At 48.8% G+C, this 71,628-nt stretch overlaps 1 protein-coding gene and 1 long non-coding RNA gene across 3 annotated transcripts; one reads left to right on the forward strand and one right to left on the reverse strand.

The window, feature by feature from the left end:
• Nucleotides 1–926: 926 nt before the first annotated feature.
• On the reverse strand, nucleotides 927–53,112 carry HTRA1 (HtrA serine peptidase 1). 2 transcript variants are annotated; one of them, XM_084772703.1, is made up of 9 exons: nucleotides 52,507–53,112; nucleotides 25,124–25,223; nucleotides 24,559–24,763; nucleotides 7,331–7,525; nucleotides 6,749–6,781; nucleotides 4,922–5,036; nucleotides 4,432–4,489; nucleotides 2,876–2,974; nucleotides 927–1,630 (listed from the first exon to the last, which is right to left on the reverse strand). In XM_084772703.1, exons 1-9 carry the CDS (start codon nucleotides 53,084–53,086, stop codon nucleotides 1,462–1,464), a joined length of 1,554 nt encoding a protein of 517 aa, XP_084628829.1. In that variant the 5' UTR covers nucleotides 53,087–53,112; the 3' UTR covers nucleotides 927–1,461. The 2 variants fall into 2 exon arrangements, with proteins under 2 accessions (XP_084628829.1, XP_084628830.1); XM_084772704.1 differs by having other exon boundaries at nucleotides 2,876–2,971; nucleotides 52,507–53,111.
• On the forward strand, nucleotides 37,463–40,173 carry LOC311592388. The gene is made up of 3 exons (XR_014777397.1): nucleotides 37,463–38,853; nucleotides 39,337–39,531; nucleotides 39,966–40,173. It is a non-coding gene; the product is annotated as an uncharacterized lncRNA (long non-coding RNA).
• Nucleotides 53,113–71,628: the final 18,516 nt, after the last annotated feature.

Raw genomic sequence — 71,628 nt, forward strand, 5'->3', positions numbered from 1 at the left:
ACAAGGATGCTGGGCCGGGATGCAAGGACCACAGAGAGTCTGTTCCAGCACGGATGCATACTTTGTGTAACATCGCCAAAGCCCCCGCTGTCTGGCCCTCCACAGCCTCTCCAGGTGCTCTTGGTGGAGAAAGGAAACTCAATCTGGACAAAGAAACCACTCCCCAGTGCCAGGACCATCTTGTTGATGATGATGCTTACTCAATCTTTGACACCACCTCCTCTACACATTTATGCTCCTTAAGGGGACCTAGGGCTATATCGGGACACCTCCAATTAAAGCTGTGCAGTGGTTTTCTTCAGTGCACCTATCCAGACCCATGTTAAGGTTTCCGGGGGGAGGGGGGGAAGCTTCCTGCAGCTGTGGAGGCTATACCTGTGGGAAGGCAAGTTGAGGGAGCCCTGCTCTAAATTCTGGAGGATGGAGGTCTCACTCTTTATTTTGGACCCAGGATAAGTGAGTTTGCAGTAGCCTTGTGCATTATGCGGACTTAGATCAGGTCACTCCTGTGTCCTGGTCTAAACTGGCTGTCTTTCAGGAGACCTGACTGACTGGTAGGAACCCAGGGAGCAGATGGCTTGCATCTGTCCTGCTCCAGCTGTCCTCCACACTTGGCCCACAGCAGGACTGATGCAAGACATTTTGGCACATAGCAGGGACCCCCAGGAAATCACTGTTGGCTGATGTCATAAATGAGATTGACACACTCTCCTTAGCTTGACCAGCTCTAGATAAAAGTAGAACTGTCCATTCAGTGAGCCAGGGTGGCCAAACACGGTCGTATAACACCGGCAAATCCCAAGGGGAACTTTTGAGGTAAGTCAAAGCTTAGCCCTGTAGGCGCAATGTGACTGCATGAGGAGCCCACTGACACCACGGCCATTTCAAAAGGACCGCAGCCAGCCGAGAAAAGCAGCACACCGAAATCCAAGTATCAAGAAGTATTTTAATAGCGGAAACTCAAAGTCACTGTGCTCCTGGTGCCAGGGTTCCTAAGAGGCATCTCTGGCCATCTCAGAAGCCAGAGTCACCCACCTGTGGTCTCGGGGCATCAACATCCCCTGGGTGCTGACTCGGAGGAAAAGTGTAAACGCACCCAAGACCTTGGCAGGGAGGACCCTTCCTCTTATCTATGCATCCAGTCGACTGCATTAGTTGGACAACCAGGGCTATGGGAAGGGACAAACGTTGACTGTTTAAGCAGGAACAGCCCAAGCTTATAAGAAAAAGCACGCTGCATACATAGCATACAGAGGGCGGGGCTTTATGCCTGGGCACCTGCAACATTACATTTGTTTTGCTCGCAAACTATCAAGAAGGATTCTGCCGGCAGGGTGTTCCCTGAACGAGTTAAGTGTTGGACAGAAGTCCTGGATGTCCTCCTGTGTCACCAGCTCAGAGTTCTCATGTGTCATCCACTGGAGTCTTTTAGGAAACATGAAGTCCGGCCCTTGCCTCTGCCTACGGGTCGATTTCTTCAGGAATCACCGTGATCATAATGTCTTCGTTGCCCCTGCGGACAACCATGTTCAGGGTGCTTTCCTTTTTAATGACGTCACTGACATCATTGGCAGTGACCACCGACTGTCCATTGATGCTGATGATGACATCATTTTCCTTGAGCCCTCCACTGAAACACAAAGGAAAACACACTGGTAACATTTCTATTCCTCCCAGTTATCAAGAAAGGCAAAGCTTAGAGGGGTCCAAAAGCCTAGAACATATAGGGGTTATAGGAAATGGTGAACTCAGATGGAAATGGCTTCGACCAGAGTAGATGGCATTTCCTGTTGAGATTTTTTTTTAAGGCCAAATCACTGATGTCCATTGCAGAAATGCTTATGACAATTGTGTGAACTATTGATTGTCCTCAGAGGGGACAAGAAAATAACAGGTACCATATGCCAGATACTATGACCACAGCCAATTTGCTCACATATAGCATTGTCACTCAGAAATCGATTCCTTCAGGGATGCTGGAGGCCTCTATCCAGAGATGACTCCTTTGTGTTGTGGCTGGAACTTCAGCTCATACGTGACAGGATCACTATTCTACCAAAGTCCTCTTTGTCCTCATACACATCTACAGACTTTTTCCACAAAGGGCCAGATGGGAAATAGCTTAAGCGTCACAGAGTATTTGGTCTCTGAGTCTTCGCTATTCAATTTTGCTGCAGCAGCATAAAAACTGCTCCAGACAAGATGTCATCTTGTCTGGGGACACGACTGTGGTCCAATAAAACATGTGCACACATTTGCATTTCAGAGAATTTACAGTATCACAAAACAGTGCCGGTTTGGATTCTTTTTCCAACCATGAAAAAAAAAAAGTGCAAAAGTTCTCATTCTTCTCAGTTCACGAGTTATCCACAAAGAGGCATCAGGCCAGGTCTGGCCCCTGGGTCTCATCTACAGCCCTTCAGGCCACATTGCTGTCCAGATGGGATGGGGGTCCAGGAAACAAGGTTAAGTTTTGGCTGAGCTATTCCTTCCACTATTTTGATGCCGGCGGGGCTGTGTTTCCCTAGGTGTTGACAGGGGTAACTTTACTAGTCACAAATACAACTAGAGAAGGCTCTAGAAAGGATGAATCCTGCTCCATAAACCTCTCTCTACAGCCAGGCTTCCTAGGGATGCCCCCTCCCCCAGCAGGCCCAGGAGTGAGTGCTCTTTCTATCTGGGTGACCACAGAGATGACCCAAGGTAAGAAACATCCTTCTGTGGACAAGCCCCGAGTCCCACACAGTCAGAGGCCCCGGCTCATAGGGAGCGCTATGCTGACACGGCCATCTGAGCCAGCACGTGAGAGAACACTGCCCCCTGCCCCCACAAGCCACATGGATATTAGGAAAAAGAGGGAGGACGCCCCACTCACGCTTCTGCTGGGGTGTCGGGAATGACGTCAATGACGTACGCTCCAGAGAGCACATCCGGGAAGTCTCGGTGGCGGTCCTTCAGCTCTTTGGCCTTGCTGCTTTAGGAGGAAGAAAAACCTTTGTGTTACTATTACACTCCCACGGCCTTCTTGTGCCGCGACACTAGGTTCACAGCAAATTCCCTTCTTACCCTCAGCTTCATGGTCTTCTGATTCTGCTTGGTCGTGGCACACACAGGCTTTGGCACATGCACCACACTTACATGAAGTGCGCAAGGACCACCTCAGTCCTTGCCTTATACTTTGTTAGAGACAGGGTCTCTTGTTTGCCGCTGCTGCATACACCAGGCTAGCTGGTCTATGGTGGGAAATCTCCTCTGTTTACCCCTCTCTCTGTAGAAGAAGCACTGTTTCTGCAGACACGTACATCTATGCCTGGCTTTACACAGTTTCTGGAGATTTGAACTCAGGCCCTCGTGTTTGCCTAATAAGCACTTTACCCACTGAGCCATCACCCCAGCCTCTATTCTACTTTAAAATGGCCTGCCTATTAGCATCAATAGGTCAGTGTATAATCAATAACAGGAAAACTAGTTTAACCGTCAGCATAGGACAGCTGGTGGGGCTGGTTGTCATTGCCAAGGCTGAGCTGTACCTGCTACACAGTAGGCATACCTGCACTGCTAACGTCATCCTGAAGGGGAGGGTGCTGAGTGCCCAGGATAGTAAACTGAGAAGCACAGGAGCCTGGGGGGGAGGGGGGGGGACCCAGGAAGGTGACTCCATAGCCCAGCTTCCTTCCCTGACACTTCTATCTCTTTGGCTTCCAAAGAAAAAGGGGTGTGATTTCAGTCTCAGCAAGCTGTCCCATCCTCGGCAACACTAAGAAAAGCAGCATTGTTCACAATCTGTATGGAATGTCTTAATATTTTGACAATTGGATAAAACAGTGCTATCAATACATCCTGCTCTTGAATGACTCAGACGTGCCAGTCAACTCGCTTTCCTGTATGTTAAGCAGGTCCACGCCCACCTCCAACCCCTTTCGGTGTGTCATGAGCCTGACGACCCCAGGCAGCAACTTCCACGCTCAGGAAAACAACGCCATCTGTTGTCAGCACCACCACCCCCCCCCCCCAAGGCACGGCCTGCCCTGGCATTCCTGCAGCCACACCCCACGTGGCAGTGTGCAGGGGAGGCGGGTGTTCCAGGCTCGGGAGGGAACTGGGGCACTCCTGGAATGTGAATTTCAACAGAACAAGCCGTGAGAGGCAGGCACGAAAACGTGCAGGAGTTAGCCAGCCTTCTGCTGCCCAGGCCTGTCTTCCGGGGAGGAGGGCAGAGTTGTCTAGGTGGTCAGAAATGCAAAAACAAAGAGAGGCCCAAGCCATGGCCCCTCCCCCACCCCAGTGTGACTTACTTTTGTGCAGAAACCAAGATTTCTGAAGAAAATGCTTTTCCCTCAAGGATGCCCGTGAAGACTTGTGAAGCGGAAGTTTATATACATACAGGACAGACACTGGTATTTACATAACTCTGTGTTCCTGTTTACCCACCTAGATGTGAGCGACATCATTCGGATCCCAATATACTTCTTCTTGGTGACAGCTTTCCCTGGTGTGACAGCAAAGGGACAACAGGTCAGCCCCGTTCATGGGAGTGCGGGGACACAGGACTCCCAGTTGTAGCATGAGCCAGAGGGGGGCACCCAAAGACTGTGGTTCAGCCCTGGCCTGTCTGGAGGGCACTAAAAGACTGTAGTTCGGTCCTGGCCTGTACTCCAGAACTACAGGGAGACCTTAGGGATATGTCTCACCTCAAAAACCAGTCAGAAACTCTGGCATGACCCTTTGTTGCTAACCCCTCAGGGTATTTGGAATGAGACCCACTTTCTTCGGGTCTCTACTGTCACCACCCTGATAACATATATTTGCTCTAAGGGCTGATCTTAGAGACTGTCATCTTCTCCTTCCCCAAGTCCTTAAAGGGCATCTAGGTCTCTGGTCTGAACCTGCAAAGATCCCTGGAATGCCTGGACCTAGTTACCTTTGGCCTGTCGGTCGTGGGACTCCGTCAGGAACTTTTTTATCTTATCGGATGGGATTGCAAAGGAGATGCCCGCCGTCACCTTCAAGGTGTTAATCCCAATCACCTCGCCATCCTGAAAAGCAAGGGGCACAGCTCACTAAATCCAGGAGGGTCAGAGGCAGGCACAGGCTGGAAGGGAGCAGAGCATCTATGTGACAGGATGCCTTTGGAATGTGTTGCCAGGCGTGGCGCCTCACACCTGCAATTCCAGCATTCACGGGTAGCTGAGATAGGATCACTGTGAGATCCTGGCCAGCCTGAACTACACAGTTTGAGACTCAATTTAAAAATAATAATAATAATAAAAATAAAATAAAAAAAAGATTGAGAGACAGATGTTCTCTATCTCGACTGGTCATCATATACTCTACCCCACAAACGTGTATAATTAAAATAATAAAAAAAAAAAAAAGGAAGTGTGGGCCAGAAAAGATGACAAAATGGCTAAAGCACCTGCCACACAAATGAGAGGGCTGGGAGTTGGCACCTTCAGAACCCCTGTGTATGCTGGGTGGGTGTGGCAGCTTGCCTGCTAATTCCAGCCTCAGAGGCGGAGGTGGGATCCTAAGAGAAGGCTGGCTAGTGCAAAGAGCTGCAGCACCTAGCTCTGAGCCCCCATGAGAGATCCTGCCTCACTGAGTAGGAGGCAAGGAGGATGAAAAAGACCCCTCATCAGTGTCGGGCCTCCACAGGCACAAATACAGATATGCACAGGCAACCTCCCCCAACACACACACACACACACACACACACACGTGGCCACATACCTGCAAATGCTCATATACACTGAAGCACAGGTAGCAGAGAACGTATTTGGGCTATGTCTGAGAATCAGGAGGGCTGGAGGGAGGAGGCCCTGGTATGGCGAGGGGGTCGGCATTTGGATGTTTGTGTACTGCCAGCCACACGCAGCTTGCCTCATTGCATATACAAATGATTTCAAAATCTACAACATTTTCTCTCTCTCTCTCTTTTTTTTTTTTTTTTTTTTTTTTTTCTGGAAGGATGTTTCCAGAGTCTCTGAATTGCTAGGATGACTGTTTGCCCTTCCTTCCTCTCCTATTTCCAGTGACATGGCGGTGGCTAGAGATGCTGGGTTGAGCCCGGGGCCCCTAGGCCTTACTCCCAACTGCTGCCCCAGGGTGTGGTGAGGGCAAGTGAGCATGTGGCTCTTCCCTGAGAAGTTTCTGGTGACCTAATGCTGTGCTGACAAAAAGGACCCTAAAAACTTTCAGGATAAATCACTCTTGGTATACTTTGTACATGTCAGCTCCTGATATCAAGGGGACCCCACAGGAAGTATGAGTGGGCGGTCGCGATTTTATAACTTCTTGAACAAGCCCCAAGCTCTGGCATTCTGTGGCCTGACGCCTTTGATTTTTATGCTGAAGTATTAAAGTCTCGGTTAAGTGAGACATCTGTGAGCAAGCAGGTGGCTCCCGTCACAGCCACAGGCATCCAGAGCAGCCAGGCCAGCTCATGTCCGTTCAGCCACCCTCCAGGCTGAAGGCACTTTCCTGCAGCTGGCATGACTGCAGGGACTTTGTCCCGTTTCTGCCTAGACTGGCCTTGAGCTCCCTGCCATCCACCTGTGGCTCGAAACCCACGAGTGTCCTCTTGGCCTTATGGCTTCCAGAAAGGGCTGGTGGGGTAAGGTGTGAAGATTGCACGTCCTCATAGCTCACTCTAAAGCTAATTACACCTGACAAGTTCATGTCCAAAAGAGAAAGTAAAGAAAAGAGCATGCCTACAGACAAGCACAGCATGGGTACAGAAAGGCCTTACCAGGTTTACTAACGGGCCTCCGGAGTTTCCATACTGAAACAGAACAGAAAGGGGATGGAAGGTCAGGTCAGCATCGTATCACCCTCTGATCCATGCCTCTGCTCAGCAGACTTCAAAGCAGTGCGCCGCCGAAGCAGCCAGCAGGGGCTTCCCCAGGCTTTGTCTCTGCTCACCTAATATTTGGCTGAGAGAAGGGCTCTTGACCGTTTTGATTTGGTTCCGAGCCCACTGTGAACACCTAGCCTCACCTTCATCTCCTCCTCAGATGAGACTGGCTACCCACTTGCTTCAGGTCCCCGTAGTTCAACTCTGTACAGCTCCAAGTGGAACACACATACACACCCACATACACACACACACACACACAAGCATGCACAGACAAACACACACACATACAAGCATGCACGCACAAACACACACACACCCTGCTAGAACTACACTCCATATGGTTGATTCTAGTTCCAGGAATTCATGCAGACTGTAAGCCTGCAAGCCAGCTTCCTCTGGCAAAAGCTTGTCCCATCCCCCACCCCCATCCCCACCCCCAACCCCTGCAGTAGGTAGAGGGAGAGGAAGGCTCACGTTAATGATGGCATCTGTCTGAATGTAGTCCATATCAGAGTTCCGGAGCCCCAACTCTTTACCGCCTCTCTGGGTGGTGCTAACGATCCCGGTGGTGACTGTGTTTTGAAGGGAAAAGGGGCTTCCGATGGCGACCACAAACTCTCCGGGTCGCAGCTCAGAGGATCGGCCAAGCAGCAAGACTGGCAGCTTCCCCTGCAAGCACAAAGGCAGGTGTTGGTGCACTGCAGCTTAGCAGGCTGGATAATACAAATACAGGGGACTCGGAGCAGTCCTGGTCCCTAGGGCTGAGCTTAAGGCAGACACCCTCTCCCAAGGGCTAACCCCCTGCCGTAATCTACGCACCACCGGCCATTAGTGAGTCAAGACAACAGAAGGAAAATGGGAAAAACCATTTCTAGGTCTCACATCTTGGAACTACCTGTGCAGCTGGAGAGAGGTCAAAGGGAGACAGCCTAGGTTTAAGACTTAAAGACCAAAGTCCCAGACAGGGATCCTGAGCCCACATGCCTTACAGGAAGCACTGGCTGCTCTTCCAGAGGTCCTGAGTTCAACTCCCAGCAACCATATGGTGGCTCACAGACACCCATAATGAGAGCTGATGCCCTCTTCTGGCATGCAGGTGTGTGTGCAGATAGAGCATTTATATACATAAAAATATATAAATAAATCTTTGAGCCAGGCGGGGCACACACACATGTCATCCCAGCACTCAGGGGGGCAGAGGCAGGTGGATCTCTGTGAGTTCGAGGCCAGCCTGTCTACAAAGTGAATCCAGGACAGCCAAGGCTACACAGAGAAAACACCTTTTAAAAAAAGAAAAAGAAGAAGAAGAAGAAGAAGAAGAAGAAGAAGAAGAAGAAGAAGAAGAAGAAGAAGAAGAAGAAAGAAAGAAAGAAAAAAAGAAAAAAAGAAAGAAAGAAAGTCTACCAATATCACTGGGTTCTTGTAAGAAGTAGGAGTCTTAACAGATCTCTGGAAACAGCCTGCTTGGCTAGGGTATCAGGCAAGCATCAGCTATTTACTAGTATTCAAATCCCTGAAAATTCAACGAAGGATTCCAGCAACTGTGCGTTGACAAGCCAGCGGATATCACCTTTCCAGACAGAGTTCCCACCCTGGCTATGACCCTTTCACTTTAGGGTCACCTGAGGCCAGAGCCTATGGCATTCCCTACACAGTCACACTCGCCATCCAATGGCACGCAGCAAGCTCAGCGTACGACGTGTTTACCCTGGGTGGGTGCCAACAATCCCTGCCAGCAAGCTCTGCCAAGAATGACCTCAGCAATCATGGCAGGGTGGGGCAGAGTCTGGCTGCCGATGTGTGCTCGGCCACACTGGAGGAGGCCCACCAGGACAGAACCATTCCTTTGGGGCCCCGGGGCTGGCTGGAAGTCCTGTCTTAGAAACTTCAGGAATAACTGTGAAGGGCAGGCAAGAGGGGTGGTGGCCAGGATCTGCAGCAGGTCAGCCTGGACATCTGAGGAAGAGGAACTACACGGATAAGAGGCAAGCTTAGACTCGGAACAGTGGGCCTAGCTACACAGTGGGGACTACATCAGGTCCAAGGCAAGATCTGCTGTGAGAACCTTTATCAGCATTTGGCTTGTACCACTCCCCAGCCACCGCGTCTGCTTGTTAGGGCCCTTAGACAGCAGGGACCTAATGACAACCAGGGGAATGCTGGGAAGGAAACAAACATTTGCAGGCGAATCTCTGTGGACAGATGGCAGGGACCTCCACGATGACAGGATATATATGCCTCTCTGCCACACAGCACTGGGAAGACATGGCAGGCTCAAGAACAGCAGTCTCAGGCAGTGTCACCGAGGTGATCATGGGCTTGGACAAGGGGGAAAACAAATGATGAGACTCCATAGGGATGCCCATGTGACCACCCTGTCACACCTGCCCGGGTAGGCCATCCCGATGATCGTGTCTCCTTAAACACATGTTATAAATCACAAAAGGTGATGGTGAACACAAAAGCTAAACAGGCAGACACATAATGACAGGGTAAAGAACGGGATCGCATAGTCTAAATCCTAAATTTATAGGAAAGGAACAAACCTTTCCCTGCCAGATGACAAAGTGTTTTTTAGGGCACTCTGATGGCCTGGGGGCATAACACCCCACCACACACACACACACACACACACACACACACACACACACACTATTTTACAGATATGGAAACTAAGGCTCAATGCGTAGGCCGTTAGAAGCCTGGGTAAGCTGGAGAACCAGCTCCTAGCCTCAGATCTCCATTCCCCATCAGACAGGAATTCTAATTGCTGGACTCCAATTATAGGCAGAAATTCCTGCCAGGGTGCCGAGATGGCGAGATGGCGGCCAAGCCAGATTTACAGCTCCATGAGGTCAGCTGCCTTTAAGGGGGCCCTTTTGGCCCTTGCTCCCTGCAGGTGCTCACTGGCTGTGAGCCTCAGGCTCATTAGCCTTATTCAGGTCCAAATGGGGCTTTTCCTCAGCCACAATCCTCACCCAGGCCTGTCTGCTCAGTAGCTATGCCTCCACTGGCCAAATTCCTGCTCAGTAATTGAGCTTTTAATTCAGTCCCTGTCTAGACAGCGACGCTCTTGGGGGGGGGGGGCCGGCGACAGAGGAGATGAAATATATGTACATGGCTGGAAGCCACAGCAGCGCTGCAGCCTTGACCTGCAGGCGCCCCGCCACACGTCAGGGTCCCCTACTCTGTCCACAGGCTGCTTCATGTGCCCACATCAAAGCTGTCTCCAGGCTCCTGGCTGCAGACACCCTGTCTGGGGCTCCCTTTGAAGCAGCACCAGCTACAGGCCATCCAAGAGACCAGCTTTTCTCCCAACAACCACTTCCCACATCCCCACATCCCCCCATCCCCACAACTCAAAGATCCCCCAAGAAGTTAACAGGATAAACATCCATCCTGATAGTTGCAAAGGCGGAGGGGAAGGAACCTCCTGTTGGTCCTGTTGGTCTCGCGGCCGGGGAGACACGAAAAAGCAACGTGTGGTCATAATAAAGTCATGAGATGGAAAAACAGCTCCGAGGGAGCCAAGAGGGAGCCCTCAGCCTCAACCAGGAGGGCCAGTAGCTCGCACTAGGCCAAAACTCAAGACCTTCTAGGATGAGTTCTCACCAGGCTGGAGAGAAACAGCAGCGTGAGAAGCCAGCATAAGAGACGGCTATGAAGGGGGGAAGTGTCTAAGCACCATTATCTTCGGGGCACTGCCTGATGCTCAATGGGTAGATAGCCCCAAAGTCAAGAACGTGACTAGGGAAAGAGATGGCTCAGCCAGGCAGCCTGGATAATTATACGCAGGGCAGTGGCAGAAACAAGAGAGATCCTCAACATGGTGTGTCTTAGTGTTTCTGTTGCTGTGAAGAGACGTGGTGACCATGGCAACTTTTATAAAGGCTTACAATTCAGAGCTTTAGCCATTGTCATCATGGCGGAAAACATGGCGGCACACAGGCAGACATGGTGCTGGAGAGGGAGCTGAGAGCCCTACATCTGGATCAGCAGGCAGGAAGAGAGGGTGACCCTGGCCTTGGCCTGAGCTTCTGGGATCTCAAAACACCCCCTGTGAAATACTTCTTCCAACAAGGCCACACATACTCCACACCTTCCTATAGTGACACTACCTATAGACCTATGAGGGCCATTTTCATTCAAACCACCACAAGGTGGAAGATAAGAACTAGCACCAAAAAGCTTTCCTCTAATCTCCAGATACACATCTGCACACATGCTCGGACACACACTTAAAAAAAAACATAATAATTCTCAAGTTATAGGCACATTATCACCTAATCAGGGGAAATGAGTTCAAGGGACAGTGTTGGTGGTCCTGGACATAGACTCCACATAAATTGTTAAATACCAGCCATAGGCTAGATGCCCATGGTGAAATAGGCTGAGGCCTTGGTGCATGACGTGGTTCTAGAAGGTTCTTCCTAGCTGGTTAAATTATAGCTACCACACCAAGGAGGCCCTGGACCTTCACCTTCAGGGCACTCTGTCTACCTGAGAGGGAGCAGCCTCAACAAACTGTCTTCCCAGCACCTGGCATAAGGATTTCAAGGACCAACGTATCCAGTCAGCTCTCCAGACTTCCTGTCTGATGGGCCGAGCACAGATGAACATCCCAGGCTCAAGGGTAAAGGAGAACGGAGTCCGTGCCCTTGCTGTGGGCAACAGGGCACAGAGCCATCTACAATGCTAAGCACAGAGCACTACAGCGAAGATCTGTGTCTGTCTCGCATGCAAGGAACAGAAATCCCGATGCAAAATGGACACGGCCTTGTGTCTGAGGCCAGGCTTGTACCAGGACTGAGAAAAAGGAGGCACACTTTCGGAGGTGAACTGGGAGTGGGCTCGTCCACTGAGCCAGGGTTTCAAACGCGGAAGGACAACACTCAGAACCATCAGCATCCTCTACTCCATCAACCTTAGCATGCTTTCATGGTCACAAGACAGTCACCACCACTCCAGACATCACACAGAGACTGCAAGATGCCCAGTAGCAACATGACTCCTCAGAAGGGCAAAGGGACCAGTAAGATGGCTCATCAGGTAAAAGTAATAGGGGTTCCAAACCCAGGAAACGATCCACAAGGTCTGGGCTGCGACGTGTGCCTCAGCTGAGCCAAGACACAGGTGGCTGAGTGGAGCCTGGCCACAGTGGACCAGTTCACTCCTGGTTCACCTCACGCAAGTGCCTCCTCCTGCCTTGTTGCATGGTAGCTGTTTCCGAAAAGCACTCTGTGGGACACACAGGGCAGGCTTGTACCCAATGGGCTGGTGTGTGTGTGTGTGTGTGTGTGTGTGTGTGTGTGTGTGTGTGTGTCTATTGGGGAGGGGTCAACACTCCCTCCCTCCTGACTAAGCTTTGGCAGTAGATCTACCCCAAGTGTTTTCACCAGACCCTCTGCCCAGTATACAGATCCTCAGGGCACAAAGCTGGCCAGTGACAGAGGAGACAATCTGTTACATAGGGACACAGAGGGAGGGGACAAGAGCCAATGTAACAGAACAAAACAGACAGAGGAGTTTAAGACCCATGACATAGGGACTACGTGGGGCTCACTGAAGTCTTACCTGGCATGCAAGCCCTTGTGTTCTATAGCCAGCACAAGGACATTTTAAAAAACAACAATCAGATGGACCAGTCAACAGGAGCTGAGCCAGTGGTTCTCAAGTAAAGGGCTGGCCTTGCTGTTTATGCTATGGTACCTTTTGGGGGAGTCTGTCGTATCCCTCAGCCAAGCCCTGGTAAGCTTGGCCTTGGCTTCAAGGTGTCATGTGATATAGGTTTCATCAGTGAACATAGGGTGAACTTCAACTGCCAGAACTCCTCAGGGCATGAAAGCTGAGCCCCTGCTAAGTGACAGCCCAGGGGGATGGCTCATTTGGGCTCTGGGTCCAACATCAAACAAGCTGGTGCCAAAGAAAGAATCAGGCACAACACGCACACATGCTTCTAATGTGTTCCACACTCACTTGTACACATGCTTTTAAAGTGTTCCACACTCACATGTACACATATTTCCAGTGTGTTCCATGTTCCTAGGAGAAACAGGCTGGGTTCTGGCTGAAGCCTGTAGTTTTGCTTTTTATATTTATTATTATTATTAGTGTGCATGTATGTGTGTGTGAGTATGCATGTATGTGTGTGACAGCACATATATGTTGGTCAGAGGAGTCAGGTCTCTCTTTCCACCTTTACATAGCTCTGGAATCACTCAGGTCATCAGGCTTGCGGTGGCAAGCGCCTTTACCCACTGAGCCATCTTTCTGGCCCTGGGTCCTATATTAACTCGGTCTATTGCCTGATTGATTCCTCTGGCTCTTTCCTTTACCTCCTCCAAGAATAAGGGAGCCGAGTCCAGTCAGTTGTCATGATTAAGGCTCTTTCCATATGTGGCCGTTACTGAAAATTCCATTAGTGGTAACGAGGTGGGTGAAATCAGAGAGGTGATCGGGCCCTTAGACTGCAGATGGCTCCCAGTGAGGGCTCAAGATCGCTAAAGACTTCTGAAGCATCACTCAGACACTCAGAGAGATGTCTGGAGTTTGTGAGGTGGTCGTTTAACCAGTTGTCCTCCAGAAAGGGCAGCAAAAAGCCAGGCCCCTTCACTAGCTCAGCTGCTGAGCCCAGGCACTCACCTCGTTTCCTGAAGCTTAAGGCGAATAGCAATAAAACAAACCAAGGAAGCCAAAATGAAGGGAAAGTGGCCAATCTTTTTTTTTTTCAACCTAATGAGCCAACTCAATCACTTCTTTCTCTCCTTTGAGAAGTACAACAGGTTCCTCAGTTGCAAAAATATTTTTGTTGCTGAGTCTGCAGTTCCCTGTGTCTGCCAGCTGCCCGGCACACTCCTGTTTAGGGCTGGGGCTTTCAGGCTGGGCCTCATGTTGGCTGAAGTTTTCTTCAAAGGCTAATGTTTCAGCCACTGGCTGCAGCTCAACTGAGTGACTCAACACGCCTTCTGGAGACAGTTGTGCCCACCTTTCATTTTCTTTAAAACTGTGCAGTACAGGGAAGAGGAAAGCAGAGGGGGTTTGAGGGAGGGAGATGATCCCATCAGAGCTTGCCTAAAGGAGAGGGGAGCGTGTCCAACCTGGGTGATGACAAGCACAGCACATGACCAGCCAGGGTGGTAGAACCATGGGCTGTGGACCAAGCGAACCAAAGCTTTTGCTGAGGACCAGGCCTAGCATCTTCAGGGCAATGTGAAATAAAACATGGCCCCTTGTTCATAGGATCGCTCCTTTTTCCTACATACTCTCCCCCATATCTTCATGGTGTGTATTTGCTTTGGTCCTTGAAGAACAGAAAAAAAATTCCTAGATTGCCAAGTGCAGACACCCAATTGGCCTCAGGACCCCCAGAACTTGCCACCCACCTATATAACTTGCGCACTGAGCCAACTCAGCTAGGGAAGTAAAGCCTGGCATCTCTCCTTCCCAAGGCTCAACCCGTAGATGATGGATGACCTCAAAGGCTTCGGCATTACCACTTCTATTCTGGGATATGTTGGGTACCTAGATCAGAGTAGAAGCTTTCTTTGCCTGGCGATCCTCAGAGCACACCATCAGTCCTGTCACTCCGAGCCCTGTATAACTCCCTGCCCTAAGATCTGTGAAGTACGGCAATAACCCAACGCCAATGCCTCTTCCAGGCATGGGATATAGTTACAATCACTATGAAAAGAAGAGGGAGATGGGCAGGGTCAAAAGCCCCCGTAGCATGGTAGTAGAAAAACCAGGGGCTAGCCTGAGGAAGACTAAGGAGAAAGAATCACCTGAGCCAAGGCTCGAGGCCACCTAAGCATACACCATTTTTCCATTGGGTATCTAGGACAAGACCCAAATTCAAAGATCAAATTGGAACAGAGGCCTCAAAGCACAGGACCTTTCTGAGCCCAGGGCTTATAAATAAATGCACAAATCACATGTCCGTAGTCTATCTGCCAAGTGCACCAAGAGTTGAGATGCTTAGAATTTAGATTACAGAAGAAGGGTATGAACGATGGCAAGGCCAAAAGTATAACCTTGGCAGGGTCAAGGATGGCTGTGCTGCATGAAGGAATGAGACCAAGGAGCTGAGAGGCCAGGGCAGGAGGGACCTGCTATGTGGGTACCGAGACGACCCAATGTATCCAGGCTCATGAGATTGGTGCCGCTGTGTTACCAGCATCTATTTCCTCATCTGACATGCTATTGGTGCCTAGGGATGTAGGACACATGAGAAGCTGGTTAGGAGGGAGATGGAAGATGTGAGAGCAATGGAAGGAGATGGGAGGAGAAAGAGAATGCAGGATGAAAAAAAAGAGAAAGAATATAAACAATAAAGTGCAAGTTCCTTCCCCCTGTTTATGAACACCACCATAATATTTAGTCTCCTGTGAGATATATCAAGAAATGTTTGCTATTTCGAATATCCTCTTGCTCTGTTTTAGACCACAAAATGTCAACAGCTCTATATGGGAGCCAACAGCCAGGGGCTCCTGGAACCCACAGGAGAAGAAACAGGATGTTGATAAAGCCTCTCGATACATCAACCCTTTGACCACAGACCTCAGGATAGCTGCTACTTCAATGTCCGGTCACGGCAGATGCTCAATAAATTCTTAGAAAAATTAACAAACAACCTTAAAAGATCTATTAGGATCTTAGAAAGGATGTGGATGGTGGGGGAGGGGGGGAGGGGCAGGAGGACTAAGGCCTAGCATTTTGCCATGGTAACTAACATGAAATGCCTTGGTTTGCAATTATCTATAAAGTGTTTTTGCTATAAGATTTCAGGGACGTGTGTAACAAGTGTCTTGTCAATTAGTGTGTTTATTAGAACAATCAGTCCTCAATCTACCACAAGGTCTTACCTCACCCTAACCATACAAAGAGTTCTGGAAAGTTCAGAAACCAGTTAAGGGAAATTGTGTCCTGTGTCCAGAGGATTAAGAGCTCTTTTCACTCTGGGCCTCTTGGGAAATTGACTACATACATAGAAGGCCTTGGATATTCCCAGAAGAGGAGCAGGGGAGGCAACAAACCGAGGCCAATAAGAAGCATAGACAATACAAAAAGATAACGGCTAAGCAGAAACGCTGGCCTTGTGGTCTAGAAGTTATCATAGGCTCACTGAAAAGGGCCCATTTGCCCATGGTTAAAGATCCAGATCATCCAGGCTGGACAGGAAAGGAGAATTAAGAAGCTTCACTCACCATCTCCTACCTGTCCTTACGGCTAGCTCCAGGCAACCCATCTCACCTGGACTGTCCCTTCTGCAGATGAGCTCCCCACCTACGCCACCTACGGAGCCATCTGACCTCTCACGGATTCTTGCCCTTCTTCCCTTTGTTGCCCTCACTCCACTGCACCGCCCCCCCACCTCCACCCCCACCCCCACCCCCGTCTCCCACACTAATCTTCAGCTCCATGGCTTGTGCCCACTGTTGCAACACGCACAGAGCAAGCAATGTTTGGCCAACACGGGTGTTCAATAAGCATATACAACACCAGCAGATGAGCAAGGACCCAGAGGAGCTTAACGCCGGAGAGTAACTTATAAAACATCTTGTAGGAGCTGGAGAGATGGCTCAGTGGTTAAGAGCTCCATCTGCTCTTCCAGAGGTCCTGAGTTCAATTCCCAGCAACCACATGGTGGCTCACGACTATCTATAATGTGATCTGATGCCCTCTTCTGCAGATAAAGCACTCATATGCAATAAATAAAATAAATACATCTTTTTTTAAAAAATCTTATAATTCTAGTAAAGTCCTGTTTACCAACACCACAAAGAAATGACAGACTGACACCTCTCTCTCTCTCTACTCAGTCAGTCTGCCAAAACCAAAGCCTCGTTTCCAGAGAGGCAAACTCCTCCCCAAAGAAAGACAGGTGGAGTCAGCTTCACTGTCTGCACTTCTTTTGGTCCCTTGCTGTTTCACTTGGTACACGTTCTTTCTAGACACTTCCTGTTCCCTCAGAATAAGGATTCTATCTGTCACTAGTGTTGGCAAAGCCTCGCTGCGAAGCACTGGAAAGCAAATATGTCTGGCTTCCCTTGCCATTTGGTCTCCAGGCCAAGTATGCAAGTCCTTTGGTACGGAACGAAAGCAGCTATCTAATGAACAGGCATGGGTGTTCTGATAAAACTTTATTTACAAAAGCACATGGGGGTCAGATATGGACAAGAGGCTACAGATGACCAATCCAGACTCTAACACACAGACTTGATCATGACAATTGAGTAGACCCCATTATGTCTCCCCCTCCATGAGAAGGGCAGGAGAGATTCCCGGTGAGCAGAGACTTGCTTTGCCTGAACCATAATATTCTCCCTCTGATTCCCTGCAAAGAGTGCCAGAGCAGAAAAAGGCATTGCCATATTAAGAGAAAAATGGAGCCAAAGAATTTCCTCAACCATCAGCGAAGTTCTTGAAACAGGGCCAGAGAACACACAGGGCTCCCGGCTCTGAGTTTTGGAAAGTGAAATATTTTCACATGCTAAAATGAACTACAATCAAAACAGGGAGCTGAGCCGCCATCCACTTCTGGACAGGAGGCTGGCACTGCAGAATAAAAGCCACCTTCCACGACCCTGTCTGCACTTCTTCCCTCATGATACGCATGCTCACACCCCAATTTAAAAAAAAAAAAAGGCAAAAATCAATCAGGTAATAATGACAGCTTTGTCGTATCAACAGGATCTGCGGCATCTTTGACAACTGCAGCAGAAGCCTTCCTACTTCCAGGAGAGAGGGCCACACAAAGAGCAACACAAAAGCCAGATAGGAAGGGAAACATCCAGAAGATGCACAGGCTTTGGTTATCTGATTGGCTTTGGAGGAGCTCATGGGGCTTAGTCAGCACTCTCTAACAGTCAGGTTGCCTGAGGAGAACAGAACCAGCGTGAGTCACATCCAACTTCAGGCCGCCCTGCCTCCCTGGCTCCAGCCTCATCCCAAGAGGCCGCCTGGGCCTTCCTCCCTCGGATCACCAGAGGCCACTCTCCACACCCTGGGCCAAATTCTGAGAGGTTTAGATATGAAAGCCCCAGTACACACACACATACACACACACACACACACACACACACACACACACACACACACACACACCACCAGTGACCCTGCTCTGAACTCCGTGATCAAGCATCAGTCTTCAGGTCCCGTCAGCAGCAGGCTCAGCAGTAAGAGGACCCTCAGTAAACAAAACCAACAGTACCCAGAGGCTCTGCCTCTGCCACTTCAAACAGGGGCTGGTGAGCCAAAGACGGCCAGGCACCGTTGTAGGCCTAAGGGGAAAAAGAAAACCACCTCAAGCCTGGGTAAAGGCTGTGTCCAAATATTTACCTGGTGGTTGGCGTCAGGGAAGAGAACCCACAGGAAGACTCATTGCCTCATCAACACTCTTGAGGTCCCAAGACCAGAGGCTCAGTGTACGCCTCGCTTGGGCTCTATCGGGCCAAAGCCAGAAGTGGGAGGCCAGAGTGCGCAGTCAGCGACTACACAGTCCTCTCATCTGAAACTGGATCCGAAGAGCTAGGTACTCGGCACGGTGTCTCTCTGGATCCATCACGCTGGGAGCTGTGGGCCTGGCTAATCTCTGAGAAGATGCTGTTGTCTCTGTTAGGGTTTCCCCTGGTCATGGTCTATACCATGACCAAAAATCAAATTGGGGAAGAAACACTTTATTTGGGGGCCTACACTTCATTATCACTGCTCATCATCAAAGGAAGCCAGACAGGAACTCAAACAGGTCAGGAACCTGGGGGCAGGAGCTGAAACAGAGACCCATGGAAGGTGCTTCTCGCTGGCTTACTCCCCACAGCTTGCTCAGCCTGCTTTCTCATAGAACCCAGGACCATCAGCCCAGGGATGACCCCGCCCACAATGGGCTGGGCCCTCCTCCATCAATCACTAATTAAGAAAATGCCTTACAGCTGGATCTGATGGAGGCATTTTTCTCTATTAAGAATCTCTCCTTCCAGATAACCCTGGCTTGTGTGTTGACCTAACATAAAAACTTGCCAGCACAGCTGTCCAGCACCCATGACCTGACCCGAAGGCCACATGTAACGTGTCCCTCATGCTCAAGCAGAGGAATGTTGAGTCGGAGAAAAACAAATGAAGAGCTGGGCAAATGGCTCAGTCAGCAAAGCACTCGCTACGTGGGCATGCGGGCCTGAGCTTGATACTCTGAACCCACACACACAAAACAGCTGGGTGCAGAGGCGCACACCTGTGATCCCAGCACTGGGGAAGTAGAGATAAGGGGGTCCTTGGAGCTTGCTGGCCAGCCAGTCTAAAAAATCAATAAGCTCCACGTTCAGCAAGAGACCACACCTCAAAGATAAGGTGGAAAGCAGTTGTGACCTAAACACAGCGAGACAGACAGACAGACAGAGAGACAGAGACAGAGACAGAGTCAGACAGAGACACAGAGACAGACAGAAACAGACAGACAGAGAGAGAGAGAAATTGAAATCAAGTGAAACTAGGTACAGGGTCACATGCCTGACATTCTAGGTATCTGGGAAGCTGAAACAGGAATACCACTTGAACCCAGCAGTTTGGGGCTATTCTGAGCAACATATTAAAACATACACACACCCCAAAATGATGGTAAACTACACAACTATAAACAGTGACAATTTTCTATTTAAATGAGGAAGGAGAGCAACTACAGAATGTATGGAATCTGGAGGCTTGTCCCTCCCATGACGGGGGAGGGGCTGAGGGGACTTGGATGTGTGGGGAACTACTCTAGGCAGTGAGTCATGCAAAGGACGTCCCTGGAGTCTAACGCAGGATGTGATCGGATACCTGAAGGACAAAGGAAGGCCAGACGAGAGGAGAGCTGTGCAAAGATGGCGAGGAGTAGGAGGATGAAGGAAGGGGCTCCAGATCAAGTCAGGTGGTCCCAGGACGAGTTCAGGACACTGAAACGGTGGTCCTCCGCCTTCCTAGTGCTACAACCCTTTAAAACGGTTCCTCGTGTTGTGATGACCTTCAACCATAAAACTACTTTGTTGCCACTTCGTGACTGTAACTTTTGCTGCTGTTCTGAATCCTCATGTAAATATCTGACACTCGACTGCCCCCTCCAAGGAAGTTGGGACCCACAAGCAGAGAATGGCTGCTCTGAAAGAAGGTTGACATAGACTGGGTGGAACCGCATCTGAAGGAATCAGTACAGCTGGAAAACCAGCTGTGGGACAAAATTTCCCTCTACCTTCTTAACACGTTCCCATATTTCTGCCCATGCCCCTGCTCCAGGCTAAAGACACCCAAAAGGCTCACTTTTTACATTTCCCTCCATCTCTCATGAGCTCTATCCTCTTATTCAAGTCCCAGGGGTGTGGGGGGGGGGGGTGGGGGTGGCAGAGGGAGGAGACAAAAAAAAAAGGAAAGAAAAGAAAAAAAACTCCCTTTGGATTAAAGTTAAAAATATTCCATCCACATGGCCAGTGGCTCGTGTTAAACACATTTGGAAGTAGTTTGTATCCCAAGCTGAACTAGTTCGCCCTCAAAGCTGCTTTCCATTAAAATGTTTACATGTGTGACCCCACCCCCACCTCCAGACCAACACTGATGCCATTGAGGACCCTTAGTTTCAGCTCTGGGACAGGAGCATCCCAGGAGGCCAGAGGGAAGACCCACAGGGGTCACCTCCCCTTCACAGCAGGCTGCCCCGTGTGAGCCTTTCCCACTAAGTTCTTTAGGGTCTCAAAATGCAGCAAGCGGAGTCCTGTGTCCACATGTGTCAGCTCAGCAGGGAGAAACGAGAGTCTTTTGGTCACAAGCCCAGAAACCTCTCTGGCAACTGCAAGGCAAGCAGCTTCAAGCCCTTAGAGATGTGGGTGGGAGGAAGTCGAGAGACGCTGGGAAGGCCCCACTCTGTAGTACAGTGGCCTTACACAGTGGCCTTTGCATGAGCAGCCGCCATCAACAGTTTGCAATTTTAAAGGGCAGCATATGCTTGCCCTGCTTGGGTCTTGGGGCTTGAGGCGCTATGGCTTCCAGCCCCACCCAGGCTGTCTGTTAGGGGAGGAAACCATCCGCCCAAAGGAAAGATGGCTGCTGCTCTCAGGGGGAAAAAAAAAAACAGAAAGAGATTCGTATCAAGAGGACAGTGACATGAGACGTCCACTGCATAAAAGACATGTTTAATAAGGACAGTTTATGTGTGAGTCATAGACAAACCTTCAAGCAAGCCCATGATGAGGATAGCAAACTGGGCCCTGTCACCAGGCCCTGAATTAGCTTACGGATGTGGTCATGGTCCCACGCTAGCTTCACTGGGCAGTCCTTAAATGGCTCTGGGGAGGTCCAATCATAATCTCACAGGACAAAGCGCCCTTGCAGATGCTGGTCCCGCCTGAAGCGTAGGCTGACCTTGAACTTGATGTTTAGGGGAGTCTGTCCTTAAGCCCCTCAGCTTCCTGCCTCCACATCCTCCCTGCCTCAAATGCTGAGGCTGTCTGCCTTCTCTGCCCTTCTCTGACCTGTTCCTTTGTTGCTGCCCACCAAGCAAGTGCCTCTCCCATCCACAGCCCACCACACCTTAATTACACCACACATTAAGGGGTAGATCCTGCTGGAAGGCAACTCACCTGGGTGGCCAGTTCCTTCCTAATCAAGCTTTGTTATGAACCAGACTCTCCCCGAAAATAACTTTCATCAGAACAGGGTCAAACAAACAAACAAAAAAAGGGAGGCTAGTCGCCAGAAATCAGGCTTTGGTGTGGGTGGGTTTCTGCAACCTAATAGCCTTTCATTTCCAATTCCGTTTTCAAAAGCTACAACAGTTCAATTTTACATTTCCAAACACCCTTGGGGGGGCAGGAGGCGGGGGGGGGGGGGGGGGGGGAGGAAGCACGTGTCAAACAGGCTTCCTAAAGAGCTAGAGTCCTAGAGACTGAAATCCTTCATGCAGCTCCTCTGTTGAGAGCTTTCACATTTTGCCTGGACATGCCAGAGGTGACACGAGGCTCCTGCCTCCACACTGGCTCAGAATCAGAAAAGAACATCCCTGGGCTGGAAGCAGTCGCTTGGTATGCACCCAACGCATTCCAAACATGAAATTACTTGAGGAGACAGCTCACACACACAACCACACAGGCCCAGGCCCTGCCTGCAGATGGCCAGGAGGCTCCCCCCCAAGTGCTGGCTGTCTTCCATGAGCTCAGCAAGTCTGAAGGTCCTGCATGTGGCCACTGGCTGTGCTATTTCAGCCAACCTTCTTCCGGTGCTGCATTCTAGACACCTCGCTAGCCGCCGTTTGTAAATGGAGATGTGGCGATCTTTCCACAGGCTATTTAAGGCCAAGCTATTCCATCTCTATGTCCCTGTGGTACCTGGAATCTGCAGCCTGGCTCCGAGAAGGCTAAGTAAGGGTGAGAAGGTGCAGGTGTGGTCTCTGAACATCCTTTCTTCTTTTTATGAAATGGGAACAACACAGCTACTCTGCATATTAGAGGATGCTTAGATGTGAAGGCGGAGCCTGACCCAGTTGTCTTGGAACCAACAAACACGTTTAGAAAGATGAGCTGTTGATAGAAATTCCACAGTAACTTAGCAGAAACAGCACACAACTGTGACCTCACTAAAAAAAAAAAAGTCGCCTACGTGGGCACAGAGCCCTGTATCGACTTTAGCCTTCAGCCACAGGCGGAATAGGCCAGCGGTGGGGGTTTTCTGAAAGGCTGCCCAATGCTATTTTAAAAGGGATAATAAAAAAAGGGGGGCCAGAATCCTGCTGCCCCAACAATACACTGAGCTTTCTGCATCCAAGATTGATAACACACAGTCGGACTTCACGCGTAGCTGACTTCAGTCAGATAAGAAGCTGAGAAGCAAGCAAAATCATCACAGAAAGATGCCATCCTTCCTTACCCGCCCCACCCAGTGTCTTTTTCTGCACCAACCACAAAGTTCCCACTGACCCCTCTACCTTCTAGCTGCAGAGATTTCCAAGGACAAGAAGAAAACAGAAACCCCAGCCTCTCCAACGTGTGCGAAGATCACATCGTCATGTGAGCTACATGAGGTGGACTGGGACTTTTGCTGGTGATTCAGTTAGAACTGGATTTAGTGTCAGGCATGAAGACTTTGCTAACGAGGGGTAGGAGATGTGGCTCAGTTAGCAGAGGACCTGGCTAGCGCTCATGAAGCCCTGGTTTGACCCACAATACTGAATAAACCTGGCTCAGCCATACATGGCCATAGTCCTCACATATGGAAGTAGAGACAGAGAAGTCAAAGGTTCAAAGTCACCCACAGGTGCTTGAAGGCAACCTGTGCTATAGGAGACAAAAAAAAAAAAAAAAAAAAAAAAAAAAACCTTTGCTGAGCAAAAATGACTGCAAACAATATTAAATAAAAAAGCATTTTCTCTTTTCCTTTAATAAAACAATTTTTGCTGGGTATGGTAGCACATGCCTTTTAATCTCAGCACTTGGGAGGCAGAGGCAGGAGGATCTCTATAAGTTCAAGTTCAGCCTGGTCTACAAAGTAAATTCCAAGACAGGTAGAACTTGAGACCTTGTCCCAAAATCTCACTCACACACACACACACAATCAATCAATCAATCAATCAATCAATCAGATAGGACTAGACCTATATATACTCCAACAACCCCCAAAGGGATTCCATATAAACATTTCTCAAATTGAGCCCACTCTTGCTATGTCTTCTTTTTGTACCTGGCCCTGCCTCTAAGTTACATGCTCATAGAAAATCATAATTTGGGCAGATATTACATTCTAACCCTTTTCAGGGAACCGTGTGTTTAAAGTATTAAAAGCTTAATGGGGAGCTGGAGAGATGCCTGGGTGGTTAAGAGTGCACACTGCTTTTGTGGAGACCCAGTGTCCCAGGGACCCGGTGTCAGGTGGCTTTTAACCCTGTAACCAAAGCCCCAGGGTATCGATATCTCTGTGTACATACACATACAAACACAACACATAATTAACCCTATTCCATGGACCCGGAGAATCCAGGACTCCTCAGTGGAGACAAACACAACTTTGTAACAGGCACGTCACCATCAGGGGCAGGAGTTTCAGTCTCACCCATTCTCCTCTTTGCAGCCAGCTGTTTTATAAAGATACAATGCCACTTCAAAACCCTCTGATCTGAGAGCCGGCTTCTTCCAAGGCCTTCTGGAGCCCCTCCTCTCCCACCAAGGCCCTCTTTGGTGAGACCTGTCTGGCCCTGAAGCTTCGGTGGTGGTGGTGGTGGTGGTGGTGCTGGTGCTGGTGGTGCTGGTAGTGGTAGCGGTGATGGTGGTGGTGGTAATGGTGGTGGTGGTGGTAGTGGTGGTGATGGTGGTGGTGGTAGTGATGATGGTAGTGATGATGGTAGTGATGACGGTAGTGATGATGGTAGTGATGATGGTGGTAGTGGTAGTGGTGATGGAGGTGGTGGTGATGGTGGTGGTGGTAATGGTGGTGGTGGTGGTGGTGATGGTGATGGTGGTGGTGGTGGTAGTGATGATGGTAGTGATGATGGTAGTGATGATGGTAGTGATGATGGTAGTGATGATGGTGGTAGTGGTAGTGGTGATGGAGGTGGTGGTGGTGGTGATGGTGGTGATGGTGGTAAAGTTTCCAGGGTTCCAGAGAGCTCTGATTTCCTCGCCATCCCCACGTCCGGTCTCTGAGACCTGAGCTGTGCAGACCGGAAAGGCAAGCTAGCCTCAGATGCTTCTCACCTGGTGGTCAATTTTGATAAGTGCGATGTCTGCCTTTTCATCCACATCCTTGATTTTGGCTTCGTAGGTAGCTCCATTTTTCAGCTCAACCTTGACCCGGTTTTTGTTGGTCACCACGTGGGCATTTGTCACAATCAGTCCATCCTCAGACACGATAAACCCAGACCCACTGGCCACTGGCACCTCCCTCTTGGAGAAAGGGAGCCTGCAACAGACATTAGTTGAGTCTGAGCACTTCAAAACCCACACTTACACACACAAGTAGATGATTCTGCGAGAGCAACCCGCGCCCATCTCTTGAGAATTTAACATTTTAAAAATAACATTAAGCCACTTTTTGGAATGTATCAAAAATATTCCACTTAGATAATATTCCCTGGGAATCTCTTCAGAGCTAGAAGTTATTAAAACGCTAACAGGGCCAAGATGATAGATCTAAATAGGGAAATTTTCCTACGGCAGAGAACTTGATCCTAACACGGGAACGACATTCCTGGCACTTTAATGCGCTTTCAGTAGCAGCTCTGTGTTATTTATTAGTGTGGGGGAAAGGAAGCCTCTTTACTTGCGATACAGTTCAATGTGAACCACAGCAGGAGCGATCTTCTCCACCACATCAGCAATAAAGTTGTATTTGTGACGCAAACTGTTGGGATCTTCTTGCCCTGAGGACAAAAGCAAAGATGAGCCGGTTTAGTGACGGTGGCCTGTGCTGAGGCCTGGAACCAGATATGTGTTAGGGGGAGCCAAAAATGAATTAAAACATCAACACACACACGCGCACGCGCACGCGCACACGCACACGCGCACGCGCACACGCACACGCACACACACACACACACACACACACACACACACACGCTTCTCTGGAAGGGAAGCAATCGTTCTCTGGGCTCTGCGCTATTAGTAAGAACTGGGACCTTTCCAGTCCTCTTATGACCCAGCACAGCTGCATGGCTCCAGGTTCCCCAAGAAGTTCCAGGGCATCGGTGGATTGTTCTTGTTCCATCAAAGTTTGCAACTGGACATAACTGGGCCCAGAGACATGCAAGGGCCAGCTTCCTATGCTAGAAGGAAGCGAGCCTCCATAAACAAGGAGGCCTGTGGTGCCCTCTTGCTCCCCCTCAGCCTGGTTTCCCTCCCTAAGCTGCTTGATAAAGCCATAAATCTGATCTCTCTTCCCATGGTGTGATGTCCTGAGGTTCAGAAAAAGACCGCAACTTCGTGGGAGACAAACTGATTTGACAAATTCATGGCAGAAACATCTTATTATGTCTGCTTTCAAACCCTTTTAATTTTCTACTTTGTTGCATACTTCGATAATGGGCATTGTTACCATGTCGTCTTTTGGGGAAACTGAGGCAAGAAATTTCTCCATGGATACTAAATGGTCTTAAAAACAAATATAGATAACAGGAAACACTGGCAAGCCCCTCCCCAGACTATATCATTTCATCTATAGCAGTACACTTCTTCTCCCAGGTTTCTAGGTAGTTTGATTAATCAGTGTGTCCCCTTGAATGCCCAAATAAAAGATGGAACTACGGGAGTGGAAACGTTCCTTCTCAACAGAGTCTGGTGAACATCACCGAGAGACAGCTGTAAACCAAGAGAGCATCTGGGCTTCCTGGGACCAGCTTCCTGGGCAAGGACCAAGCGGAGGTTTAAGTGCAGCTGGCCAGCAACCAGAGGGCACGTGGTTGTTCTGAAACCACCAGAAAGTACAGCTCTGGGACTCCTGCCCTGAAAAATAATTAACTCGCTTCTCCTTTCTGACGTGCTGTATTAGGCACAAGGTGAACTGCTCACACCAAGGTGGACACAAATACGGGATTTCAGGCTCCAGCGAGAAGCAGGTGTCTTCCTCGGACATAGTCGGGAAAGTGGCTCCAACATCTGTTTACCAGGAAAGCTACAAGGATCTGGCCCTACACACATGAAGGCCTAAGGCCCATCCTCAACCCACAGGGTAGACTCCATTTCACTGTCTCTGGGATGAGTTGTGTGTGTGGTCTGCTCCTTAGGGTCTGACGCCCGATTGGAACTCTCAGTCTGACAGGAGGCATCAAGACAAAGAGCGAGAGCACGGCTCTGGGAACGGGCACAGGGATCCTCCATTCGCCAGATGAGGTGGAAGGAGCAGGGAAGATGATCAGCCAGCTGCCGGCTTCCATTGCTGTCCACAGAGAAACGAAACAGAAGCAAGGAAGCACAGGAACGTCCACTAATTGCTCAAAGGTGGACAAAATGTGACCCCTGGAGCAGAGATGCGTGTCCTCTGCACCTGCAGCTTCAGAGCATCCTTCCCATGTAAAGGCAGCGTGCTGGAGGGGCCCCGTCCCTGTTTCATTTAACCGGAGGGAGCAGATGCTGCCGCCTCCTTGTGTCTACAGGCACCCTGGTGTCCCTGTTGCTTCCATCTCCACTTCATTCCTCTATCCTCCTTGTAGAATGGTCAGCCCAGAGACAGACACCCACCCCATAGACAAAGCCAGGCTTTCTCTGCCAAAATCACCCCATAGCTGGAACCAGGCTGGCTCTGCCAGAACCTGCTCTCCCAGGGAATACAGAGGGATGGAGGTTGCTGCATCTAGACCTTGGAAGAATGCCAAACACTAGCTCTGCCCTCTGATGGTCATTGATGGCTCTGGGCACCGTACCCACCGCTGTGTGGCCTCGGTCACATCACCAGACTCTACTCCTCGGAGCTTAGTCCCTTGTCAAAAAAAAAAAAAATAACGTGAAGATAAGAGCACAGAACTCAGAGTTGGCTTCGCTGGATGAGAATGTATGATCTTCTGCCCACAAAGTTCTTGATGAAGGCACGGAATGCATGTAGTTCAAGAAGAGAATGGCTGCTCAGAGGAGGCTCCGGGCGGATAGGAGCACTTCAGACATCAGTGAACCAGCAGGGATAAGAGGGGCAGAGGCGCAAGCTGTGCAAACTCAAGCGGGTCCTGGAGCTCCCAACAGCATCACTAAGGCCACTCCTGCACTGGTCTGATGGGTAGAGCCTGTGAGAACAGGCTCGTTTTTCTAATCACAACCTGTGCCTGCCTCCCAGCTCACAAAGTTAAACCCACCGCTTTGCGGAAGAGGCCAGTGGTTGGGTTTAGTACACGATCTAGCCCAAATTGTAGCCCAAGTGGGCATCAACCCCAATGGAGCAACCCACCAGAAGGCAGCAGCAAGTCCAGCACACACTGAGGAGCAACACACACACGCGCGCACACACACATACACACACACACACACACACACACACACACACACACACACGCATGCGCACACGCAAACACACACAAGCATTGCTCCCTTAACATGGAAGGATGAAAGTCTGTGGAGCCAAGGCTAGCCCTTCCTAACTCTCCCATGGCTATACAGAGCAGAGAGCCAGAGCTGGCTGCCCTGAAGTAATGGACCATGCACAATGAGGCAAGAGAGGAAAATAAAAGGCATGGAGGTGAAAAAGGGAAACATAATTGCCTCTAATTCTATTCCTAGAAAACTCTTAGGAATATAAGAATAAAATACCAGGATAAGTGAGTTTACCGGCACCATAGGAAAACAGGAAAACACAGAATCTGTGAGATTTTGTATAGTTAGCAACAAACAATTGTAACAAAAAGATATCATAGTGACAAACTGAAAGTATTGAAAAAAAATACTTGGGAAATATTAACAAGGTTGTGCAAGAACTGTTCCTTGAATGATCCAAAAGGGTGTCCAAACAAAATAAATAAGACCTAAATAAATGCAGAAAAATAGCAAACTCAATGTTGCTAAGTTTTCAGGTCTCCCCAGTGGGAAGTGTACATTAAAACACACCTCCCATTGAAAGTCTCAGGAGTTCCGGTAGAAACAGATAGCTTACATCTAACCTGTATGTCGACGTAAAGGGCGGCGATAGGCATAGAGAGTCTCCGGAAAGAAAACTGATTGATTGCAACAGGACTTCGTTTTTAAACAAAAAATTCTAAATAACCACGAACGGCGAGTGGAAAGATGAGTCACGGCAATTTACAGAGACAAATCTTTCCACTTAGCTAATAAATATTTAGTGCTACTGATTGTAACACAACAAACGGCCCATGAAGTACAGCTAACAATTGCTTATAGCGTTATGAGCTCATGGCTGCCAGGATTCAACCAAGGAAAGCAAACTGCCGGTCTCTCTCCTTTATAAACCCCCTAGGCACACCACTCCATGATTGTTAAACCCTCCGAGCCCATCGTCTCTGGGGTTTTACAGACAGTCTGTGTTAACCACTTTCTTTTATTTCTTTCTTTATATTTTTGAGACAAGTTCTCTCTACATGGCCCGAGTTGTCCTGGGACTCATTGTATAGACCAGGCTGGCCTGGAACTTACAGAGATTGCCTCTGCCTCTGCCTCTGCCTCTCTGCCTCTGCCTCCTGGAAGCTGCAATTAAAGGCCTACAAGATTTCCCTTGGTCTTTTTCTTTCTTTCTTTCCTTTTTTTGGGGGGCTTGGGGTTAGGGGTATTTATAGGCTCAATTTTCTTACCACTTATATTTTATTATGAACTTATCAAATGAGCATACCTCCCTTATAACCTGACTAGCCTAAACCTGAAGAAAAGATTAAAGAACACAAAAATAAAACCCTCTGGGTATCAGTTCCCAGCAACAACTCTCCTGGCACCATCAGCAGGATTTTTTCTGCTGGAACCTGGAGCAACTGGAACCCAGAACTTCAGCCGGAGCCTGGAGCCTGGAGCCTGGAAGTCTTCACTGGAGCAGTTCTCTTGAGGAGTGTCTCAAAAGCCAGTGATGAACAACCACTCAATCCAAGTCTCCAAAGACCAGGCCTCCTCAGCTCCAGCTGAGGTTCTGGGTTCCAGCAGAAGAAATCCTGCTGACGGCACCAAGAGAGTCGTTTCTGGGAACTGATACACAGAAGCTTTCACTTTTGTGTTCTTTAATCTTCTTTTCCTCACGCTTATGCTAGTTGGGTTATCAGGGAGGTATGCTCATTTGATAAGTTCATAATAAAATATAATTGTTAAGAAAATTGAGCCTACAAGTGGCGCTCAATGTGGTTTGGGCATCATGGGTAACTTAACTTCTAATGTTGTGGAGGAAGATAATGGTTATCAAGATATAGTAATGCTCTTTCAGGGTGTCGACAAAATCGCAGCTGCTGTTACAAAGTCCTTTCTTGCGTTATACCCAGACGGTATTTTTTGTTTTTTCTTGGTCTTTTTACTGTATAACATTTTTTTAAAAGACCAATAAGATGCAGAAACTGGAAGGGATCAGTAAATTCTATCGTTCTGGAAAGGATTGCAATTGGCAGCACAACTAGAAAATTTGAAGGTACAGGTTGAGGCAAGTGGAAAACAAAAAGCGCCTTTGATAAAGGAGAGAAACCTGATAACCGAGAGCAAGTGTTTCCCACAATTGCAGGTGCCCTGCTTCACAGACCAGGCAGTCAGAACACATGTGTGCAGAAGGGGGCAGAGAGAAACAGAAAATCGGAGAGGTTGTTAAAAAACAAACAAAAACAAGAGGAACAGGACAGCAGAAAAAGAAAAGAAAAGGGCCTTTGGAGAAAAATGTTCCCATAGAGGAGCCCTCCAAAGTCACACAGTGACCATCAGCTTTTCCAGTTACTGTAAGACACGTGCCCGTTCGGAATGGTGCTGAGGGTTATGATGAGATGGCATGGAGTCCAAAAGATATGCTAGATTTAAAACATTTCAAGGAATCTGCCGTCAGGTACAGATTACATTCTGCTTTCGTTAAACAAGTGCTGAGTAACTGGGCCACACAGCAAAGGTCTGTTCCCCAAGATTGGAAAAGTTTGGTTTCAGTGGTATTAGAAGCAGTGCAAAAACTGCGATGGTTATCGTGGCGGTGAAGGGGGAGGCAGAGAGGATAGAACCAGAAAATAGGAGACGGGAGAGGAATGTTGGTAAAGAGCAATTGCTTAGTGAAGGGCGATATGCCGACTTAAGACAAGTCCAATATGATGACACAGTAATTGAACAATGTCATGTTGCAGTCTTAAGAGCTTGGGACATGGTAGAGGAACCTGGTAAGGTAACTATTCCCTTTACTAAGGTATTTCAAGGGCCTGGGGAAGCCTTCACAGAATTTTTGCAGAGATTGGGATCAGCGTTAGATAGAGCAATAGCAGATGCTGACACCAAACAGGCACTGAAACTCATTATGGCACATGAGAACGCTAACACGGAGTGTAAGAGGGCCGTTAGACCCTTAAAGGAAAGGGGAGTGCCATTAGATGAATGAGAGAGAAACAGTCAATGTTAGCTTCCCAGAACATCAAAACAATATAGTAGGTCAAGCTGTGGCCAAAGGTCCCAGATATCACAGCACCCGGTGCTTTAATTGTGGCAGACTTGGTCATGTACAAAGAAACTGTGAGGTTAAAAGTTTCAGACCTCAAAATAACACTCAATCTGGAGTAAATGATACCCCCAGGGCAGAACAAGGAGCATCTGGCCATGATGATTACGAGGTGCCAAGACTTCCTGGGTACGGTAGCTAATGTGGGAAAGGAAAACATTGGGCTAGAGATTGTCAATCCAAAAGAGACGCGCAAGGTAATATTTTGCCTGCAGGAAATGGCAGGAGGGGCCCAGTGTCTCAGGGCCCCATCGACAACAATACAAGCCGAATTCCCCTGGCCAGTCCAGAAGTAACGGGCTCCCAGGAAAACGGGAATTAGGTATTAGTGACCTAATGTATGCTACTGAAGGCAGCACAGCCTTGGATCTGGCCTCAGATATATCTATTACATTATCTCCACAGGTTGAATGTTACAAATTAAGTACTGGTGTTTATGTCCCTTTGCCTCCAGGGACAGTGGGAATAATTCTGGGGAGAAGTGGGTTGACTTCTCAAGGTCTTATTGTGCATCCCAGTATTATAGATAGGGGTTGTAAAGAGGAGATCAAAGTCATGGCATGTGTAAAGAAGGAGATGCAAATTAATGCAGGGGAGAGAATTGCTCAGCTGTTACTGTTTTCTTATATTAAGGGCAAAGCCGCTACAGTAGAACAAACAGGTGAATTTGGGGGTACAGGAAAATGGGTGTTCTGGCAAACTGTGCTTATCTCTACTGCTGATGACAGACTGACCGTCCACTATGATCAAACCTGATACTGAGAAATTAGCTGCCCAACCTTGCAGAGATTAGGTGGGCCAGTCCTTCAGGATTCCTGGTTCTCTGTCAGATGCTTTGGGCCGGCTGGATGAAGGCAGGATGCACTGATGACAGAGAGGAACTTGTGACAGTCCAGAAGCAGTCTGTCAGATATTTTTGGCCAGCAGGCTGAAGACTGGATGCCCCGACAGTGGAGAGGAACTTGTGACTGTCCAGACAGTCAGCTCTCTGTCCTGTCGATACTTTTGGAAGTTGCTTGCCTTCATTTCTTTCATATTAGGTAGTATTTCCTTCTGGGGTCTTTGATGAGGTTCCCAATCTGAAGATGCTTCTGTTCCTTAAGAAAAGGGCAAGGTGGTTTTTCGTGCAACCTATCACATCCTCCTACGCATGGTAAGTGAGTCTCGATATCTAGACAAGCTAGTCCAGTGTAAAAGGCACGTAAGTGGTTGTTATACTGTTGCTTAAGGGATTTTCACAAGGTGAAAGCCTACACACATGGTCAGTACAGTTAGAAGTGTCTTCCATGCACATAAGATTACGTGTGGGGGTTTGTGTGAGTGTGTGTGTGTGTATGTGTGTGTGTGTGTGTGTGTGTGTGTGTGTGTGTGTGTATACATATATAGAGACGGGGGCAGGGACAAATGATAGGTGACCAGTGAAGATGGCATCATGACAGTGATGTAGCCCATGGGTAGAAGGCAGGACTAGCACACCAGAAGCTTTGCCCTCCATCCTCAGCACTGCCTGACATGGGATGGTAGGTCACCTAAGTCTGTAATACCAACCACTCTAGGTGGACGTCAAGCTCACACTCAGCTGCAGCAGTCTTTGGCCCACTTGGGCTACTTGTCCAAACAGCAACAACAATAAGTAAATTGACAATAGATGATTGACAGCCAAGGAGCTCCACGTGTGGCCAGCTGACTCCGTGGATGAGAACCCTGAAGACACACACAGCTGGCTATTTGACATCAAACATAATTATGTATAACAAAACTGATTGCAGTAAAAATGAAAAAAAAATCACAGAATCTTTTTTTTTCTTTTTGGTTTATTTTTAGTGTCTCTCAAAAGAAAACACACACACAAGCAGGTATGTGTCTTAGATATGTGAAAATGTGTGCTTCTTTCACCTTTAAGGCAGAAATGTCACTCAAAGATGAGAGTGGAGCCAGAGAGCAAAATCTTGCTGGGATTGATGCCACGATTCTCAATGTCTGTTTCAAGGCACTCCAGAGCATACCGCGAGTCCATGGGATACTTCCTACTCCTGGGAAAGCAGGCATGCCCAGCATCTAGTGGATATCGTGCAAATCAGTTTCAAAACTTGTGTCACCACATTCCTTGGATGAGCCCCTATCTCTGCAAGGTGAGGCCTCTGGTAGTTACTTTGGTAAAAGGAACAGATCACAGAAAACTTACTCAACACTGAAAATGGTGGAAGTAGTATTCAATTTGACTGTAATACTGGAAAGGTCAAGGGTCATTAATCTCCTTTCCTGTTGTTATGGTAAATACCACAACCAAAAGCAACTTGAGGGGGAATGGTTTCTTTTCTGTGACTGTTACAATCCATCCTTCAGGGAAATTAGAGCAGGACTCAGGCAGAAACCACAGAGGAACTCTGCTTGCTGGCGCGCCCTCCCTAGCTTCCCCTCAGCTTCTTTAGCTCCCTTACACAGTCCAAGACTTCTTGCCTAGGAATGGTGATGCCCACAGTGCCGTCCTAGATCAACTAGCAACCAAGAGAATGCCCCACAGACCAGTCTGATTAGTAATCAACCAGACTCCCTCAGATAACTCTGGCTTGTGTAAGTGGATACTGGAAGCTAACCAGGAAAGTTCACCAAAGAGGTCTACACATGCCATGCATAGGAAACAGCAGTGATTGTGAAATAAAAGGTAGTTGGTTTTTCCCTAATGGCTACTACATTGTTAGGACAAAAATACGATATTTGGGTATCACCGCTTGACAAATGAGACTCTGGTATTCTTTTGGCCTGGGAATGTTACAAAAAATTTACTGTGACACAACTGTCTTCTAGGAGGAAGAGAGGATACACTAAGACTGTTATAAGCCAGGAAAGTTCGGGAAACTCCAACGGCAAGGAATCCCACCGGTGTGAAAGATGCAGAGCAGAGATGATGTACAGTGAAAGTCCGCAAACAAGGGTTGGAGAGATGGCTCAGAGGTTAAGAGCACTGGCTGTTCTTCCAGAGGTCCTGAGTTCAATTCCCAGCAACCACATGGTGGCTCACAACCATCTATAATATGATCTGATGCCCTCTTCTGGCCTGCAGGTGTACATACAGGCAGAGTACTGTATATATAATAATAAACAAAATAAGTCAGCAAACAAGGCCCCATGTACCCTGGCAAGGGCTACAACAAAGCATTAACATGTGGAAAACTTACAGAGATAAAACCCGTTTATCTGCTGTGGTTGCTTAAATATTATGGGCTGGATATGAAGTATGCCCCTCAAGGCTCATATGTTGAAGGCCCGATCTCCAACTGATGATGGATCCAATCACTCAAAGCCTTTAGCTCCACCAATGAGCTAATCCACCAATGAAGTAATCATGTGGTGACATCACCAGGAGGAAGCAGATGGGATGGGGTTGAAAGGAGATCACTGGGGTACATCTTCTTAAAAGATGTCTGGTCTCCAGATCATTCCTTTTCCCCTCCCTCCCTCCCTCCCTCCCTCCCTCCTTCCCTTCCTCTTCCCCCTCCCCCTCCCCTTCTCAGCTGGCATGAGATGAGCAGACCCTTCCTCTACCAGTTTCTGCAAATGCTTCACAGCCCGACCAAATAATGGAGCCAATTAACCATAAATCTTTCCTCCCTGGGCAAAGGAGATGTAACTCAGTCAGTGCACACTGCTTGCCTAACATGAGGGAAGCCCTAGGTTGCCGGTACAGTAACTGGTAATCCCAGCAGCGTTCCAGGGAGGCAGGGGCACCAGAAACTCAAAAGTCACAACACCAGCTTGGGATTCCTAAAACCTTGTCTAAAAAAAAAAAAGCAAAACAAAAAACACTTTCCTCCCTTAAATTGTTCCTATCAGGTGACAACACATTAACAGAGATGTCACAGGCTCTGTCCTTCTGTCACACAACAGCTATCCCAAGTGACATACTGCCCAGAGAGCCCTACAGCCCAAGGTCTCTGCTGTCATCTCAGAGTGCTTGCTTAGCCCAACGCTGCAGCCAGTGCCTTGCAACAACCGCAAGCAGCTTAGTCCTGTGTTTCTGAACCTTCTAAGAATTTTAGTCTCCTCCCTCTCACTCCCATGTCACTCTCACACAGTGTCCCATCCCAGATCTTGTACTCACACCCATTTTGCTTCCTGCCTGGAATACTTTATTCCCTACAACTAGTCAAAATCCCACCCAGCCTTCAATAGCAGCAATTAGAAATAGAAAATTAGGCAATACCAGCCAATAAGACTTATGTGCTTAAAAACAATGCTCGACACAGATGTTTCCTCTAGTTTTCCCTCAAAGCCTTAGGCCTGAATCTATACAGAAGGAAACTGCAGAACTGGACTAAGGAGATAGCTTCATTCATAAGCATGTTTGCCTAGCATGTATGAAGCCCTGGCTTTGGTCCCTGGTACCTCACAGTAATGCAAGTGTGGTGGGACTGCAAATGACAGGAGCGTCAAGTCCAAGGTCATCCTTGACTGTGTATCAAGTTTAAGGAGGTCTCATATCTGCTCTCCACCTTTCCCCCCCAAAAGCCTTAGAGCTGGTGAGTGGCACAGCAGGACACTGAGTTGTGAACAGAGACTTCTAGCTTGATCTCTGCATTCCACATCAGTAGCCTCCCTTCTCAGCCTCAGCTTTCAGGGCTTTACAAGCCATGCCACTGTGGGAACTCGACTCACACTCCTGGACTGAAAGACCGGGGCCAAGATGCAAGTCCAACCGTCCAGCCTTCGCTTCCAGCAGGAACAATCCAGCCATCTAATTTCTCTGATAAACACAGCTAATTTGAAAAACAGAACGCAGTGTATTCGAGGGAAAAAGAAATGAATCCTCCTTTATTCTGAGGGAACGGCCTGTTCCCCAAATTCAAATCAGTTGCAAGTACAGATTGATCAACCCTTGGGCATTTTAATGCCCTGTCCTACATTCAGCACTGGCCATCATCTGCAGGGCCCAGGGCAAAACAAAAATGAAGCTTTTGTTCAAAAAGATTACGAATCTCTAGGCAGTGGCGGCAGAGCATCAAAAAAGGTGAGACCCTTCTAACTGTAGTTACAAGACCCTGCGGGACTAGATGGGTCCATGACGGAAGGGGTCATCAGTCTGCCAACATGTCAAGTTCACCTGATTTTAAAGCTAGAGGAATGAGAAACATCCCATCTCTGTGAAACCCAGGAGCCCACTGACCATCTACAGGGCCTCACACAACATCCACCTGCTGCCTCCCTTGTGCGTGGTAATCTACAATGTGGGTCGTGCGCATAGGCAGAGGCAAGCTATACAACCACAGGCAGGGCCCTCAGATGGGGGGGGGGGGGTTAAGGGGGGAAGGGGAGGGCAGGGTGTTCCTCTACATCACACTGGGAGAGTTCTGCTGGGTGTGGCCTCTAGGGTCCCTCCCAGATCTCAAGCCAGTCATTGGTAATTTTCCCCTCTGCTTTCTTCAACTCCAAATCCTTAGCACAGGCAGTCACGCCTGAACTCATATCTGAAAGACTGCAAATCCAAGCACAGATCAACTGAGCCAGAAGCCAGGATTCAAGAAAAGGAGAAATGGGGGGGGGGGGGGAGGCAGAGAGGGGAGGATGAAAAGACACAGGGAAAGTGCCAGGGCCTACTCAGCAGAGGGCCAAGGGAACAGAAGGCCTGGACAGTCCCATGAAGGAAAAACATCCTCCTCTCTGACACTTTATGTTCAGAATGGCTTCCTTCTGCCATGTAGGGCTGGCCAAGTAATACAAGTCACTGCAAAGGGCCTAGGATGCCCTGTACAGAAAGTGGAGAGGGAGGCCAGTGGGAAATGTGTGCTGGACGGGCCCCCTTGACCACCACCTGAGGTCTAGGAGGCCCTATTATCTTGGAGGTTGCCATCTGGAGCCCTGGCTGCTATGAGCCTGCCCAGGAGTCGGGGAAAAGAAAAATCTTGCCCAGGCTCCCCGCAGACACAAGGAAGCACTCTTCCCCCTGGCAGGGCAATTATAAACAACCCAGGCAAACACAGCAAGCACCCTGCCGGTGTGGAAGAAATGAGAAGTGATCTTTGGGAAAGGCCTAGTGTGTAAAGGACATGCTCCGCAGCTGTCACCAGCACCCTCCCACAGACCATAGTCACCATGTGAGGTCCAGCCTCTGATGCCATAGCCTTGAAATGCCAGTGGGCCTTAAATACAAATGTCACCCCACCCCCACCCCAAGTCCCCGCTGAGATTCTACAGCCAAGTGAGTGCATACTGGGTGCGTTGTCTGTCCTCTTCTTCATCTTTAAGCTGCCCAAGAGCCAGGTGTTGTATCTGATATCTTGGTCAGTCCGAAGCATGACCTAGTGACAAGTAACTACGAAGAGCTACTAAGCCAATGCAGGACCAGAAGAAAAACCACACCCCTACTCCAGGGGCCCATCTGTAAGTGTTCCCAGCTGCTCCATTCACAGTGCAGCATCTGTGCTGGAGTACAGGGCAGAACGGGGCAGCTGGGGGCCCGGGAGTGCAACTTCAGACAAGCCCCAGACTCCCAGCTCAAGGCAAAGTTGTCCCAGCTCAAGGCAAAGTTGTCGCGAGTGCACTGCCTGCTCCCTCCCTCTCTTCCCATTCTCTTTGAGTGTCAGCACACCCACATGAGCACATGTGCATGGAGGCTGGAAGTAAGCCACAAATGGTATCCCTCAGACCAGCCATCACCTTGTGTTTTTGAGATGGGGGTCTCCCACTGGGACCTGGAGCCTGCCAATTTTGCTAGGTTGCCTGGCCTATCTATCCTGCCTCCACCTCTCCGGTGCTGGGATTAACAAGCAGATGCGATGCCACCCTGCCTGGCTTTTTTTTACACAGGTGCAGAGAGTCAGCTCAGGTCCCCAACACTTCTCTGCTGGGGTGGTTGTACCTGCGCTAAAAGTGAGACACAACAGAGCAGGGAGAAGGAGCAAGCTGTGGTATCAAATCAGCTATCACTAAGTGCCAGAACCAGCCAGGAAGAAGAAAGCACCTGGGACATCTGTGCACAGCTCACCAAGTCCACACCTCGGAACTCGCCTTGTCGGGGTGGAACCCAAGTAGCTGAGACCCAAGGCAGGTGTGGGTGGCATGTTGAGACGGGACTAGAACCTGCGGCTGGGGAGGGAAAGGCATAGATAGATGGAGGGGGGTATGCTGTATAAATCATGGAGGGGAACAGCCAAGTTGTCCCACCCAAGAAAAGCTCCCTTTGTGAGAGTTCTTGCTGAATTTGAGAAGGGCCCGGAAGGCCAAGGCAACCGTCCAGATTAGCAGAGTGGGGAGGACGCTTGGAAAGCTCTAAGGAAAAGGCGTGGGCCTCAGGGAAACTTGCGGGGCCTCCTCCTCTGCCAGTGAACTTGGACAGCTTTTTCTGAGGGGCAGGGAAGTCTGTAGGGCTGCTGCATCTAAAGTGAGGAAGAGATGGGGGTCTCCTGTTGTAAACAGATGTGCCTGAAGGAAAAAGAAGGAAAAATAAGAAAAAGCATAACCTGGCAATCACAGCACAGATGCCCCACCGGGATCAGAAGGCCCGCACTCAGCCTGCGTGGCTGTGTTCTGCAGGTCCCGCACTGTCTAGCTTCAGTGTCATCACCAGCTGCCGTGGGTCCAGTGCTGGGTCTGAGGTGGGAAGGCAGCGGAAGCAGAAAGAAGACCTTGAACATTCCAGAAAAACAAGAACCCCTTTTCTGAGTGGGGCTGTGATTGTAAATTCCAGGTGGTTGAGAATGGAATACGGGCAAGAGGAGAGGCGCCCAAGCAGAGAAAAAAGATGTGCAAAAGGTCAGAGGCTGAGCAGAGGCGGGGACAGCCAGGGGACAGCTAAGATCAACCTGCAAACAGAACCCTGTGCCATCATCGGGGACTGCCCGAGGACTGATGCAAGAAGGAAAGAGGAAAGACATGGTCCTTAGTGTCCAGGATGTGAAGTTTATGCAGTAAGTATTTTGCCCACTGAGCAAAATTTTTATTTTATTACTTTTATTGAGGGGGAGGGGCAAGGTCTCACTACATAATCCAGGCTGAATGTGTGGCAATCCTCCTGCCTCTGCCTCCCAAATGCTAGGGTGATAGATTTGTGCAATCATGCCTGGCTCCATTTTCTCTTTCCTATGATGAAAAACTTTAGGGGAGGGCACACTGGATGTGGCTCCGTTGGGAGTTATCTAGTGTGCACGCAGCCCTGGGTCCAATCCCCAATTCAGGAGATGGCACACCCCTGTGATCCTAGTCCTTAGGAAGTGGACGCAGGAAGATCAAAAATTCAAGACCAACCTTGAGTCGATAGTGAGTTCAAGGACAACTTGGATACTTGAGACCTTGCAGAAAGAAAGAAAGAGAGAAAGAAAGAAAACAGATTCTGCCTTTGTCTTCTGCGTAAAATTCCTGAGCGTTTCCTGTGACCTCTTTCTTTCCTCCAGATGAATAAAGAAGGAAGAAGAGGTGGAGCCAGGGAGCTTGGCCTTGATTTCCAGCCCACACTGGCACTTCCAAGCATTGGCAGACCCTCTTTCCGGTACAGTCTCCCAGACGGCTCCACACGTGGGAAAAGCTTGCCCTATGCCAGAGCTCAGGCTGTGATGGCTGGGGGTGGCGCAAGAGACTGCTTGCAGGAGGTAGGATGGGGGGCGGGGGGCAGGGAGCGGGTGGGGGGGTAGGGGTGGCAGTGCCAGGTGCCCAGACACTCACAGCAGGTAATGCAAAGGGGGCTGGGTCACCCAAACAAGTCTAAGGCTGTCTCCCTCACCTGGCCACATCAGGACCCAACTGGGGGCACCTGGCCAGCTGGCCTGCAGCCCCTAATTGTACTGTGACTCACAAGCTCAACCTAATTCTGTAGCTTCGGCTTTCCTGGGGAAAGGTGCCTTTTACAGAAGCATGCGTCTGTGCTGAATGATGCTTTCATTGAAAAAATTACTTCTCAGTCTCACGGGCAAGAAAAAAAGAAAATGGTACTAATTTTGTTTGTGTGCCCATGGCGAGTGCTTGGGGTAGGTCATCTTTTTTAGACATCTCTGAACACCCAGCAAGTGTCTATTATTAACTGCAGGGAAGGAGCTGGCAGCTCAGTTCACACCATCTCCATCCACTGTGCCCTGATAAGCGGCTGGCTCCGGTCCTGACCTTCACAGATTTCTCGACTGAGCTCTCTTCCTGCTCTGATTCCTCCGGTTGTTTTGTCTCGGGCAGCCTGGGTGTTCACCCCTGAAGCTCCAACCTCCGGAGCAGGGCTGGGAGGTGGGGCCCAGGAGGCTGCTTCTCTAGAGGTGGGGGTGAGGGGTATGGGGGAGATGGGGGGGGTATAGTTAGAGCCCAGGGAGGAGATGGGAAAATCCTGCCTCCAAGAGGCCAGAGACTTCCAACACCCACTTGTTAAGGAGCTGCTGTTTCGATGGACAAGCCAGACAGCAAGGGGGTGGGGGCTTACAAACCTGAGCCACACACCAGAAGGAAAGGAAGTCTCAAGCAAGAAGTGACAAGAGGCCCTGGGTCCAGAAACAAGGCACTTCCTTTTTCTAGACCTCTTGCCTGTCAGATGAGGTAAGAGACTAGCCCATTGCCGACATCCTCTTTATAGCTACAAAGAAAGTTATATGACCAAATAATAAGTCTGAAAGGTACAATTCCTGGTCTTTCCAATGTGAGATTCTCAACTTTATGGACTACTTATGGCTTCCTGTGGTTTGGGTACCAGTCTCCTCCCAAATAAGCACTAATACATAAAAACTGCCTGAGCAGTTTGGACTTTCATGGCTGGGATTACGTGTCCCCAGCAAGGAGAGCTGTCTTGCCATAACCACACAATGAGGAGATTTCTTTCAGTCATAAAGTGATCACATGATGCCAAGTAACAGGCGCCAGTCACAGCGCATCATGTTATAGGATTTACAGAAAATGTCCTCAAAAAGCACATTCCCAAAGAGAGGAAGTAGGCTGGTAGCTGGCTAGAGCCAGACAAAGGGAAGTACAGGGTGACTGCCAACGTGCGCTGTGCTTATTTTGGAGGTAATGAGAATGTTCTGGGACTAGGGGTGATAAGTCCACGGCTCTAAGGACATATAAAAACTCTGTATGTGAATTGTGTCTCGAAAATATGTCATTAAAATAAAAATGAATGAGGTCATGCTTTTATTTTCTTTTTGAATAGAACTATCGAACTAGAAAACTAAATTTACGTGGCTCACGTTACCCTCCTACGTGTGTCCAAAACATCTGAATAAACACATTCTTCGCTTTTCAGAACAGAAACAGTTTGGCCTTAGTCCACATCCTGGAAAGAGCTAGCATCTAGACAGTTCCATGGAGTGAGCCCTGAGCTGGACTAATAATGTCCTTGGACCCTCATACCCGCTCACTTGCCCCAGGCTCCTCACCCAAAAACACAAGTGATGAACAAGATGACTGACGTGGCAGTCACAAGCCCTTCCAGCCTAGACGGTCTAGGACCACAACTCACTACCCCAAGTGAATCCAAATTTCTAAAATGCTCATTCTACCCCAACACTGCTTCCCCTTACAGGCGATGAACAGGCAACAGGGAAACTGGCCAACTGAGAGGTAGAGCTGGCTCTGAGCCAACATCTGCCATTTATTATGAAGGACTTCCTTTGAGGGAACTTCTTGTTGACTTTCAGCGACTTGGGAGGCTGACGTTCCTTCTATAGCTAGGCTGGAAAAATAGCACTGAGGATATGAGTTCAAGGCAAAGAACCCACAGGAAGACCGCTATGGTGGTAGGTGATTGTAATGCCAGCACCGGGAGACTCGGCACAGGCAGAGCCCTAGTCACTAGCCGGGCAGTCTAGTCTGTAAGGCAAGCTTCAGGCCAATGAGATTTAATAATAATAATAATAATAATAATAATAATAATAATAATAATAACAACAACAACAACAACAACAACAACAACAACATTCCTAGACATCACCTAAGAGTGACACCCAAGGTTGACCACTGGATTCAGAACCACCACAAACAGATGTGCACACATGCACCTCCACCGCCACCCAGACACATATACTCACACCCTCCCCCAACAAACACTTTGAAAAAATACATTCATCACTACTGACAAAATACTGTAGCATCCTTTTGGGGAAAGAGGTTGACAATATACAGCACAGGCTACAGGAAGCCCACGCCCTCTTCTCTAGCTATCACTCTTGTTACTGTCTATCCTAAAAGAAGTCAACACTCAAAAACACCCAAGAGCATTGAGCGTCCATCCTTGACGTGTTAACAACCACAGGCCCCTGAGGTGAGGAGGGGATTGTGAGCTTGTGACGGTGGGAACATGAACCTCTTGGCTTGTGTATTTTGATGTCAGTATGCTTCTGACTTTCAAAAGCTGATGAAGCACAATAGATCATCATCAGACATTGTGTGTGTGTGTGTGTGTGTGTGTGTGTGTGTGTGTGTGTGTGTGTGTGTATCTGGACTCTCACAATGCTTAAGCAATATGGAGCAAAGAAACCAACTCTATACGAAGAGAGGGAAACAGGATCACCCTGAAGCGGCTCAAAGTGCAGGTTAAGACACCGAGGCTGCTCAGCCCCGATTCATTCACTTTGAGTTTTACGCAGATTTTTCCCCTGGGGCGAGTGCACTGTAATTAGCATTCCAGGGCCTCAAACCGCTGGAGGGGAGAAGCCAGTTACCACATGGATTGCTTTGTAGTCATCTGTAGTCATCTTTTCAGGGGGTGGGGGGGCAGGGGAACAATCTCTTAATGACATTTTGAAAAGTGAGAGTAAGTGAAAATATCCCCCATTTCTCAGGCCTCATGGGGAAATCTCACTGGTGGACCCCACAGGCTCCGAGCAATGAACTGCCCCAGTAGAAAGAGGTTGCTGAGATGCATTCCTAGGACCAGCCCCGAACAACAAGCTGCACATACATACGAGGCTGGTACCATTCTGACAGCAATGAAGACATCCTTTTGAAAAAGATTTTACTTATTTTTACTTAGGTGTGTATGTGTGGGTTTGTGCATGTGAGAGCCGGAAGAGGGTGTTGGATTACCTAGACTGGAGTTACGGGCAGTTGTGAGTCACCCAACATATTAGAAACCAACTTGGGTCATCCGCAAGAACAGTTGATACTGAGTCATTTCTACAGGCCACATATGAAGATAGCCCCAGGAGACGCTCATGCCCCTGCCTTTGGCTAAGAGACTATTGAAACAAAGGTAACACACACACACACACACACACACACACACATACACACACACACACACACACACACACACACACACACACACACAGGAAGCTCTTGCTGGGATATGGAAAAGGGTAAGGCCTGGTGCCAGCCAAAGGAGGAACTTGTCTTCAGTAAAGAAAATTCACGCAGTTCTGACAGATTAGAGCATCTTACAAGTGAGACTGGAGCTAATACAACGGTGGGTCAGTGATGGGCGGGACCACACCACGGCTTGGACTGCTTAAGCTGCATACCTCTTGTGCTCTATTTAAATCTATATAAACCTCATGTCAGAACTCCCACAGGTAAAGTTGGGAAGGATCAGTATTTGGTCTCTCTTCCCAGTGTGGCCGCATTGAATACCTTATTTCAGCTTTTCACTGTCTGCTGTGTCTTTAGTTGACCTACTGAGGCCATGCTGCTGAATACGGGTGTGGGGGCTGCCAGGGCTCTGACCCTAGCAAGTCTAATAACACAGCTCGTGAGAACTGAGTGCCCTTTTGGGTGCCTCAGTTTCCCCATCTATAAAGTAAAGGATTGAACTATAAGGTGTAAAATTATGGGCTTTCTACACCCACTCTTGCTCCCAGATAATGACACAGAGACCTATTATATTTATTGATAATCGCCTTAGGCACTATAGCTGGGAAGAGTCTTATCTATTCTAACCCAACTACACTGGCCTGGCCTACTTCCCAGCCACAAGTCCTGATACCTGCCATCTTAGTATAGCCCTGGTTATTCTTGCTCCATCCACATTTTCATGGTGACTCCTTCATCATGACCTTCCCCCCTCTCTCAGCTCTCCACCTGGGATGCCATCACTGGGATTGGAAGTCCTGCTTTGACTCTCCTGCCCAGCTATGGGCTGTGCAGCTCCCTATTAACCAATCAGAGATGATGGAGAACAATTTTTACACAACACTGAGATAGCAGATGTTTCAATAATAATGCCAATGCCAATGTCCAGACTGTAACAAGCAATTGGCATTTGAATACAACGTGCACAGAACACCCTGCATTTGAATACACAGTGCACAAAACATCCCTCAACAATAAGGTCTGTGGCACCTTTTAGCTCCAGGCCGTGTGCCCTGAGATACTGTCTTCCTTACAATCAGTTGGTGGTTTTGGCCAGCCTCTGGTGTGTCTCCACAAGGCAATGTCTTGGTCCACAAAAAAAGCCAAGGAAACATGAAATGAGGAGCTGGTGTGGCTAGAGATGTGGAGTGGAAAGTCCAGAAGGTTCCATAGTGGCAATGATGAGCTGCCGTGGATTGAACGCATCCCCCAGGTGGTACTGTTAGGAGAGGCAATGTGCATCGTTTAGGAGACAGGGCCTTAGGAGGAAGCAGCTGATGGCTGAGTATCTGGACCTCAGAGGGAATTAAGACAGTTCTCTCCTGGGTCCTTGGCTGGTTCTCACAAGAGGTTTGTTATCACAGAACAAGCCTGGCCTCTGCTGATCTCTCTCTGACTTCCATGTTGCCTCATACTCCCACCGTTATGAGGCCACCCTCCATGTCATCTCCACCAGAGAAGTGAGCAAAATAAACCTCTTTTCTTTGTAAAGTACCCAGTCTCAGGTATTTCATGGCGGTGACTGTGGTCAGAAGAGACCAAATAAGCATGTGCCTTTACTTTTCCATCTTTTCTGGCTCAGTCTTGGTGGATTTGTTTTGTTTTGTTTTGTTTCTCCTAGCAGGATATCTGGAAGAGTTTGGAACTACTGTCTAACAGTCCAGCTATTGATCAATCATTCGTATTCCCTGTTGACAAAGCCTGTTTCACTGTCACATTACTTTGTCTGACCTCAGGACATCCTGCCGATGGCTCCCAGGCAGTATCATTATCCTTGTGCAAGACACAGGAAACAGACCTCAGAGAGTCAGCAACTCATCCAGGGGTGGGGGTTGGGGCCGAGGAGATGCACTTTTCTAAAACGGAGTTCCAGAAGACAGACTGTAGCTGAGGGCACTTTAGCATCCGGCACTACCAAGACACTTGCCCTAACTGATATCTGGAAGATTCCAGCCAGCACAGGCTTTCCTGGAGCCCATGTGGAGCAGTTCTCACAAAGCATGTTTTCAGACCACACTGGAACTAAACTAGAAAGTCATAAAAGGGAAGAGGCTGGAAAAAGACTCCAAACACTCAGAGATGAATCAGCATCCTTTTAAACGGCACTTGAGTCAAGGAAGTCCCCCAGTTTAATAGTGAGGTGGAGCCAAGTTCAAATCCTAGTTCTCTCCTCCTAACTGGGTGGCCCTGGGAGGATGAAACGTCGCTGAAGCCTCTTCTATTTCTTCAGCTAGGCAGCGGGGTTCATGCCACTGCCTTCCTGGGTACCCATGAAGGAACAAGACAAGGCCAGTTACACAATTAGAACGGTAGTGGTCACTCTTTAGGTTGCTGTAGTTTGGTGACATCTCCTGCATCCTGACCCAAGACTATAATGCTCCACCACTAGGTAGTGTACTGTGTGTGTGTGTGTGTGTGTGTGTGTGTGTGTGTGTGTGTGTGTGTGTGTAAGAGGCAGCTGTTAACTGCTGGATGAGCCCTCCCTCTCCCACATCCAGCCGGCCAACATCTACTGAGGCAACCCCAGCTGGCAACACTCCGTATCCATCTGTCCACACAGAGTTATGACTGAGTACTCATCTTAGTCACAGGGTGTGAGGTGGCCCAAGTGTTGGAAGATCCAGTAGCATCTTGCCCAAGACGGTGTGGAAGGGAATTCTACATCTCATCCACACTGACAAACACGCTCATTGCACAGGCAGCCTAGCATCTCCTTCTAGAGGGCTCGTTGCACAACTGGGGAAGAAGACGTTCCTGAAGTCTCACATATTGCACAAGCCTCTGACTCATGAAGACATGAGTTATTCAAATTTGGAAATTATCAAAAATTCCAACCACGACAACCAGCCCTGTGAGAATTCAGTGCACAGATGTGACTGTCCTGTGGCTAGGGAGCCGTTACTGTCAAGCAATGCCATACAGGACCATTTGTAAAATATGCTAACTCAACAAGCCATCCTAGTCATCAAAATAATAGGGCATTTGTAAGCTCCCAAACTGGGTTATTTTTTCCCTTCTTTTCTTGAGACATAACAAGTTTTTGCCTGTGAGAAATTTCCGGAACATAAAAACAAAACCAAGCCAGGTTCAAAAGGGACCTGGAGTGTCTATCAACTGCCCTCTCCTGCGTGCCCAGCTCGGTAAATGAGATAGAGCATATAAAATTCTTAAGGGCTGGGGAAATGCCCAGATCAGTAAACTGAGGTTCCAGTTCCATCTCCTATACCCATGGGGAAAGGCCAGGCACAGTGGCACACCACTAATCATCCCGGCACTGGGGAGGGTCCATGGGGCTTGCTGGCCAGGCAGTCTAACTGAATTTATAAACTCTAGGCTCAGGGAGAGACCCTCTCTCAAAATATAAGGTGGGGGAGCATGACTGAGGAAGATACCCAACATGGACCCTGGTCTCTACACACACACACACACACACACACACACACACAGTGGGGGGAGGGAGGAAGAGAGGGAGAGGGGGAGGGAAAGGGGGAGGGAGAGAGAGTCACATTCCCAGGTGTGAGACAGGTTGGTGGGTGGGAGGGACAGAGTCACACTCCCAGGTGTCCCACACATGCAACTCTTAATTCAAAGGAAGCCACACAATGACTGAAGCCATCAGAGGGTATGGGAAAGTGGCATTTGATTTCCTTGGCCCAGAGAACCTTTCTAACCTGGCAAACTCCATGTCAGCCTCAGGGCACTAGCTTCCATCACCCCTTCTCTGTGCCTCTTTCCTAACCCACCCACTCACCAACCCAAAGTCCCACGGGACAAAGACATCCCGAACCTCTCCTCTGACAACCTCACTGGAGCTTTGATGGTGGGGATGGACAGCCGTTATCATTACAGCTGACAGGACAGAGTTCTATCTAGAAATGCACCGGATGATGCTAAACACTTCATGAAACGGTAACCTTCCATGCTGAATGCTCCGAGACGTGTGGGCCAACACAACGTTACTTCCATTATTGTTTTACTGGTGAGGATACCAGTCACGCATCCAGAAAGGGCAGTTCAGAAAGACGCTTAGCCCACAGCTGGGGCACTGTGAAAGCTTCTCGCCTCAATTAAGGAGGGCCGGCCAATCTGACCTCTCATTGCCTGCGCTTTGCGTACTTCTGAGTACAGAGCAGTTGTTCAATAAATGCTTTGGATAAATTTGGGACGCACAGCACTGATTCTGAAAGCTGAATTCTGCCCTTCCAGCACTCCACACACACACCCTAAGTACCAGTTACATCTGGTTCTGAAGCACACTGTCCTGGCTAATGTTCCCCTTGGTTCTAGAAACCGGTCACTGAGCAGGACTGAATCACACCAACTTTCCAGAGGTTTTGAGAGTCTTGAGGAAAAGTATCCATGGTGCCTACTACCCTCTTGGTTGCTCTGTAGGAAGCATTTTTCTTCTCTTTTCTAATGGCTGAGAAAATAGGAGAGTAAAGGAACAGCTCAGTGGGGCTCTCAACCAAGACCTAAAGGAAGGTCATGGAGAAGGAGCAAAGAATTGCCAGACCCTCCGGCATTGGTTCTTGGAAGTGGGCATGTGGCTCCCAGAAACACTCCTAAGTCAACAGAAAGCTGAAGTAAAGGTGGCTACAGTCAAGATGGGGGTAGGACATCCTTTCAGTGCCAACCTGGCTTTACCCATAATAATATAAGGCGGGGAGCATCTCTTAAGATGGCCAAGCCTTTGAAAGGTATACTGGGGCAGTCTCCTCACAGACTGCTGGTTTCCCTATAAGACTCACAGGCCATTCTAGCTAAAAGGGATCTTAGAAGCCACTGGTCCAGGCCCTTCCCAGCTGTGACCCTGAGAGACAAAGGAGCTGGGTACTGGCCCGTTCTGGCCCCACACAGGCCAGAGCCAGGGATTGGTACCCAAATCACTGCCAGGCATGACCGCTCCCTCACAGGATGCAGGGCCAGAGCTCTTTGTCCATGAGAAATGTAAGCTCATGGAAAGTCTGATGTCTGAATCCAAGGCATGAAATTTGTCCAGGATCACCAGGCTCCAAACTGTGCTGAGGCCTCTGGCCAGCTAGCTCACAGCCCCCCCCCCCCCGTCCCTGACCAATCACAGCTTAAGTTTCAAGGCAATCTATTTACTGCCCCCCAGGATGAAATAAAGTAAAACAAACGCCTGGCTTTTGATCCTGTTGACTTACTAATTTTACCAAGCCTTACTATTTAACACTTTTGCATGCCTTAAGAGCATTATGAGAAGAAAGACACCAGCCAATGAGAAGCACTCTCTACAAAGGCTAGGGAGACCGCTTCAGATGCCGGAAACCCCACTCACTCTTTCTACAACCCTGTCCTGAGCGCATGCATTTCTTTTTAAGTGACAAAAGCATCCAACTGCCAATAGCAGAAACTCGCACTGTAGACAAGAGGAGGCAATCTCCAGAAATGAGTGACTGTCTTTGCCCCGCACTGTGTTAACTGTAAGCTCCCTCAGGCAGGCACTTGGCACTGTCTCTTGTATATCCAGAGTCCAGCAAGGCCAGGCACGTAAAGCTCACAGTGACGCCCTGCCCAGGGCTCGCATAAAAGAGCCACCTAAATAAAGTCAGTTCCGCAAATAGTTCACGCCTCCAAGGGTTCTGTTCATCTCTGCCTTCAGAGGCTCTGGGGTGGGGCCAGGAGTGAGAACTTCTGAAAACCTCTAGCTGCCTGGCAGCGCCCCCAGTCCACCTCTACCCCCACCTGAGGCTTGGAGACCTCTCAGCTTGTCGTTTGGGATGGCTTGGATAGGATGGGCCTTCCTGGAACGGATAGGGTAGGCTTCTCCTATCTGAGGAGAGATTTGCAGCACCTGACATTGCCCGTTAGTCTTTTGGATCCAGAAGGGCCTTCCCTGCCCAAGAACAGTTCATAGTCTGGGATTCTGGCTTAGAGACCTCTTAACTACAACCCCTTCTGGTGCTTCTCCTTGGCCAGTAACTGACAGCAGCCTTATCCTGACTCTTGTGCCTGTCCCTCCTCATCCCACAGCCATGGCCATCTGGAGGCACTGTTTATTTCAGCTCTTAGCTGCTACTTAGTTGGATCTGCTTTATAATCTGCGTTGCTCTGTCAACAACACGGAGCGGTGGTTATGAACGGACTCATGATCCACGCATGGGCTCAAGGTGCTGCTTGTGTGATGGATGGTCCAGCTGTTCCGGGACAACTACAGCACAGGCTCTGTTAGGAGGACCACAAACATAGTAAATAGATGTCTGGGTCAGAAGTATGGGCTATATGGAAGCTTAGTTGCTTTTACCCTATATGTTTGAAAGTTTTTTGTTTTGTTTTGAATTTGGCACAGGGTCTTAATCTGTTGTCCAAACTAGCCTCCAACCCCTGGAGCTCTTGCTGGATTCACAGGTATGAACCACCACACCACACCCATTTATTTTCACCTTTTTTTTTTTTGTACTCTCCTGGTCAATAATAACAGATCCTTGTCCTCTGGTATACTTGTGGCCATCTCAGCCAAACTCTGTAGCACTAATAATTTGTCCCTATTTCCAAACAAGATAAGTTTTCTGATGTTTTCATTAACCAACTTACAGACAAGAGTTTTATACAGAGTGGTGGTATTTTCTCCATCCAAAGGGCCACCATGACTCCCACAGCAATGCCTGAGACATCTCCCACCACATTCCCACCCGTCTCCTGAGCTTTCGGTCGAGATCCCGCCTCAGACCCTCTCAGACCTCCATGTGCTCTCACAGCACGTCCCCTCATCGTCGTCCACTCAGTGGTACCTCTCAAAAAAAGGACCTCTGTGCCCACCCAGCCTCAACAGCACTCCCTTCACACAGGCGCAGGCAGCCAAGTGTCCTTATTCAGCTGTGACATCAAGTGAGCTAGCCGCCCTGGGCGCCAGCTGCTGAAAGTTAGAGCCAGTACGGGACTGAATGTAAGCAGCTGACTCCCGGGGTCCGACCCTGGAGATACCTCAGGAGGCAGCCTCGGATGTGGAGTGAGGGCAATGGAAGGCGAAGGGCCAGCTTGGTCCAAGTATCTCCTATCTCTCTACCCACCCACATGACCAGCGGTGCCTGAGCACCAGGCACGCAGACACACTGTGACAGACACGGAGCCACCAACCTCACTCATCTGTGGCTGTCTCCACACTGAGGGGCCACTGGGGGGGCGGGGGAGGAAGGCTGGTAGCCAATGAGAGCAACTCAACCAGCAAAAGGTCTGGCCTCTGCTACCTCCAGGCCTTAACTGACTCAGCTTCACTTGCAACAAATTAGGCGTTTCATATGGTGTCAGTAACTCAGGGCCCCATGCGGCGAGACTGTAACAGCTGCTTTGTTTTTCATCAAAATAAGCTTTTTTTAAATGTCACCACCACACACTCAGATTCTTGCCAAAGTAGCCCAGACGCCCTGCCCTCTGCGTTCCTCTTCCAGGTTTGCCCTACACCAGCCCTCCTCTGGGTGGCGCGCTTATTCCAGAACTGTTGAAGGATGTATAGGACACGCCTCTTCCTCCCCAGGGGACTCCTGAGCCACTTCTTGAGGTTACCTCTGCCCATCTCTGTCACCTGCAGCACCAATCTATCCTCCACCTCAGCGCCTGCATTGTTCTCTGCTTCTCCCCAGGGTGAGATGGTCCGGCCAGCACCGTGGAAGCCCATCTCCCACAACCCTGGGGGGTCAAGCTCTAGCTTGGTCTGAGGGAGGTTGCCTGAGTTCAAGTTCCCGCTGAACCACCTTGGTCAAGCTATTCAATCTTAAGTCTACTTTGTGTAAGACAATTACGGGGCCGGAAGCTTCCTCCTCCAGAGGCAGTGGGACCAAATACAGTCACAGGGTAACTCACCTGCGGTGGCGTGGCCTGGGGCTTGGTGGCCTTTAGGAAGCCCTCTGGATCAGTTCTCTCTGGGGCGGGGGGGGGGGGGGGGGGGGGGACTTTCCCCTCTCTAATGAGACTGAGTTTCCTGGGGCTGGAGTTCAGCTTCCAGCTCTGATGGTTAAGAATATAAACATCGGGCGTGGTGGTGCACGCCTTTAATCCCAGCACTCGGGAGGCAGAGGCAGGTGGATCACTGTGAGTTCGAGGCCAGCCTGGTCTACAAAGCGAGTCTAGGACAGCCAAGGCTACACAGAGAAACCTTGTCTCAAAAAAACAAAAAAAACAAAACAAAACAAAAAAAAAAGAATATAAACATCTGCCCACCTCTCCTACACCACTCAAATACTTTCCTGTCCACCCAAGTAAAATTTTGTGAAATCCAATGTGGTCATACGGGACCATAGTCCTATAAAGAAAAATCTAGATGAATCCCTCTGTCCTGTGCTTTCCCATCCTCCCCACCACATGCCCAAGGGGAGGTGCTAGGTTTGGGCAGGAGCCCTGTAGCTGAAGCCAAGTACACTACGGAGCCCAGCTGGCTGGTCCCCACACCGCTGGAGTGGCCGGCATGAATTTACTGTTTTTCCACAGAGTATCTCCACATTTAACTGGAGCGTTTCTCTGGAAGGTTCTGCAGGGAGCTGGACATTTCTCCAACATCCTTCACTCGGTCACCATCACCATCTCCCTGACACTCCAGCTCTTGTTGGTACAGAAAGGTCACATATAGAGAGGGAGGGGTACATTTTTCTTCATCCTTTGCGGGCCTCTCCTCTACCTCGGCAAATTTCTCAGTCTGGTACCAGGGTGAGCTCATTCAAAAGAATCAAAAAACAAACAAGCCGTGGGACTTTTTTGTGAAGTTGACTCAAATCATTGGAAGCAAGAGGATCAGGGTTACCAACTCGGTTTTTGCTTAGGAGGCATGGTAAGAAAAGTGCGGGCTGAATTAAGCAGAGCCGGTCCCTTTTCCCACCTTCCCAAAGTGAAAGTTTTCACGAAGAGGATCTACGAGAAAAACACTGCCTGGATAATTCCAAGAAGAAAAGGAGCAGCAGAGGAGAAGGGAGGGAAGGCTACAGACAATAGTTCTTGTGGTCCCGAAGCCATGTGTGTCAACATGCCAAGATTCCTGTGCTAAGCGGTTTTTCCAGAGGGATCCCGGATCACCCCAGCCTAGGGGCGCGAAACCAAAGCGCGCAAAGCACCTGCTTGGTGTTGCGCGGAACGACCCGATACTGGACTCAGAAATACGGCCCGAGGGAGCCCATGAAACAGTCACCACCACCACACCACCACCCCAGCCAGGTCTCTACTCGACCGACTGGATGCCTAGAACACCCCGCAGGGCTTCACTGGCCCTCGGCATGCCCTTCCGACGGTTCTGACTAGTCGGACCAGGTTGGCAAGAGTCGGGAGCCACCCAGGAGTGCAGCGCAGGGCAGGGCGGGTACCTTGGCCGCAGGCGCCGCGCTGCAGAACGATGACCGGCGGCTGGCGAAGCTTCTCGGAGCGGCGGCTGGCGGCGCGCAGCTGGCACAAGTTGGTGTAGGTCTTGGCGTCGCTGCCGCACACCGGCTCACTGCTGGCACACACGCACAGGCCGGCCTGTGCGCGCCGTCTTACTGTGGCCGAGGCCGGCACCCCGAAGGGTACTACGCATTGCAGCCCCTCGCCGCAGGGTCCCTCCTGCAGGCCGCACGCTGCACCCTCAGGCGCGCCGCACACCTCGCAGCAGCCGCACGCGTCCCGGACTCGGCCGCCTTCGCAGTCCGTGGGCGGCGGGGCGCAGCGTGTAGGATCGCAGCGCTCGGGGCAGACAGTGGCAGCTGGGGCCGAGCGGCCGGACCTTGATGGCAGAGCTAAGGAGGGCGCCACCAGCAGTAGCAAAAAGAGGAGCGCGGTGCGCAGGGACTGCATGGCGACTCCGACGGCTACGGGCTGGACGAGAGCCGAAAACCCGAGCTGGTGACCGTGTGCAGGGGTCTTGGGGACAGCGGGTGCGAGTGCGCGCGGCCGTGCGGCCAAGCCCATTGGCCTAGCGGCAGTGACGAGGCATAGGGGGGGACGGGCACCGCTCCCGAGAGGGGACAGCCCGCGGAGACGAGGCGGGGCGGCGCGCGACTCCGCCCTCTGGCTGGCTCAGTTTCCCAGTCTCGGCTTCTTTTTCCTAAGAAGTTGACGACTTTAAAACCAAAGAGACACTTGGCAGAGAGAAACCCGCCCAGCATCGCGCAATCGCCTCGGAAAGTTCCCGTAGCATTCAACGCGGAGGACGGTCACATCAACCCCAGCCATAGCTAGAATGGACCGGTGCCCTGCAAGGAGTACTGTGGCGGTGAACCTGACGCCGCCGTGGGAAGGCAGCATCAGCAGATCTGGCAGAAACCCAGTGCCCAGACCTAGTTTCAAGTGAGAAAAGCAAGAAAGCCGAGGCAACTGACAGCATAAACCTTCCTGATGCTTTTTTAAAGTTGTTTTCAGAGGAGTGCATGCCATCGCACGCTGCAGGTATCCGGGGCTGGTACCGGGAGGGACTCCTGGAGCGTGCGGCGCCGCTGGGCTTTGTACGCTTTGTACTTTTTCACCCTGAGTTGTCAGGGACTGTGTGGTTACTACACAGAAGCGCCCCAGCCCAGGCCTGCAGTGCCAATATTCGCCTTTGAACTCTCACGTGAGGATTTCAGTGACTTTTGGGACCGAGAAGAGTCTAAGAATCATCTGGAAAAGCAATTGTGTCCCTGGAGGCGGGTCTCTGTGCCTGGCGCACCCATTGGCCAACAGTGAACACAAATCTCTTGTATTGGAGGGCCAGAGAATTAAGCTGTTTGTGCTGCCCTCATCTGAGCTACCCCTGTGTGCCCTGATATATATGTATGCATATATCCAAAATATAAACATTCCCAAATACAACTCCCCTCAAAACATGCCCCTGAGATAAGCTCACATGCTCGTTAAAAGATAAGCAGGTTTCAGATATAACATTTTACTATTCCTTTATCTAAAGGAATTCACTTTACAGTGACTGCTCCCAGTAATCAACCACCCCACCTGTGTCTCATGGTAAATAATTGCATAGTGGAAAAAGTGTAGTTTATGTAAGGTCTGAGGATACTGATTTAAGTTGTGAAGATCTAAGAAAGTGTTTTAGGGTCTAAGAAGGTATTTTATGGTCTAAGAAAGTGTTTTAAGGTTGGTAAACCCAAATTATGATGGTTGGAATATGTAAAGGCTTAAATGGTGATAACAAAGTGATGTAAGGTATATAAAAAGAATGAAAAATGCTTCCGACTTTTTCCTGTCACTATGCTACTGTTGTATTAAGATTTTCAAAGTTAGCCAGGCGTGGTGGCACCTGCCTGTAATCCTACCACTTCTGGATGCAGAGACAGGAGTATCTCTGTGAGTTCAAGGCCAGCCTAGTCTACAAAAGTGAGTCCAGGATGGCCAAGGCTACACAGAGAAACTCTGTCTTGAAAAACTGAAAAAGAAAAAGAAAAAAAAAAAGGAAGAAAGAAATGTCAAAGTTCAGAGTGTTGACATTAACCAATGGGGTTCTGGTAAAGTATTAGTCTAACTCTGGTAAAGCCTTCCACTATAGATCCATTCTCATAGCCACAAGCTCGAGGTTTTAAATGTCCTTTGGTTGGCTTTTAAGTCTATACTTAGAAGTATAGGCTTAAAAGCGCTTCTCACTGTGCTGCACTTCCATACACCCAGGTCTTCTGGACTGATTACCCACCCTTCGGGAATAAGCAATAGGTGGGAAACTTAGGCTGTTGGTGGACAGGGTCTTATCTGGAGTCTCTTTGACCCATGAGAGGTGGATTCGAGCTTACAGGAATCTCTTTAAGTTTACAAAACATTCTAGACATGTTAGCACCACAGTCGTTTGTAGTCTGTACTGAAACCCACACTGTAGAGAACATAGTAGACTCACTGGTTTTGTGTCACAGCAGAGGCTTGGGAAACGGCTTTGAGCTAACAGCATGAACACTCTTTCAGGTGAGCTCAGGGAAGACAGAGCCTTCCGCAGAGCAGAAGGGGCAAAGCTCACTAGATCTTGGTTTTCAGTATGACTACAGACCATGAAAGAGGGGCTTCTTCCATCCGTCCAGAAGGTCCTCACTCCTCTCCCCTTCCCCCAGTAAACCCCTTTTAAACCAGACCCACTACATGGCATGATATCTCAGGGGCACATCTTGGCGCCGGCCCACCATGGTACCCCCTTGCCACATTATAGTTCATAACACTCCTACTTGAAGTCTGTTTGCCTTTGCTCAGCTCTTCTGACAGGAGTGCCCTTCCTCCCCTCCGTATGGGTTTATGTGACCTGAGGAATTGATGGAGGGATTTGGGCTCCATAAAAGAGAATTCTGGAAAGAAGCTGTATCTGTAAAGGCTGGTTGATTAAAGCCTAACAATGGGGGAGAGCGGGGAGGGTTGGAATGTTGCAGGTCCAGCGCCTAATTACAGTTTATCTTGGGTTATCTTTAGTCCTAAGTAGCCATTCCCTGCCCACCTGTGTGTCAGATAAAATCCCTTTGGAATGTATTAAGTTGGCAGGCTGTGGTCACTCATATGTGGCTGTCACCCTCGTTTAGGTGAGAGTTGTATTTTTGCATGCACAGTTTGGATCACGTTTCTGGGTCTTAATTCTGTGGCTCTAAGTATGCTGAAGACCTGGGGATTTTCATGAGGAAAATAGCAGTGATCACAAATCTCCTTGAGTGACCTGCCTTAGGCCACACTGGACCAAACTTCTAGCTTGCATTCAAGTCATAGCCAAACCAGGACAGGTCCCAATAAATCCTTCCAAAAAGTCTCTCAAAAGAATCATGGGAGCCCTAGTGTGTGTGTGTGTGTGTGTGTGTGTGTGTGTGTGTGTGTGTGTGTGTGTGTGTGTGTGTGTGTGTGAGATATCTGCACATCTGTGCATATCCATTGATGTGACAAGTTGGTGTGTACCCTGGGAAGGAAACAATAAAGAAGTTCAAGCTTGGTCTCAGGGCCCCATGTGGATTTTCCTCCATCCTTCTTACCCATAGTTAATGCTTTATGCTTTTCATCAGAAAACTTTGCTTTCCTTCTTCTAAAGGTCCCCATCTGCAGCCACTTACAGAGGCTCTTTTTTTTCTTTCTTTCTTTTTTTTTAATGCATTTTTTTTTTATTGACCATGAAAACTCACTTCTCATCCATCAGGTCTTGGCACCATTTCCTAGAAAAAGCTTCCTCCTCCTCCCCCTCCTCTCCCCCCAGAGTGAAGAGGGAAGCTCTGATGCCAAACAGGCAAGTTCCCTGCCATCCTTTCTCATCCGCAATGTCTCCCATTTAAGCTTCCATTCTGAACAGTTGATCTAGTCATGGATAATGAGTCATCATTCCTTATTTGACACCATAGCTGCCAAAGCCGTACTCAGCAACAGAGGCCCCAGAGTTGGCGCCCGCAGCTGTGGCTACTGGGCAGCAGGAGAAAGATCCTGTGGGGGCTCAGGATGCCTGTGCTTCTTAAGGCCCCAGACCGAAGGAGTTGTTTGGGAGATTTTGACTCTCCCTGGAGCACGCCACTCCTCTGTCAGTCTCAGCAAGATGAAGGCCAAGCTTGCTTCTCCATTTGCCTGCCAATGTCCTTCTGGCTCTCACCAAATTGCTCTTTGAGTCTGGCTGCCCACTAATCCCAGGGCAGCAGGGAACCTTTTTGACACATCCATCCGCACCCTCACCCTCACCCACTCCCTTACCCCCATAGTAACAGAAGCCTGCCTCCAGATGAGATCACTGCTGAGCTGGCTTAGGCTTCCATTCCCCCTGAGCACCAGGTATATGGCCCTTCATTTCCTTCACCCCAGCATCAGAAGCTACAGGGCATACTCTGGCCATCTTCACCATGGCAATCCCATATCTGCTCGGTTTGGTTCACTGTGAGAGAAAGTACTACAGCACGTGCCACGTGGCAGGCAGGCAGGCAGGCAGGCCCACTGCAGTATATGCTGAGTTGAGTGATGAGCTCAGCCGTGAGGAGCTCAAAGCTTAGAGTTCTCCGAAACAATGCACATGTTCTCAGTGTTCACAGGTCAAGTGCGACAAGTAAGTAGCTGAAGAGCAGTCTGAGAGCGTATGCACACACACACACACACACACACACACACACACACACACACACACACAAAAAAAAAAAACCTGGGTTTTTTTTTTAATCAAATTTTAAATGAACTTAAATAAAAGCTGCCACATGAGTAGGTCCCGGAAGGCAGTGCCTGTTGCACTATAGACAGGGAGGGTAAGAAAAAGAAAACCAACTGCAGGGTGACAGGAGGGTGTCTGATGGGGGCTGGGGAGATCAGGAAGTTAAAGGGGTGACTGAGTGAAATGAGGCAGGCACACAGCACATGTTCTCAGTCATGTGTGCAAACCACAAGTCTATCTCACAAAACAGAGTACAGATAGTGGCCACTGGGAGGTGGGGAAGGGAGAGAAAAGAGATGGAGAAAATGGTACCCAAGCATAGTCAGCTAGGAGAGTAGGCCTAGTATTCACAGCATTGGTCAAGGGCCGAGGGGTGATAACATTGATGACATTGATGGTTCATCTTGATTTTCTACTTGAAGGATCACCTAGAAGGCAAACTTCTGGGAGTGTCTATGAGGTGATTTCCAAAGAGGTCCAGTAGAGGTGAGGAGACCTACCATGAGCAGCGGGTTCAATGGTGGGGTGAGGGATGGCAGTGGGGTGAGGGATGGCAGTGGGGGTGAGGGGTAGAGGTGAGTGAGGGTGGAATACTACCCCATTCTTCCCTCTCTGTCCCCCCCCCCCTTAATTGCATGATCACCGGCAACTACAACTGGAGGATCCAGAGAGGGGAAGGGAAGCCCAATTGGAAGTGACTTTGGCAATGTTACTTACTTGCTGTTTTAGAAATGGGATGAAACAGAGGCCCAGTAGGAGGAAAGTCCAAATGACCACTAAGAGGCCAAGGAGGGGAAGAAGCCAGGCTCCCAGGAGGTTTGAGTCCCATGGCGTGCAGGTGCCTGGGCATAACAGGCTTGGAGATCTAGGACTTGGAGGTCCTTATCTGTAGCCGGATGCTCTCTTCTGCTAGGCCAGATTCACTAACACAGACACAGCATTCCTCCCCCAGCATAAGACAAGTCCCACCCTGCTCAGCTGTCAGCAGGTCGAGAGCCCTCTTGTTTTGTAAGGCAACCCCAGGCGGAGGTTATCTGTTGCTGGAGGGACTTGCGTCCGTCTGAGGAAGGAGCCTGTTCAAACTTGTCCTGGAAGTCATCAGGCAGAGGGTGTTATTTGGATGAGGGCTGCTCCAGCATCTCCCATGATGCCCCAGGGAGGCGGTGAGACCCAGTCTGCTAAACAGAGGGATGAAGGCTTCCCTTTCTCCTCTCAGCTCATAGAAATAAACCCGGGGAACAATTGTTATGGGAATGCAGACACCTTGAAAAGGGAGGTTAACACAGGAACTGGTAATGTTATTGCCCTAGAGAAAGGAGGGGGGTTAACACATGTTGGCTTGGTGACAGTGACGTTGCAGGAACATGTAGGATGGGACCTTGAAGAGGAGGGCACTATGAGGTAAAGTGGGAAGAACCAAAAAGGAACGCAGCACACGTCTTTAATCCCAGCACTTCGGAGAGGCAGAGGCAGATGGATCACTATGAGTTCGGGGCCAGGGTGGTCTACAAAGCGAGTCTAGGACATGCAAGGTTACACAGAGAAACCCTGTCTTGAAAAGCAGGGGTGGGGTGTAATTTTCATGTGGGTAAGGGGTCTACCTTATTCTACGGGGGTCTACGGGGTTCGTGATTGGAGAAGTTAATGGGAACAGTACCAATAGTGGCCAGAAGAGGCAAGTGCCAAAAAAGCCTGGAGAGGAGTTAGTGTGGGTGGGTGGGGGAAGGAGTTCAGCTGTATATTGGATGTACTGTAGCCAGGGGAGGGTGGCTTAGATGTCCTTTGGAGTATGATCCTTGTTGGGATAATCTGATGTATTTTGATGCTAATTACTGCTTGCTGTCTGACCCACCTTTTGCTTAATAAAAAAGCCATCCCACCTATGCAGGGCAGGAGATAGGTGGAGCTAGGAAAGAGAGAGGAATCCTGGGAAGAAGAATTGCCAAGAGGAAAAAGGAGAGAGACCTGAAGTGAAGAGAGGAAGGCCGCCGTGGGTTAGCACATGGCCAGCGTGGATGGAGAATCCGGCCCAGATGAAGAACATGAGCAAGTGTTTGGGATTATGGATGGGAGGTAACTTGACAGAAGTTATTGGAAGCAGATGGCATGGGATTGAGGCAGGGATCCCATGCCTGCCCCATTATGGGAAGTAGTTTAGAGGATTGATATCTGCCCTGCCCCAGGTTAACTAAGGCTATTTTAAAATATAACAAGTGTCTGTGTCTTAATTGATTGCTAGCCGGGCCTACAGGTAATACAGATAAATTTAAAAACAATAGATCCTCCTGCTCAAAAATGTTAACGTGGGTAAAGACCGGCTTCGAGGCAGGGACAAACTGGTGGGAGATGTGTAAGCCGTTAGGGTACAGCTTTCCCACAACTCCCATTCGCCGTGGTTTGTCCCAGGGATCACAGATGGAAAGCTGGAAATGAACACTAAAGTTGGCAAGCACGGTGTCACCATGATCAGTGCGTTAGATTCAGCGTCTCCATATCTGCCACTTCCGTATAGTGAGGCTTCCTGGAGGCAGTTTACCTGTGTTGTGGTAAAGAAAACAGAGGAAAGGGTTGTGATATTGGAGGTGGGATCTTGGTCCAGCATCCTTCAAGTACACAGTCCTTGGTTCTTATGATTTTTGTTGTGTCCACTATATGTCTCCCCGGCAAAGAATCTCCAGCCGTAAGAACAGAACAAAGGGAAAAGCCTGTGGAGGGCACAGGGCCTGGGCGGCCGCTGTTAGGTCATAGATGTCCCTCTAAGAGATCTTGTTTTCCCATCAGGGGTGGCGTCTTCTTCTCCTCCTCAGTCCTTTTGCTCTGAAAACACACAAACCTTCGAGGGTAACATCATAGGCACATTTCCGCACTAACACGTATATGGAATGTGTGGTGTGCCCATCAGCTAACGATGGTCCTCCGCTCTGTGTTGGAGCAAGTGAAAGAAAGGCGCCTGTTAACTTTACAAGTCTGTCTGGACTGTATAACCAAACTGTAACATCAATCTCTGGCACGTGATAACAAGTCCTGAGGACCAGGCAGTCAACAAGACCGTTGGCTACTGGAGACGCTGTGTCTTAGCTAGTCTCCTGCGATGTTCTTGCATAAGGGAATCAGCATTCACGGCACTTCTTTGCTGTTCTCCTGGGTCTTTTCTTCCACATCTACAGTCCAGATTTTTAGGAGGACTTTCCTGGTCAAATCTAAGTTTTTCTTAACTTTGAAGGAATCTTCAGCCTTTTGTTTTTTGTTGAAACAAGAGCAAGACCTCTCCTCTAAATCAATCTAGTTTTTGACTTTCATTTTGACACATCCTTAAGGTAGAGGGTTTAATTTAACAGTCCTTCCTGAAATCTGGCTTTTTTTTTTTTTAAGCATCTGTGTAACCTGTCTCATTGACATTTTAAAAATTTAAAGTCAATAAGACATTATTTAATCTCTTTCTGGGGAACTCCATGTTCCACTTTTTGTTTTATAAGCTTTTTTTTTTTTCAGAGACAATTCTCTTTTAACCTCAGATGATACTTTTCTTGGACTATTTAAGTTTAAATAATCTTATAAGGTTTAAAATCCACTATTTAGCTCTTGAATACTTACCCCACCAGTGGGCCATAGTCAGTTAACAACTCCCAGTGGTATTTGGAAGTCATCAAGAGTTTGTAAATTATCTAATTTGATTTGGAGCATAGTCAAGTGACTATGCGCTACAACGCCCCATGACATCGATGGTTAATTTCTATTTTCAACTTGAAGGATCACCTGGAAGACAATCTTCTGGGAGTGTCCATGAGGTGATTTCCAAAGAGGTTCAGTAGAGGTGAGACCTACCATGATCAGTGGGTTCAGGGGTGGGGTGAGGGATAAGAGGGGGTGAGGGATGGGAGTGGGGTGAGGGGTAGAGGTGGGGGTGGAAGACCACCTCATGGTCTGTGGTCTTGGCTACATAAAAAGGAGAGTGAGGTGAGCACCAGCGTTCGTTCTCTGCCTCTTGACTGGGGTGCAAAGTGACCTACCACCATGAACCTGCTGTCATGCTCAGAGCCACTTCCCACCAGGCCAGACTGACCACCACCCTCAAACAGGGAACCCAAAAGAAACCTGTCCTTCCAAAGGTTGCTATTGTCAGATATGTCACAACAATGAGAAAAGTGGCTAAAATAATGATATAGTTCAAGATAAGTATAAGAGGGCTGCTCTTCCAGAGGACTGGAGTTCAGTTCCCAGCACTACATGGTGATTCAGAACCACCTGTCACTTCTGTTCTAAGGAATCTGACGCCTCTTTCTGGCCTCTGTGGGCAATGCATATACATGGTACATGAACACATATGCAAAAAAAACCCATACAAATAAAATAAAATTATTTTAAAAAATTTTAAAGACAACTTTTTTCCTTTGTTGTTGTTGTTTTTTGTTTTTGTTGTTTGTTTGTTTGTTTGTTTGTTTTGAGGCAGGGTTTCTCTGTATAGATCTAGACTGTCTGGAACTCAATCTGTGGATCAGACTGGCCTTGAACTCAGATCTGTCTTCCTCCACATTCTGAGTGCTGGGATTAAAGGTGTGTGCCACCACCTCTTGGCTAAGAGTGAGAACCTTAAAAAAAAAAAGAAAGAAAGAAACAAGTGAATAGAAAAAAGATAGCTGGAGAAGTCCAAAATTACCCAACGTTTAAGAATGATAAGCATTTAAGGCAACAGAAAGATTATTTACACTGTATTTTACCACAATGCACCACATACACATATTGCATGACCTTCTTGCAACCTATAACTATGTACAAATATATGCCTCCTAAAATATTTTAAAACATTTCAAGAGAGATTGGGCTATATATCTTCAAGGATAGGGAGGTTTTGGGCAGGCAGAAGCACACACCTGGGGTCACTATTATGGGTCCTCCTAGGAGGGGAGACTCCAAGCTAAGCAGTGGGTGGAGCTGAGGGCAGATCAGGCAGCTGAGTGGGCGGGGCCTTCTGGGTGAGAGCTGTGACCAGCTCTCACTACCCTGCTAAAGAACTGGGACTTCATGCAGACTCTGGCATGCAGTCCAGCCAGCTGTTACTGTGTGTCTTTGTAGAATCACTTTGCTGCACAATGAGCAATGAGGCTCTGATGAAAAAGAGTTCACACAGAACCAAAGGAGATGCCAAAGGGTAATAGATGACAAGCTGTCAATGTTCTTATTCGGGGCAGCAGACAAGGCAAGAGCTGTAGGACATGGTGCCTTCAGGCAAAATTATTCACATAAAAAAAATTTAAGTCATAGAGCCAATAGGCCTGCTTGGAGACCCCAGACCTAAGTTTTTAAAGAGAGATTTTAAGTAGTGTTTTTATTTATTATTTGACCATTTCATACAATAATGCGATGTATCTTAATTATACCCTTAACCTCTCGTCTCCCTTGGTCTTCCCCCAATATATCCCCCTCTCATTTTTTAATCTCTTCTTTACTTTTATATTTTTATTATTTTGGCTTTTCAAGACAGGATTTCTCTGTATAGTCCTAGCTATCCCCACAACTCGCTCTGTAGACCAGGCTGGCATCAAACTCAGAGATCCACCTGCCTCTGCTTCTGCTAGAACTAATAGCATGTAACCACCACTCTGGCTCTCTCCAGTTAGTGCCCACGCGCATGGGAGTGGGGATCTCCACAGGAGATGGCCCATCAGTGGCCACACCCTGAAGAATAATGACTTCCTCTATACCTCCCCATCCGTCCCAGAAGCTGATTGGTCAGTCTGGTGCAGGTAGTTGGTAACCCGCAGCAGCTGTGGCATTGCCAGGACCATGGGCGTCAAGTCTGGATGACAGCGTTGCACATTATCCCTGTCTTGGCTCCCCACTTGTTATGAGGAAGCAATCTGAAGAGAGAAAGGGGCTATTTTGGCTCCAGAGGACGAGAATTCACCGTGGCAGAGACAGCATGGTGGCAAGAGCACGAGGCTCTTCGTGGCCCATTTCATCCAATGAAGCTTCCACAACCTTCCAAAGCAGCCCCTGTCCCTGTCCCATCAGGATGTCAGGACAGAGGGTCCCAGCCACACATTCTCACCACCACAGAGCCACTCCCCAGCCCATCCTTCTCCACCACGAAGGAGCACATCTTCTCAAACCAGGAGGCAAAAGAAAAAACAAAAACAAAAACTTTCCTCCCTTAAGTTCCTTTGTCAGATCCCAATAATGCACAAAGTCGCTAAAGCAGAAGGTGGGATGCAGACTTCTGCAGCTGGGTAAGGCTGCAATGAAGGCAAAGTTGCCCCTGCGCTGTCCTCCTGCGCAGTGATGAGCATACTGCAAGGTACAAATGGAGAGTACACCTCCCCCAACAAACGCCTAGATTTGCCTCTCACTTTCTCACAGCCCTCTTAGTCCTAGAAGGGAAGAGTGCCATGTGTCAGGGCAAAAAAGCATGGGGCAGAGGGCTAGAGAGATGGCTCAGCGGTTAAGAGCACTGGCTGCTGTTCCAGAGGTCTTGAGTTCAGTTCCCAGCAACTGCATGGTGGCTCACAACCATCTATAATGTGATCTGATGCCCTCTTCTGGCCTGCAGGGGTATAAGCAGGCAGAGCACTGTATACATAATAAATAAATCTTTAAAAAAAAAAAAAGCATGGGGCAGAGATAAGGGCACTGTCCTCTTGCGCAGCCAGCTTTTACTGTTTCACTCAGCCAGAGTCGATATTGGACAGAAAGAAAAAAAGGAAAGAAGGGAAGAAAGAAAGAAAGAAAGGAAGGAAGGAAGGAAGAAAGTAAAGGACATGACTGCTCCTAGCTATGGTGGAAAAGAAAGTTTATTGTAGATAAAAGGAAGAGTACAGCCAGAGACAGGGACATCTGGGGGACTCTAGAGAGGGCGTGACCCTGAACTGAGCCCTGTGAGGAGAGGGGGAAAGAGGGATGGGAGAGCCAAGAGATAGGATGGTAAAAAGCAGACCAAACAACAGGGTGGGTAACTGACATGACTGGGTTAATAGGGAAGGGCAGTTGAGGGAAGGCTAGCCCTGCCCCTGGGCTGGAAAAGTTTAGGGTTAGGGGACAGGGTATGCTAGCCATACCCTGTAACAGGTAGGGACTGAAGGATGCTGGGAAAACTGGATGGCCAGGTCCACTTTGAGTTGTTAAATAGGTGCCTACGTTAGCCATTTGTCCCAGGTTTGAGACGAAACAGATACGTCTTTCCCTACATCAGACAGAGTTCAGGGCACCTTGAAAATCCACCCTGAATTGCTGGGTAACCTTGGCGAAGGCATCTTCTTCTCTGCTCACGTAGCCCTTGCCTGCCCCTGGAGACAAGAGAGGTTCTTGGTGCCAGAGAGAGTTAATACATAGGAATTTGCCAGGCTTGACTAAGTTTGGTAGATCATAGCACTTAATCAAGATTGCTCTTCTTATTTGGGTCATGTCATGAGAGAAAAAAATTTGTATTTTTAGACACTATTAGCATATGAGGTTTTTATATGTAAGATTTTTATAAACGTACGAATATTTGATCATATTCGTGCCCCTGCTCTGTGTTTTAAAGAAACCCTGGTGATATATTTAGATGTAACGGGCCTGCACGTCTAGAGCTTGTTTTGCTTGGGGCATTTGTTTGTCTGTCTGTCTGAGACAGAATAGTGAGATTGTGTAGCTATGGTTAGGCCAGGACTTTAATCATCCTCCTGTCTTTGTCTCCTGAGTCATAGACCACAGGCATGGACCACCACAATCAGCAGCTCATTTTGATTCAAATGTTCCAGACAGACACATCAGACAGACAGACAGACAGACAGACGAGGCACAAGTGTAGTCAAGAAAGTGGTTTGGGGGTGCTGAAGAGATGGCTCAGAGATTTAGGACACTGGCTGTTCTTCCAAAGGTCCTAAGTTCAATTCCCAGCAACCACACGGTGGCTCACAACCATCTATAATGAGATCGGGTGCCCTCTTCTGGCATGTAGGCAGAATACTGTATAAATAATAAATCTAAAAAGAAGAAGAAGAAGAAGAAGAAGAAGAAGAAGAAGAAGGTGGTTTGGACAGTTTGGATCGGGTTCATGTCCTTGTCGAGATTAAAGATATATAAACCCAAATGAGCAGTAGACTGAAAGAGGCATTGTTTTCTCGGTGTTTCTTTGTGGTTGAGGAGAGCCTACCTGTGTGTTTGCCCTGATCTGTCCATCCACACACAGTACTTTCTCACACAGCCTCTTGGGCTCCTCCCTACTTCCAGGACACAGGGTGCTGAGGATCATCTCCTTTGCAAATTGCCTTGCACTCTGCCCTTCTCTTTCTTTCTTTCTTTCTTTCTTTTTTTTTAAAGTTTTCCCGAGACTGGGTCTCTCTGGACTCGCTTTGTAGACCAGGCTGGCCTCGAACTCACAGCAATCCACCTGCCTCTGCCTCCTGAGTGCTGGGATTAAAGGCGTGCACCACCACGCCCGGCCCGCCTTTTTTTTTCTTAATAATTTATTTAATTTTAATTTATGTACATTGGTGTGAAGATATCAGATCCCTTGGAACCGGAGTTACAGTTATGAACAACCATGTAGGTGCTGGGAATTGAACCCAGGTCCTTTGGAAGAGCAGGCAGTGCACTTAACCGCTGAGCCATCTCTCCAGGCTGCCCACACTGCCTTTTCCCTAGGCTGTGTCTCTAGGTCTGCACCTCGGCAACCTCTGCAGGCTGTGTCAGGGGCAGAAGCATAAGCAGTGCAACTTCCCACTTAGGGTCCTTTAGGCTCTAAACAGGCCAGTTTAACCTGAAACTATTTCAAACTATTGAACTTTCAAGGAGAAAAAAAAGAGCCAGGTGGTGGTGGTGGCTCACACTTTTAATCCCAGGACTTGAGAGGCAGAGGCAGACAGGTCTCTATGAGTTCCAGGCCAGATTTAAATAGTGAGACCACCTTGAAAAAAAACAAACAAAACAACAACAAAAAAAAACAGAGGTGGGGAAGGGAGGGAGGGAGAGGAGGGAAGGAAGAAAGAGTTTTTAAATTATGACGGTTGCTGGGCATGGTAGGCTATAATCTCAGTACTGGGAGATGCACACAGGGGTATGAAGAGGGCAAGGTCATCCATCCTCCAATACACATCAAGTTTGGAGCCAGTCAGGGGCAGATGAGATCCTGCCTCAAAACTCAAAGCTAAAACAAAAAATATCAGTCGTTGTGATGGTTATACCTGTCTGAATCTACTGAACACATCAACAGGAAAACCTCAAGGAGTAAACTGCATGCTGTTTCAGTTACATGTCTGTGAAGCTGTTCAAAATAACCAGGCGGGGTGGGGTGGGGGGCTGGGGGTGGGGGGACCTGAGCATCCTGTGTCTGATCTGAAGACTCACCAACTCTAAGCAGCGGTGCTGAGAGCCAGACGGCCATTCTATGTACTGCCACCATGTGGATAACGCATGCATATATATTTTTCAGGCACTCACTCGCCCAGTATGTGTGTGTGTGTACACGTGTGCTAGTACATGTGTATACGTGAGTACACATGTCCATGCGGGTCCATGTGCGTGTGGCAGCCAAGCATCCTCCTTTGGTGCTATCCATGCTGTTGCCCTGAGACAGCGGTCCCTCACAGAACCAGAAGTTCTCATTTAGGCTAGACTGTCTGGCCATCAAGGGCTCACAAACTACCCATCTCACTTCCATATTGCTAGGGATATAGGAACAGCCGGCCATGCCCAACTTTTTTTTTTAACATGGGTGCTGTGGATTTGAACTCAGTTCCTCATGCTTGCAGAGCAGCCACTCTTACCCACAGAGCCTTCCTTACCTACCCAGTTATTCTGTAACCAGGGCCATGACCTTAGACGTCTAAAACTCAGTGACACTTGCTGCTTTTACATATCACTCATCTTTACTCAGCCAGTCTGTGTCCAAACAGTGACTGCACCGTCCCCACCCCCGCCTCAACAGGCAACAGAGCCACAGGCTCTGACCTAGGTTTACTGTGTGAACAGACGCCTGAGGCCCCAATCAGGTTCAACACACTTTCATTTTGACTTTCCATCAGTTTCTTTCCTCAAACTTAATTCCGTTTTCTGATGTGACTCTCGGCCATAAGCTGTCTGCATGCCAGATGGGTGATGGCATGGCACCAGCTGAGCATTGTCCCCAGTGAATCATGGCTGAGGTACTTTTCCACTCGGCCAGCTGCCACCCTGCCTTCTCCATCCTCTCAGAGAGCCTAACGCTTTGTCTTGTAGCCCTTGTGTTCCTTCCTCCTGGCTGCCATGTTTGGGGGCTCCTACACCTGGCGCCGGTTAGGAAATTCACTCTCCATTCCTTTAAAAAGAATAGCCACCAGTTTGAGGAACCAGGACCCTAGAAGTCACTGCCTCTTCCTTTCAGGAAGACTTACAGCTTGGAAAGAAGGAGGGAGAACACCTACCCCCTAAGCTTCAGGAAGACCCAGCCCAGACACTTGGGTCACTCACGAACCCCTCCCTGATGGCCGAACTTTCCTGGTTTGAGGCTCAGAAGGAAGTGGCATCTCTAGGGTGACCTTTGCTGACCCACTAAGCGAGACTCAGGACATGAAGCGTGTGTGAGGCTGCCCCGACTGTTTCATAAAGTTGTTCTCAGGCCCAAGTCTGGAAGGCTTTATGGGGACGGGCTTTATGGGTGGGAGGGGCAAGGGGTGGTGTTTTCTGTATTTAAGTTTCTAATCTAACCATTATCCCTGGAGGAGACTGCTGATAAGACTACCAGGATGGAAAGGTAAAACAAGGCAGCTTCCCCCTCCAAGCCTACACAAGCTGGCCCTAGGCAGCCCCTCCTCAAGGCGGCACTCCCTTTAGAGCCCCCACACAGGGCTCTTACCTGACCTCCTGTTAATTCCCCAGGCTCTTCAGATCTAGTCTGCCCAGCTCTGAGCTCTGCATATGGACTTCTCCTTCTGCCCTACCCGCTCCACCGCCTACCTCTGCCCTACCCGCTCTACCGCCCACCTCTGCCTTACCCGCTCCATCGCCCACCTCTGCCCTACCCTCTCCACCACCTACCTCTGCCCTACCCGCTCCACCGCCCACCTCTGCCCTGCCCGCTCCACCGCCCACCTCTGCCCTGCCCGCTCCACCGCCCACCTCTGCCCTGCCCGCTCCACCGCCCACCTCTGCCCTACCCGCTCCACCGCCCACCTCTGCCCTACCCGCTCCACCGCCTACCTCTACTCTCTGAACTGGCCACTCAGCTGAGGGTACACCATGTGCCCAGTACAAGAAGATGGCCACAGGTACTTCTGAATCTCAATACTCTCATCACTAATCCGGGAGTGCCGAGGAGGAGGCTACTCGCCAATATTTTCCAATGAGATGTGTTTTCACATTCCTGTGATAACCTCAGCCCATCTCATCATCCTTAAATGGCAGGAGCGTCAGGGGCTGGCTGGGTAGACTGCTCTGTTGGTAAAATGGTAAACTTTTGCTTGTGGTGTGAACATGAGAACTCACACAAAAAAGCCAAGCATAGTAGCATGTGCATACAATCCCAGAGCTGGGGAGGCAGTGCCAGGTGCATGCCTGGGGCTCACTGGCCAGACAGTCCAGCTGAAGTGGGGCAGCCCTGGCCTAGTGAGAGACCCTATCTCAAAACAAGAATAAAAGGTGGCTGGCGCCTAAAGAACAACACTCAAAGTCTGACCTCCACATGCACACACATGCACCTGCACACACAAAACAAAACACACACAGACACATGCACACCAGACCTCAGGCTTCCACATGCACACACATGCATCTGAACACAGAGATACACACAATCATCTGCACACACACACACACATGTCCCCCACACAGACACACATCCTCACACACTCAAATGTGTACAAGCACACTCACACACACATGCACTCACACTCACATAGGCACAGGCACACAAACACACTCACATACATGTACACACAGACACACACACATATGAACAGAATACAAGTACATACACGCATACAGATACACAAATACACAGACATACAACACACATACACACTTATACATGCACACACACACACAGACCCAACACAGTCACACACACACACACACACACACACACACACACACACACACACACAATCTTCAGGTCTTCAGAACAACTCTTTCCACATCTAGATGTGTCTTATACTCTCTATTTTCCAGGTTCATCTTCCCTGTGCCTCATAACTGTTTGCTTCTTAGCCTAAGGAAACAGCCTTGTAAACTGTCTCCATTGGCTGACACAGCAGCTCCTGGATTCCTTTGAAGGTGGTGCCTAGGTCTGTCTGTGTGATGGCTACTCTCACCTATCAACTTGCCTATTTCTGGAATGAACTTCAATCCAGAAATGGAGGGCACACCTGTGACCTGGATCTTGAGACTGGAAGACACAGGCTCTGGATCCAGATCTTGAGGAAGAATGACACTTGCTCTTAAGGCAGATCAACTCGTGCCTTTAGCCAGATCCTGAGGCACACCTTTAATCTGGATCATACCTTCTGCTGGAGGCCTATGTAAGGACAAAGGAAAAAGGAAGGGCTCGTTGGCTCTTTTGTTTGTTCTTTGCCTGCTTACAGTCATTTTGTCAGCACATCCATCGGTGCGCAAGTCTTCAGGATTCCAACTTGTACACAAGACCAGCTGAAACACCCAGCCTCGCGTGCCTGAGAAACTTGGACTTTATTTCCTTCTTTCTTTTGGTTTTTCGAGACAGGGTTTCTCTGTGTCGCCTTGGCTGTCCTAGAGTCACTGTGTAGACCAGGAGGGCCTTGAACTCACAGCGATCTGCCTGCCTGAGATTAAAGGTGTGCGCCACCACATTCGGCTTAACTTGGACCTTCTTAGACTTTCCATTCACAGCTGCCCCACTGTTGGGTGAGCTGGACTGCAGCCTGTAAGTCATTCCAGTAAATTCCCTTTATATGTAAGTTCTGTGACTCTAGAGACCCCTGACTAATACAGTCTCACAACGTAAGCTGGCAGTTTGGTGGTGACATACAGATAACTAAACCAGCAGAGCAAAAGGGAGCCCAGACTCAGGAAAGTCTATAGTCACCTGCTTTGCCAAAGGCCTCACTGCAACTCCATAGCAGGGTCTTCAGAAGAGTGCTGCACCGACTGCTACTCAGTGGGCAAAGGGGAACTTTAGTTCCATTCACATACAGGACATAAGCACTCATTTAAGTGGCTCAGAGGTTTACGTATGAAAAGCTGAAACAAGGGAAGGATCCGGGCAAAAAGGAAAAAGGGCTCTGCACAAGAAAACAGCATGATCTGGGGGCCAAGAGATTTTGTGAATAGGACACAAAACCATAACCTAAAAAAAAAAAAAAAAAAAGACCCTTATGTGACCTAACTAAAAAGGAAGAATTTCTGCTTATCACAAATGAAGACAAACTACCAACAATAAAATAATTACAAGGGGCTTTAGAACAATTGCAACCAGAACATACAACTCAAAAATAAAACGGCAAGGCTAGAGAGATGACTCAGCAGTTAAGATCACTGGCGGCTTTTCCATAGGGCCCAGGTTCTTTTCCCAGCATCTACATGGTAGCTCACAACTATTTCCAGGGGATAAGATGCCCTCTTCTGGCCTCCATGGGCACTAAGCATACACATGGTATATATACATACATATGTTGGGAACAAACAAAAGAAACTTATTCTAAGTCCTACCATTTCATTTTCAGACTCCATTTAACCATTGGGAGAAACTAAGTTCAAAGTCCCAGGCCTCGGACAACTGGGGACGTGCCAATAGTGGAACAGCTTCTGTTGAAAGGAAACAGTTGTCCAAGTCCAGACATCTTAAGGACAACTTTTCCATTTTGCTGTCAAGGTCAAACTAAGTTCAAGTTCTCAGGCCCAGAACCCTCCTCCTATCCTGACTGATGGAAACTCCCTTACTTAGCCCCTTATGTCAAAATATAACTAGAAAATGCTACACCCCACCCCACACTCCTCGCTTTATGGGTTCATCCTTTAAATAAGCTGTACAAGGTCCTTTCAGGGTCGCAGTTCAGCTCCCAAGTCTGTTCTGTGGCCTTGAACGACCAGTAGTGGCTTGATTACAATAAATTTTTGTCATCTGCATTGGCCTGGTGTTTAAGTTATGTTGGATTTAAGTGGACTCCACAATACAAGCAAGCAAACATATACACATAAACTAACTTTTTTTTTAAAGGCAAAACTAAGGGGAAAAAATCTTGGATAAGAGTTCACAAAGTGGCTGGGCGTGGTGGTGCACACCTTTAATCCCAGCACTTGGGAGGCAGAGGCAGGCAGATGTCTATGAGTTCGAGACCAGCCTGGTCTATAGAGTGAGTCCAGGATAGCCAGAGCTATACAGAGAAACCCTGTCTCAAAAAAAAAAAAAGAGTTCACAAAGCATCTAATATCATCAGAAAGACACTAGTTAGGATACTTGACA

The sequence above is a fragment of the Acomys minous genome (assembly GCF_964271855.1).
Source record: "Acomys minous genome assembly, chromosome: 2".
Lineage (NCBI taxonomy): Eukaryota > Metazoa > Chordata > Mammalia > Rodentia > Muridae > Acomys > Acomys minous.

Bases quoted from the DNA above. Each gene is read 5' to 3' on its own strand.
- HTRA1 (XM_084772703.1), bottom strand. From the start codon at position 53,086: ATGGGCTTGGCCGCACGGCCGCGCGCACTCGCACCCGCTGTCCCCAAG. The intron at 24,764-25,123 runs GTAAAGAGGCTT...TGTCTGTTGCAG, and splicing joins CACATTGAACTGTATCGCAA to GCTCCCTTTCTCCAAGAGGG. The intron at 1,631-2,875 runs GTGAGTGGGGCG...TTTGTGTTTCAG, and splicing joins CCCGACACCCCAGCAGAAGC to TGGAGGGCTCAAGGAAAATG.